Source organism: Anomaloglossus baeobatrachus, chromosome 9, assembly GCF_048569485.1.
Source record: "Anomaloglossus baeobatrachus isolate aAnoBae1 chromosome 9, aAnoBae1.hap1, whole genome shotgun sequence".
Classification (NCBI taxonomy): Eukaryota; Metazoa; Chordata; class Amphibia; order Anura; family Aromobatidae; genus Anomaloglossus; species Anomaloglossus baeobatrachus.
In genome coordinates, this window is record NC_134361.1 from 35,550,475 (window position 1) to 35,619,461 (window position 68,987).

Genomic DNA, 68,987 nt, shown 5'->3' on the forward strand with positions numbered 1-68,987 from the left:
CTGGGGTTGATGTCAGCTGTGAAATGACAGCTCGCATCAAGCCTAGAGATAAGTAATGGAGAGGCGTCTATCAGCCACCCGCATTACTAACCCGGCAAGTGTAAAGTTTTAAAAAAAAAAAAAACACAGGAAAAATTAGTTTATTTGAATAAAGAATCCCACTTTAAATGTATTAAAATCCTGGAAGTTCTGACGTAATCCAATGGTGTAATGTCCCACGACTTCCAGCAAATCCTATGGAGCCTCGTTCTGAGACTGTTCTAAGAACGAGACTCCATAGGAATCAACTCTTCTTTTTAACTCTTCACTTGCCCGGTTAATAATGGGGAGGGTCTGATAGACGCCTTCCATTACTGCAATAAGATGAGATAAGTCTGCAGATTAAAAAAATACACATGTATTTTTTATTAATTTATCATTATTATTATTGCATTTCTGCAGTAAAAACCACGTGTAATAAAGCAGTTTTATGGGACGTGGCCAAAGGAGACAAAAACTAGCAGAAAAAAAAATATATATTTTTTTTGTTTTACATGCAAAGTAACCTCATTTGGCAGGAAATCTGCATAATGAAAAATGCGCAGAATCATAGGGCCTCCATATGAAACCACAGGACGGCTGCAACATGCCCCGCGTTGTCTGCAGGAACCATTAATTTGGAAAATTTGCTTTAATCATTCGTCTATGGTTTATATTAGTAATGTCTGATACAAAATGCACGTGATGCAATGTTCGGTCATAGAACCATGTGCGGGTGTAGCGGCACAAATTGGATTGAAGAAAACCCCTGTACTTAGGCACTAATAGGATGACACTGAGCGAGCGCCTTCCTTTATTGTCACAATGGAGAGCTGCTTAGTATCGGCATTTTACTCTTCTGGCCAACTCCAGCCAACCTCGTCTTGCCGGTTTCACACATCCGGCATTTCGCCACTTTGCCAGATCCGTCACACTCCAGTACAGTGCAATACAATACAATGGCATCACGGCAAGCTCCGGTCACATGACAGCGTGTAACCGGAGCTTGCTGCGATGCCACTGTACTGTATTGCACTGTACTGGAGTGTGACGGATCCGGCAAAGTGGCGAAATGCTGGATGCGTGAAACCGGCCTTATAGCAGCAGCAGCCAATCATCTGAGCGGCCTCCTGCAACAATCATTATACGGGAGACGAGTGGTCGTTACGGCTTTAGCTTCCAAAAATCAACTTAAAGGGGATATCTGTGATGATACCGTTGTAGTATAGCCCAGCCGGCCTAGGGTTGGGACAGCACATAGTCATCTTCTGGTATGATCATTTCAATCTATAGGATTACAATATGGAGACGTCTACTATTCCAAATGGTCCCTTAGGCTTAAAAAAAAAAAAAAAAATCCCAAGAACCTATGAGGTGTCCCCCATCCCACTCACCATGTAGTCTAACCTCCGGTTCTTCTGTTCTGGGATCATCCCAAGAAGATGCAGCCAAACAGCGTTCAGAGAATGGCTGAACTGGGGACGTTCCAGAAATGGAGACCTAGGAGATTATGTATTCTACTTTAGCCAAAACTTTATGGCTGATTGTCACTTCCCCTGACGAAGCTCAGTATGACGGCGATACGCGTGGGGTCCACTGCCTGACTCTCTGCTATGGTAGGCAGGGTTTATTATATTTGACTTGTGGTTCTTACATTATGCATGCCTGGCCTGGTTTTATCATACAACTTTGTGCCCCCTGTTGGATAGGCACAATTTCACCGGCCTTGCAATGCAGTTACAAGGGATTCTTCTAGAATTTCTCCAAATCTCCTCTGCACGCTTAGGCTAAGTTCACACTTCCGTTGTTTTGCTTCCGTCAGATTCCTCGTTTTTGAGATGTCAATTGACGCAACGGCTGTATTATTTCACAGGAATCCTGTGAAAAAACTGATCCGTCGCGTCCGTTACATCCGCTGTGCATCCGTTTTTTTGACGGATCTATTGTGAATTGATTGTGCTTGGGAGAGTCCAATGGGTGTGCCAAACATACTGGGCATGCTCAGTAAAGCATGACGGAATCCAGCACCATATACATCCATTACAGCTCGACGGATTTGCGACAAACACCTACAGAGTGCGGTTTTTTTTGGGAGGATTTTGCTGCTCCAAAAAAACGTTACATTCAGCATTGCTCCCGCCTATCGGTCAGTCACTAAACGATTGATTCGTCACGCAGCTGATGCAATACAGGGCCATCAGTCGCAATCCGTCGCTAATAGAAGCCCATGGGGAAAAAACAGAGTCCTGCAAAATATTTTGCAGGATACCGTAATTCCTGAAGGCGACGGGTTGTGACTGATGCAAACAGAAGTGTGAACTTAGCCTTAGGCTAAGTTCACACTTCAGTTGTTTTGCATCAGTCACAATCCGTAGCCTTGAGGAATTACGGTATCCTGCAAAATATTTTGCAGGACTCTGTTTTTTCCCCATGGGCTTCTATTGGTGACGGATTGTGACTGATGATGCTGTGTTGCATCCGCTGCGTCGTGGTCAGTTGTTTTTTAACTGACCGCCGGGCGGGAGCAACGCGGCATGTAACGTTTTTTGAGCAGCGCGATCCGTTGGATTTTGCTGCGCATGCGCTCTTTGGCTCCCCGCCCCCGTAACCAGGATAAACATCGGGTAACCAAGCAATGCGCTTTGGTTAGTTACCCGATATTTACAGTGGTTACGGGTGCAGGGAGCCCACGCTTAGCTGGTATCCAAGATAAATATCGGGTAACAAAGCAAAAAGTACTTTGCTTTTAGTTACCCGATATTTACCCTGGATACAGTGTGCAAGGAGGCCGACACTTCACCACTCGGCTCCGCCCCCTCCCGCACTCCGCATGTAGACACACACACACCTGTCCCCAGCCATGCAGACCGTGGCACTGACGTCCTCAGCTCCGCCCCCTGAACTCCGCCCCCAAACTCCGCCCCAGCACACAACGGAGTCCGACAAAGAAATTCTTTTCTTTGTCACCGTTGTCATCCGTTGTACAACGCATCAGTCACATGCGTCAAGCAACGCATGTGACTGATGCAAAACAACTGAAGTGTGAACTTAGCCTTACATGTGTACATGAACAGTTTATTATTGTTGCTTACCTGCATTGTTGTGCATAGGATGGGATGTTCTGTGTTTATTACTGCATTATTATGCACCATCTCCACTCTCTTTGGGTGCCTATTACATTGATATATTCAGGGTTTTATTACTATAGGGCAATATTATATGACAGTATTTTCTGTGATTATACCCTGCCACTATTATACCTGCCATCAGGTTGGTTTAGGATTTAACTTTGTTCATGCGTGTTCCAATAAAGTTCTAAATTTTTTTTTTATTTAAGCTGGTGTGCGCATTCTTCTATATGCATGGACTTTTCTTCTTTACTATGCACTATGTAGCACCCGGGCTCAATATTCTTAGCTACATTGTTTACATTGCTGCACCCCCCTCTCATCCATTTTTCCTCTTATCATGAATAGGGGGAAGTGTGTGTGTGTGTGTGTGTGTGTGACCACGGGCGCAGCTGTGAAGAAGGGAATTTTGTTACTTACCGTAAATTCCTTTTCTTCTAGCTCCTATTGGGAGACCCAGACGATTGGTGTATAGCACTGCCCTCCGGAGGCCACACAAAGCAATTACACTAAAAAGTGTAAGGCCCCTCCCCTTCTGGCTATACACCCCCAGTGGGATCACTGGCTCACCAGTTTTAGTGCAAAAGCAAGAAGGAGGAAAGCCAATAACTGGTTTAAACAAATTCACTCCGAAGATACGTCGGAGAACTGAAAACCATTCAACATGAACAACATGTGTACCCGAAAAACAACCAAAAATCCCGAAGGACAACAGGGCGGGTGCTGGGTCTCCCAATAGGAGCTAGAAGAAAAGGAATTTACGGTAAGTAACAAAATTCCCTTCTTCTTCGGCGCTCCATTGGGAGACCCAGACGATTGGGACGTCCAAAAGCTGTCCCTGGGTGGGTAAAGAAATACCTCATGTTAGAGCTGCAAAGACAGCCCTCCCCTACGGGGAGGCAACTGCCGCCTGCAGGACTCTTCTACCTAGGCTGGCGTCCGCCGAAGCATAGGTATGCACCTGATAATGTTTGGTGAAAGTGTGCAGACTCGACCAGGTGGCTGCCTGGCACACCTGTTGAGCCGTAGCCTGGTGTCGTAATGCCCAGGACGCACCCACGGCTCTGGTAGAATGGGCCTTCAGCCCTGATGGAACCGGAAGCCCAGCAGAACGGTAGGCTTCAAGAATTGGTTCTTTGATCCATCGAGCCAGGGTGGCTTTGGAAGCCTGCGACCCTTTGCGCTTACCAGCGACAAGGACAAAGAGTGCATCAGAGCGGCGCAGGGGCGCCGTGCGGGAAATGTAGATTCTGAGTGCTCTCACCGGATCTAACAAATGTAAATCCTTTTCATACCGGTGAACCGGATGAGGACAAAAGGAAGGTAAGGAGATATCCTGATTAATATGAAACAAGGATACTACCTTAGGGAGAAACTCCTGAATGGGGCGCAGCACTACCTTGTCCTGGTGGACCACCAGGAAGGGAGCCTTGGATGACAGCGCTGCTAGCTCAGACACTCTCCGAAGTGACGTGATCGCTACCAGAAAGGCCACTTTCCCTGATAGTCGAGAGAGTGAAACATCCGTCAGAGACTCGAAAAGGCGGCTTCTGGAGAGCAACTAGTACCCTGTTCAGATCCCATGGATCTAACGGCCGCTCGTACGGGGGGACGATATGACAAACCCCCTGCAGGAACGTGCGTACCTGCGGACGTCGTGCTAGACGCTTCTGAAAAAACACCAATAGCGCCGAGACTTGCCCTTTAAGGGAGCCGAGCGACAAGCCCTTTTCCAACCCAGATTGCAGGAAGGAAAGAAAAGTAGGCAATGCCAATGGCCAGGGGGACACTCCTTGTACAGAGCACCAGTAAAAGAAAATCTTCCACTTCCGTGGTAGATCTTAGCAGACGTGGACGTCATAGCCTGTCTCATGGTGGCAACGACCCCTTGGGATAATCCTGAGGACACTAGGATCTAGGACGCAATGGCCCCACAGTAGGTTCAGGGCCGTAGAATTCAGATGGAAAAACGGCCCTTGGGACAGTAAGTCTGGCCGGTCTGGTAGTGCCCACGGTTGACCGACCGTGAGATGCCTGTCGCCAGAGCTCTTTGATCGTCATGAAAACCGGGACCTTGCTGTTGTGCCGATTCGTGAAAACCGTCCGGGTGCAGAGACCATTCTCCTGCGTCCACGCCCTGGTGACTGAGGAAGTCTGCTTCCCAGTTTTCTACGCCCGGGATGTGAACTGCGGATATGGTGTATGCTCTGTCTTCCACCCCTAGCAGAATCCGGCGGACTTCCTGGGAGGCTCGCCGACTGCATAGTCCGCCTTGGTGGTTGATGTATGCCACCGCTGTGGATTGTCCGACTGAATTCGGATCTGTTTGCCTTCCAGCCACTGCAGGAAGACTTGCAGGGCAATATACACTGCCCAGAGCTCCAGACAATTGATCTGAAGAGTGGACTCCTCTGAAGAGAGTCCTTGAACGTCTGAGAAAGGGGGACGTTCCTGTGTAGGGACATCGACTTCCCCTCCCATTAGCGAAGAATGTTCTATTGAAGTGGACGCAGATGAAACTGCGTGAAAGGGACTGCCTCTGGATGAGGTGTCTCCTTGAAGGAGAGACTGCACCCCCGTCTGTAGTGACCGCTGTTTGTCCAGTGGAAGCTTCACCATCGCTGAGAGAGTGTGAAACCCCAAGCTAAGATATGCCAGCGATTGGGTTTAACTTTGAAAAGTTGAGGACCCACCCGAAACTCTGGGAAGTCTCCAGCGCCATGTTCAGGCTGTGTTGGCATGCCTCTTAAAAGAGTGCCTTGACAGGTAGATGGTCTAAGTAAGGGATCACAGGGTGACCCTGAGAGTGCGGGAGTGGTCCCACTGCTGCCATGAACTTGGTGAAAACCCGTGGGGCTGTCGCCAGACCGAAGGGTAGGGCTACGAACCGAAGATACTCGTCTTCAATAACGAATCGTAGTAAACGCCGGTGCTCTGGAGCAATCGGCACGTGGAGATAAGCATCCTGATGTCTATTGATGCTAGAAAATCTCCTTGAGACATTGAGGCAATGACGGAGCGGAGGGATTCCATCCGGAACCGCCTGGTTTTCACGTGCTTGTTGAGCAGTTTAAGGTCCAGAACGGAACGGAAGGAGTCGTCCTATTTTGTCACCCCGACCAGATCGGAGTAAAAAGTGTCTCTTGTTCCTGAGGAGGAACCGGGATTACGACTCCTACTGCCTGCAGAAGAGCCTCGGCTCGGCCGGTGAGGAAGTTTTTGCGACAAACTGTCTCTCACCCACCGGCCATTGACCTGTGGCAGTTAAATGTCGCTAAAGCGGGGGAGTCTGCCACCGACCGCGGACGCGGAGAGAGAGGGCTGAAAGTCATGAGGAAACCGCCTTGGTAGCGGTTCCTCCGGCTGCCTTCTCCGGGCGCGATTGAGCCCGCCAGGAACCTGCGCCCCTCTGAGCCTTTTGAGTCCTGTTGGACGAGGGCAATTGGGACGTGCCCGAGCCTGGGAAGGACCGAAACCTCGACTGTCCCTTCTCCTGATGGGTCTTGTTTGATAGCTGGGGTAAGGAAGAATTCGTACCCTTGGACAGTTGAATGATTTAATCCAACCGCTCACGAAACAGTCTGTCACCAGATAAAGGCAATCTGGTTAAGCACTTTTGTGGAAGCAGCATCTGCTCCAATCCCTTAACACTAGGAGCGTAACAACACGGAGTTGGCGGACGCCACTGACGTACGGCTCGTAGAGTCCAGGACAGCATAAACAGCTTGAGTCGCAATGTCGACATTGCGAGGTGAAGGACGCTACTGCGGCCAAGATGTACATGTGACCGCGTCCCTCTGCGTAATACTAGCTGAAATAGCTTGGAGTGCCTCTATGGCTGCGAATGCCGGGGCAACCGACCCGCCGATAGCTTCATAGACAGATTGCAACCAGAGGGCTATCTGTCTGTCAATGGCATCTTTAAGTGAAGTCCCATCTTCCACTGCAACTATAGATCTAGCCTCAAGCCTGGAGATTGGGGGATCCACCCTTGGAGCGCTTGAGCACGTCAGGGGGGAAGAGACAACGCGTATCCTCAATACGGTTGGAGAAAACGCTTATCGGGATAAGCGTGGTGTTCCTGGACTGCTTCTCTGGAGTCAGAGTGACCAGAAAAGTACTCAATATACGCTTGAGATACCGAAATAGGGATTTCTTCTGCTGTGAAGCTGACCCCTCCACTGGAGGAGTTGAGGGAGAAATACCCAACCTTCCATTGATGGACGCTATAAGATTATTCACCATAGCGTCACCATCCGGTGTATCCGGATTGAGAGCGGTCTCAGGATCAGAGTCCTGAACAGCTACGTCTGCATCATCATACAGAGAGTACTGTGATGAAGTCGAGGGCCGTTCTTAGGGAGCTCGCTTAGGCCGTCTGGGACTGTCGTCCGTGTCAGAGCCTGCACCCTGGGATGCATGTGACCCTCCTGGAGCCATGATTTGTTTCGAAATCAGGGTGGCCAGGGGCATTGAATCAACATTGCCCAAGGTCTGTCTGGACTGCAAAGTCTGTAAGATGTTAGTCATAGTCACAGACAATATATCAGCGGAAACTGCAACTCCGTCCCTGTCCCTGGACAGGGATCACAGGTGGTTCTTTTGGCCACCTGTAGCAGAGACCCCGTTGAGTAATTGCACACACTGGGGGTCCTGGAACAGTATCGCATGCAGTACAAGCAGCATAGAAAGCCTGTGCCTTGGCACCCATGCTGTTTTTTTTTTTTTTTTGCTGTTGCTGTCTAGCCATCTAGGAGCATTAGCCAAGAATAGCGACCGTACAGTGCAATGTATGGCATACAAGCATGAAGTACAATAAACACTTCAGCACATGCAGTACAAGGAGCATAGAAAGCCTGTGCCTTGGTGTCACAAACCACCGGGGGGGTCACTCAGAAATCCCCCGCGCTGGCTACCAGTACGTCACAATCGGGGGGTAACAAGTGGGGGTCACCCCTCCTTTATACCTCCCGACCGACCGACAGAGCACGTGACGCGCTCTCTAGCGCCCCTCTTATAGTCAGGCCAATTATGGAATTGCCCGACCATAAGCCAGGAGGCCGCTATACTACTTATGCCGATTATTGAAGGGCCCCCGGCGAGAGAAGGGTATATATTCCCCCGACCTCCGCGGGCGGAATATATAAACTCTCCCCGAATCTCGCTGGCCTCCCCACAATAATCCTTGGCACAACTCGCTGCCACCAACCGATTTACGGTAACTATTAGCCGAACACACGGACGTGGGATTCAAGATCGAGATAACAGAACAGCCCAAGATTATATAATTTAATCGCCTAAAGCACACTAGAAACTACAATATATACAATAGGGAATCTACAGAATATACATATGTCAGAGTACAGTTACAGATAAAGCATGGTTTACAACAGGTATGCAATTCAATCAGTTACCTTGTGCGTCTGGCCACAGGGGGGCGCTGTAGACCAGGTTTCCAGGAACTCCCACAGATGTTTCCTACACGTGCCCCCAGCGAGAAGAACACTGGAAAATGGCCGAAGTAGGGTTATCAACCTGGCCAAGTCCAGGTCCCCTCCTACCTTAGTGACCTCACAGGGAAGCACTGCCACTCCCCCTGCATGGATCAGAATTATCCAGCAAAGGGGATATTGGCCATAACTTTGCCTGGGAGCGTCGTAGGCGGACGCCAATGCTCTCATTGTGACAGTCATGAATTTAGCTACAGAACGAGGGGACTCATGACCTGTCTACGAGTTCCCATATGGCTGATATCACGCCTGGGGTATTTCCCAAGCTCCCCCTTCCATAAAAAAGGTGTGCCAGCATCGTCCGCCTGCGCAAACACCATTTTTATGGTTGCCATATTTATCGGAGATATGGCTTGCGAGATATGAACCATTTTTTACTGGAGTCGTTCTGTCTGGCTACTTCCAAGCCTTGCTAATGAGATACAACTCTTGTTACAGGGTGACGGCAGGGAGTCATCCTGGGTCCATTGTCCTCACATCATCTCATCTCCATATCAGAGGAGATGGCTGTTGGAGGTGTAAGTGGGATGTGACACCTTCACAGATGCTGGACATTTGAGCACAAGAAGGGAGGGGGGCACTGCCAGGGAGTGATGAGAGCAATTATGACTTCTAGTCATAATTCCTCTTCATATCCCAGGATTTACCTCACACCTCCCCCCTTTTGAGGGCGCTAGGGGGCAGCACACTCCGGTGTTCCCCCGTGCGCCCGTCCGCGACCTCTCCTTGTCGGGACAGCCCGTCTGCGTTACCGTGGTCACGGCCCCTTTTGTGGCGAATGGTGAAGTCGTATTGCTGGAGCGCAAGGCTCCATCGCAACAATCGCCCATTCGTCCCAGAGCCGGTGTGCAACCAACTGAGGGGATTGTGGTCCGTCTCCACGATGAAGTGGCGCCCGTATAGATAGGGTTGCAGACGCTGCAGGGCCCACACTATGGCCAGGCACTCCTTCTCCATTGTAGAATAGGCCACTTCCCTTGGTAACAGCTTCCTGCTCAGGTACAAGACTGGGTGCTCTTGGCTCGCAGAGTCCACCTGGCTGAGCACCGCACCGAGGCCGAAGTCACTGGCGTCGGTCTGTACTACAAACGGCTGCGTGAAGTCGGCTGCCTGTAGCACGGGCGGGCTGGACAGGGCGTCCTTTAGGGCCCGGAAGGCTGTCTCGCAGTCCACTGTCCAATCGACTGCAGAGGGCAGCTTCTTCTTGGTGAGGTCCGTCAAGGGCTTTGCCAGGCTACTATAGCATGGAACAAACCTCCTATAGTACCCAGCGGTCCCCAAGAAGGACATCACCTGCTTCTTGGTCCTGGGGGTGGGCCAGGATGCGATGGCCTCCACTTTCTCAGGCTCGGGCTTCAGCGTTCCCCCACCTACCCGGTGACCGAGGTACTGGACCTCGCTCATGGCCAGCTGACACTTTCCCGGCTTGATGGTCAAACCTGCCCGGTGGATCCGCCTGAGCACCTGTGCTAGATGCTCTAGGTGGTCCTCCCAGGTGGGACTGAAGACGGCAATGTCATCTAGGTACGCGGCCGCGTACCCTTCAAGTCCCTTGAGCAGGGTGTTGACCATCCGCTGGAAAGTGGCAGGGGCATTCCTCATCCCGAATGGCATCACCGTGGACTCGTACAGTCCAAATGGGGTAATAAAGGCAGAGCGTTCCCTGGCCTTGCGAGTCAGGGGGATCTGCCAATATCCCCGGCTCAGATCCATGATGGTCAGGTACTGAGCCCCGGCCAACTGATCGAGCAGGTCATCGATGAGTGGCATTGGGTACGCATCGGCGACCGTGACCGCATTGAGCCCCCTGTAGTCCACGCAGAACCGAGTGGTTCGGTCCTTCTTAGGGACGAGGACTACAGGCGAGGCCCAAGCGCTGTTGGATGCCTGGATCACCCCCAGCTCCAGCATCTCGTCAATCTCCTGGCGCATGTGTTGCTGCACCTCCAGGGAGACCCGATATGCTGAACGCCGGATCGGGGGATGATCCCCAGTGTCCACGTGATGGACAGCCAAGTCAGTCCTTCCGGGCTGGTTGGTAAACAACCCCCGGAAGGGGAGGAGGGTGGCCCACAGCTGGGACCGTTGGTCCTCCAAGAGCTGGTGGCCAACCTCCACATCCTCAATGGATCCGCCTGCCCTAACCTGGGCTAGCATATCCAAGAGGGTTTCCGCTTCTCCCTCCTCGGGCAGGTTGCACACAGGGAGTGCACATGCCTCCCGCTCATGATGTGCCTTCATCATGTTCACATGGAAGGGCTTCCGCCTTCCACGGGCAGGGTCCAGGGTGACCAGGTACGTCACAGGGTTGAGCTGCTGGTACACGAGGTATGGGCCTTCCCAGGCTGCCTGAAGCTTGTCCTGTGGTACGGGGACCAGTACCCACACCTCTTGACCCACTTGGTAGGTCCTCTCACAAGCGTTCTGGTCGTACCAACGCTTCTGATCGGCCTGGGCTTGAGCCATATTGTCGTGTACCAGTTGCGTCAAGGCCTGCATTTTGTCCCGGAAGCGCATGACATACTCGATAACCGACACTCCAGGGGTGGCCAAATCCCCTTCCCAAGCCTCTTTCACCAGAGCCAGGGGGCCCCGCACACGTCGCCCGTACAGGAGCTCAAACGGTGAGAATCCTGTTGAGGCCTGTGGAACCTCCCGGTAAGCAAATAACAGGTGTGGGAGATACCGCTCCCAGTCACGCCCATGGGAGTCGACCAACATCTTAAGCATCTGCTTTAAGGTGCCATTGAACCGCTCGCACAGGCCATTAGTCTGTGGATGGTACGGGCTGGCCACCAGATGTCGCACCTGGACTTGCTTACAGAGGGTCTCCATCAGCTGGGACATGAATTGGGTCCCCCGGTCAGTGAGCATTTCCTGGGGAAAACCCACTCGGGAGAAAATCTCCAGCAATGCGGTGGCCACCTTGTCAGCCCGAATGGACGACAAGGCCACTGCTTCTGGGTACCGGGTGGCATAGTCCACTACCGTCAGTATGAAGCGTTTCCCGGAGCTGCTGGGGATGGCCAGCGGGCCGACCAGATCCACAGCCACCCTCCTGAAAGGCTCATCGATGATTGGCAGAGATACCAGTGGGGCTTTGGGGCGTGGCCCCGCCTTCCCCACTCTCTGACAGGTTTCACACGAACGGCAGTAGGCAGCCACATCGGCCCCCATTTTTGGCCAGTAGAAATGCTGGTTTAACCTGGCCTTGGTCTTAGCGATCCCTAGGTGTCCGGCCATCGGAATCTCATGTGCGATCCGCAACAACTCCGTCCGGAACGGATAGGGTACCACCAACTGTCGGTCCCTGGGCCACGCCTCCGGTGAACCCTGCTGGACCGTGGCCCGGTACAGCCGTCCTTGGTCCCAGACCACTCGCTCCGGGTCCGAGTCCGAGGGAGGCTGTGCCGCCTGCTCCTTAAGAGCTTTCAGGCTGTCGTCAGCTTCTAACGCTGCCTGAAACCCCTGACTAGATGTGGCCAGAATCGACGAGACTGTCACATCTTCGGTCAGTACCCCGGGACCTGTGTCCTGGCCTCCACCTGACTCGGCTGCCACTTGGTCAGAAGGGGAAGAGCTATCGGACCTCCGGGAGGCCCCTTGGCTTCCAGCACTCCCACTGCGGGTGACAGCGGCCACAGCCGCTGCGACCGTGGGTCGTGCCTGCTCCTCCTCCGTTCCTGACCAAGTCGCCGGTTCAGGCAGACCTACCTGGCTTCCTGACACCCCGGTTGTGGGGGAACCCTGCACCGAGATCTTACCTGGGAGCACTTCCGCTCCTGGACCGGCCCCAATCTCACCTGCCTGTTCCCCCCCTGCAGCAACAGAACCCCGCTGTGAAATCTCTGGGGACCCCACATTTGCTGTGGTAGCCCCCACCCCACACACTGGTCCTCCCCCTGCAGCACCCTGCTCTCTGCTTATCCCTGCAGAGGGCAGCAGATCCCAGCTCACAGGCTGGTTACTTGTAGAGGCATTGTCACACCTTTCTCTGACCCCCTCCCCTGTCACAGCTGCAGCTGTGTGTGTGTCTATGGTGTCTGTGCAAGCAGAAATATCAGAGTTCACTCCCTCCTCCCTTACATCATTCCTAGATAACACATTAACATTGTCAGGAGTCATGTCAGCACTGGCTGAAGGTTCAGCCTTTGGGGCGGGGCCAAACTGGGAGGTTATTTGCCCCAAATCTGTCCCAAGTAGCACGTTTGCAGGGATCCGATCAGTTACCCCCACCTCCCTCACCCCTCGCCCTGCGCCCCAGTCCACATAAATGTCAGCAACAGGCAGCGCCGGGTCAATGCCTCCAATCCCGGAGACAGCGAGGGTTTTTCCAGGGATCAAGTCTTGGGGGGACACCATCTCAGGCCGCACCAGAGTCACCTCCGAGGCGCTGTCTCGCAGTCCTATGGTCACAGACTGGCCGACGGTGACAGGTTGGAAGCTGTCCAGGGACCTACCACCACCCCCACCCACACAATACACCTTGGGCGGCCCTTGGGACGGGGACGGAGCCGGGGCCTTGGGACGCTGAGGGCACATGGCCTTGAAGTGTCCAGGTAGGTTGCACTGGTGGCACCGTCTTGGTTCTGCCACGGGCCTGGAGAGGGGAGTTGAGGGGGACACCCCCTGCAGTCTAGGGGCAGGTGGGGCAGTCGCAGAGTTCATCTTACCCCCTCTCCAGGTGCTGCTGGTGGCTGCTCTCCTGGCTTCAGGAGCCCGATTGTTGGTGTAGTCATCTGCCAGGGCAGCTGTAGCCGTGGATCCCTTTGGCTTCTGGTCTCGGATGAACTGGCGGAGATCCTCAGGGCAGTTCCACAAGAGTTGCTCCGTGATGAACAAGTCCAGGATCTCCGGTCCGGTGGAAAGCTGCAGGCCTTGGGTCCAGTGGTCGGCAGCTCGGGCAAGTGCCCGCCGGTGGTCAGCCCAGGAGTCCTTTGGTCCCTTCTGCAGCGTCCGGAACTTCTTGCGGTAGGACTCCGGGGTGAGGTTGTACTGTTGGATCAGGGCCCGCTTGATGGTGTCGTAGCCCTGATCCGCCTCAGCAGGCAAGTCCCCAAGGATATCCAGGGCCTTACCCCTTAAACGGGGGGTCAGGTATTTGGCCCACTGGTCCTTGTTCAGATGATGCTGCAAGCAAGTCCGTTCAAAAGCAGTCAAGAAAGAGTCCAAGTCTCCATCCTTCTCCAGCACTGGGAAGTCCTCAACACGGACCTTTGGAAGTTTGGTGTCTGGAAGGTCACGGGTGGCTGATGAGGGCCGGAGCTGCGCTAGCTGCAGCTGGTAGTTACGCTCTGCCTGGCGCTCTTCACGCGCTGCTTGCCGCTCACGCTCGGCCATGAGTTCCTTGTAGCCCTCCCGGTCTCCAGCCTGGCGTAGGGCCATAGCCATTTGAAGAAGGCTATCCGAGCCTCCCAGGCTCGGTGGAATGGCACGTGGTGATCTGCGGCCCGCTGCGGAGCCTGGTGCTTCACTGTCCATTGCAGAGCGGAGGGCTGGCGTCTGGCTCGTTGAGGACCCTTGGGCGAGCTGCTCCTCATCTTGTCCAGCAGTGCCCGGTTGTGCAATGTCCTCTGCAGAGCTGTTTTCTGGCGTCGAGCTCCTGGAGGACTCGTGGACAACCTCCTCATCGTCTCTGGCCTGAGCATCGGCCATTCCTTTGGCTTTGCTCCTGGTGCTCTCAGCCATTCTTGCAGACTTTTGGTCACTGACACAGAACTGACACCTGATGCCTCCACACACCTTACAGTATCTGCACTCTGACACTCTAGTGTTGAGCTAGTCTGAAGACCCCAGCAGCCACAGCTGCTGCAGGCAGTCTTTAGTGTCTGGGAGTATGGGTCTCACACTCACACACACTATTATCTCGATCCCACCGCTTGCCACCAATATGTCACAAACCACCGGGGGGGTCACTCAGAAATCCCCCGCGCTGGCTACCAGTACGTCACAATCGGGGGGTAACAAGTGGGGGTCACCCCTCCTTTATACCTCCCGACCGACCGACAGAGCACGTGACGCGCTCTCTAGCGCCCCTCTTATAGTCAGGCCAATTATGGAATTGCCCGACCATAAGCCAGGAGGCCGCTATACTACTTATGCCGATTATTGAAGGGCCCCCGGCGAGAGAAGGGTATATATTCCCCCGACCTCCGCGGGCGGAATATATAAACTCTCCCCGAATCTCGCTGGCCTCCCCACAATAATCCTTGGCACAACTCGCTGCCACCAACCGATTTACGGTAACTATTAGCCGAACACACGGACGTGGGATTCAAGATCGAGATAACAGAACAGCCCAAGATTAATTATATAATTTAATCGCCTAAAGCACACTAGAAACTACAATATATACAATAGGGAATCTACAGAATATACATATGTCAGAGTACAGTTACAGATAAAGCATGGTTTACAACAGGTATGCAATTCAATCAGTTACCTTGTGCGTCTGGCCACAGGGGGGCGCTGTAGACCAGGTTTCCAGGAACTCCCACAGATGTTTCCTACACGTGCCCCCAGCGAGAAGAACACTGGAAAATGGCCGAAGTAGGGTTATCAACCTGGCCAAGTCCAGGTCCCCTCCTACCTTAGTGACCTCACAGGGAAGCACTGCCACTCCCCCTGCATGGATCAGAATTATCCAGCAAAGGGGATATTGGCCATAACTTTGCCTGGGAGCGTCGTAGGCGGACGCCAATGCTCTCATTGTGACAGTCATGAATTTAGCTACAGAACGAGGGGACTCATGACCTGTCTACGAGTTCCCATATGGCTGATATCACGCCTGGGGTATTTCCCAAGCTCCCCCTTCCATAAAAAAGGTGTGCCAGCATCGTCCGCCTGCGCAAACACCATTTTTATGGTTGCCATATTTATCGGAGATATGGCTTGCGAGATATGAACCATTTTTTACTGGAGTCGTTCTGTCTGGCTACTTCCAAGCCTTGCTAATGAGATACAACTCTTGTTACAGGGTGACGGCAGGGAGTCATCCTGGGTCCATTGTCCTCACATCATCTCATCTCCATATCAGAGGAGATGGCTGTTGGAGGTGTAAGTGGGATGTGACACCTTCACAGATGCTGGACATTTGAGCACAAGAAGGGAGGGGGGCACTGCCAGGGAGTGATGAGAGCAATTATGACTTCTAGTCATAATTCCTCTTCATATCCCAGGATTTACCTCACACTTGGCACCTTTGCTTTTCTGCTGCCGTTGTCTAGTTATTCAGGAGCATTAGCCAGGAAAAGCGACATACAGTGAATGTATAGCATACAAGCATGAAAATAACCACTGCAGCACATGCAATCCAAGCAGCATTGAAAGCTTGTGCCTTAGCACCCTTGCTTTTCTGCTGCTGTTGTCTAGTCATCAAGGAGCATTAGCCAAGAATAGCGACATGCAGTGAATGTACAAGCATGAAAATAAACTCTGCAGTACATGCAATCCAAGCAGCATTGAAAGCTTGTGCCTTAGCACCATTGCTGTTTGCTGCCGCTGTCTAGCCATCTAGGCGGGTAGACAGCCAAGAATAGCCCTTACAGTGCAATGTAAAGCATACAAGCATAAAGGACACATGACACTGCAGCACATGCAAGACAAGCAGCATATAGAGTCTGTGCTTTAGCACCCCTGATCTTTTGCTGCTGTTTCTAGGTCTGCATCCTGAATAGCGACCGTACAAAAGTACAACAGGACACTTCGGCATTAGTGGGTCAGCACTTTAGTTGCCGCTTACCGCCCGCACAAAAGCGGGTGTGTGGCGCCGGAATCCTGTGCTGGCAGCTCAGCGCTTGTCTCCGTTTTCCCGCTCTGCGTGCCGGAATGGCTGCCGGCGTCCAGAGGAGAGGGGCGGGCCGAGGGCGTGCCCGAGACAAGAGCGGGAACCCGGCGCCCACTGTGTCTAGTGAAGGGGGCTGGAGAATGCAAATAAGGCTCCAGCCCTCGGCGCTGCTATAGAACAGCGTCTCTCCCTTTCCCTGAGTGACAGGGTGGGGGCGGGAACGAAGCGGCGCTAGGCCGCAAAAGCCGGGGACTAAAGTTAGAAGCGCCGCCGCCGTAAAAGCGCGGTCGGCGCGTCCCCGGCGCACTACAAGTCGCAGCTGCGCCGCCGCTCCAGGGGCGGTTGGCGCGGCGGTCCCCACACGTAAAGTCCCCCAGTAATCTGCAGGGACTATAAGCCCAGCGCACAGCGCTACAGTCCCCGGCGCACTAGCACACCCAGCAAGCCTGGAGTGTGCGTGGCCTGCCATACGGGGACACAGAGTACCTGAAAGTTGCAGGGCCTTGTCCCTGAACGGCACTCCCGCTCCACATCCAGCAGGTTCAATGGGTCTGTGGATGGAGCCCGGCCTCAGGGCTTGGTGGCCGGAAAGATCCCACTTCCTCAGAGCCCCTCAGGGGGATGGGGAAGGAAAACAGCATGTGGGCTCCAGCCTCCGTACCAGCAATAGTTACCTCAACCTTACAAACCGCAAGTGGGGTGAGAAGGGAGCATGCTGGGGGCCGTATATGGGCCCTCTTTTCTTCCATCCGATATAGTCAGCAGCTACTGCTGACTAAACAGTGGAGCTTATGCATGGATGTGTGCCTCCTTCGCACAAAGCAGAAAACTGGTGAGCCAGTGATCCCACTGGGGGTGTATAGCCAGAAGGGGAGGGGCCTTACACTTTTTAGTGTAATTGCTTTGTGTGGCCTCCGGAGGGCAGTGCTATACACCAATCGTCTGGGTCTCCCAATGGAGCGCCGAAGAAATAAGATGTAGCACTGCCCTAGGCTATAGCCCCCTATTGCTCTAGGCAAGTCTTACAGGACACACACCACTATTGCTTAACACTAAGTTCTGCAATTGACAAAATCAGCGCAGTCCGGTATTACACATCTGTGTAAATTCCCGGCCATAAAGAGGAAACGTTGCATAATCGCCTTGGTTGTGACTTCCATTAAGTCGTCACAAAATGCCATCAGATTTCATATAACAGAAGATGCTGTGGAAAATAAAGCGCAATAGGGTCTTACCCTCGTATGTAGGGGTATAGGATGGGGGAGCAATACTACTCACCAAACGTGGTTGTGAGAGTCACAACCACTGTAATCACATGTAGAAATGGATCAACGGCAGCAGCAACCCAAAGCGGCAGATAAAAGAGAGATAGAAACCGGGTTCTTCAATGCCGTGCCAATGATCACCAGCGAGAGGATCAGATTAATGAAGCTTTATTATAGCATAGGTCTACGCGTTTCAGGAGCCCTGCTCCCTTCCTCAGGACCATCAGATACAAGCATACATCAAATGTTGGCTTATGTCTGATGGTCCTGAGGAAGGGAGCAGAGCTCCTGAAACGCGTAGACCTATGCTATAATAAAGCTTCATTAATCTGATCCTCTGGCTGGTGATCATTGGCGCGGCATTGAAGAACCCGGTTTCTACCTCTCTCTGTTATCATCAGATTTCATAGGAAGAGGAATAATACAGGGATAAAACAATAAAAACATGCGGACCCCCGGTATAAGCCCGGGGAGGTCCAGGCGGCTCCATTTCACCGAGCGATCTTAAGAGACATGCAGGACTGAATGGATTTCCAGAATTTGGATGGAGATTTTCATGTAATGATCACAGTAATCCTCAGAAACAGGGGGGATCCCAGAGGCTGGTCCAACAATCCCAGTGGATGGCTATATGGACGCAAGAGGGCAAATATTCAATGGTAATAAGTAGTCATAATTTCAGAAGAAAATATTGTTTAGACAGAAGGTAACAGGACGCCTGTGTGTCCTCATGGGTTTCCTCACACCTGTATATAGAGAATATAGACTGTGAGCCCAAATGGACATAACTAAGCAAAAATGGTCAGACCTTGAGCTAGAGTAAATGGAAATGTCCCCTATTGTGTATCATTATTCACCCTGTAAAAAAATAAAGGTGTGCACCCCCCGATCACCATTTTTATGAAATATATTTATAAGCTTTTAAACATCTTAAAAGCCCCCCAAAAACATAAAAATACAAGTCACCTATAAAATAGAAGCAGCCTCGTTCTTTATCAGAACAAACTCTGGAAGGTTGAGTGTAAAAGTGCGTGTCCTATTATATACACACCGTGAAGCGATTGATATCCGCTGCCATATTAATCCACCCCATCACAGCTTCTATACTGTATATTCCACAGGATTAGTGGAGGCATTTTTGCATACACTGTTTCCTACTTCAGTTGTACTGATGCTGCAGGTCAGAGCTGCATTCACAATTCTGCTTCAAATTCTGGCTACTGGTGGATGCTGTGACAGGTCAGAAATTTTCTTTAGAACGGAGCCAGGTGCTGAAAGAAAAGGGGGCAGTACTAGTCATCTGTGTACCCCACCCCACCCCACCCCGGCTCAGAGGCCCGCACAGGTGAAGACAAGTCTGTATTACAAGTTGTGAAATTGAAAGTTTACTTTAGGGCCCCCATCACACGTCCGTGTGTCCGGTACATGTAACATCAGTTTTCACATGCACCAGAGACACAGGCACACGTAGACCCATTAAAATCAATGGGTTGGCGCACACATCAGTGTTTTCACAGAGACCATGTTCTCCACTCGCGGCGACATATCCGTTTTTCTCCAGCAGCACAGGTGCCACATCGCCCACACACTGATGTGATCCATGTAACATTAGTGTGACATGTACTGGAGAAAACCATGTTTCTATACTCACCTGTCTCCACCGCTGCTGTCACTTGCTTCCGACCTCCGCTCACTATGCTCATTGCATATTCACTGCACCAAGGACCGGAAGCAACAGCAGCAGTGCCAGACACAGCAGCAGCACCATGTACAGGGAAGTATAGAAGGTCATGCTGTCAGTGTGCTATGTGGATGTCACATGGATAGCACACACTGAATGTGTGTGTGTGTGTGTGTGTGTGTGTGTGTGTGTGTGTGTGTGTGTGTGTGTGTGTGTGTGTGTTGCATGGACGTGTGAAAGAAGCCTTAAAGGGTACCTGTCAAATATGATGGGTGTCGCTGTTCTCTGGTCCGGCACCTCCTCTATCCTTGCGATCGCTGACCTCCTTGCTTGACGTCCTACGTCATCCACACAGTGCCCTCCATTGCTAAGGGCAGAGCAAAGTGTACCATGGAGGGCACTGTGTGGATGACATAGGATGCATCATCCACACCAAGCAAGGACAACGGTGATCGCAAGGATAGAGGAGGGGCCAGACTCAAGAGCAACGACACCCATCGGACCAGACCATATCGGACCGGGCCGGACCAGACCAGACCATATCGGACCGGGCCGGACCGGACCAGACCATATCGGACCAGACCATATCGGACCGGGCCGGACCATATCGGACCGGGCCAGACCAGACCGGACCATATCGGACCGGGCCGGACCAGACCAGACCATATCGGACCGGGCCGGACCAGACCAGACCATATCGGACCGGGCCGGACCAGACCAGACCATATCGGACCGGGCCGGACCAGACCAGACCATATCGGACCAGACCAGACCATATCGGACCGGGCCGGACCAGACCAGACCATATCGGACCGGGCCGGACCAGACCAGACCATATCGGACCGGGCCGGACCAGACCAGACCATATCGGACCGGGCCGGACCAGACCAGACCATATCGGACCGGGCCGGACCAGACCAGACCATATCGGACCGGGCCGGACCAGACCAGACCATATCGGACCGGGCCGGACCAGACCAGACCATATCGGACCGGGCCGGACCAGACCAGACCGGACCAGGCCGGACCAGACCAGACCATATCGGACCGGGCCGGACCAGACCAGACCAGACCATATCGGACCGGGCCGGACCAGACCAGACCATATCGGACCGGGCCGGACCAGACCAGACCATATCGGACCGGGCCGGACCAGACCAGACCAGACCATATCGGACCGGGCCGGACCAGACCAGACCAGACCATATCGGACCGGGCCGGACCGGACCATATCGGACCGGGCCGGACCATATCGGGCCGGACCGGACCAGACCAGACCATATCGGACCGGGCCGGACCAGACCAGACCATATCGGACCGGGCCGGACCAGACCAGACCATATCGGACCGGGCCGGACCAGACCAGACCATATCGGACCGGGCCGGACCAGACCAGACCATATCGGACCGGGCCGGACCAGACCAGACCATATCGGACCGGGCCGGACCAGACCAGACCAGACCAGATCGGACCAGGCCGGACCAGACCAGACCATATCGGACCGGGCCGGACCAGACCAGACCATATCGGACCGGGCCGGACCAGACCAGACCATATCGGACCGGGCCGGACCAGACCAGACCATATCGGACCGGGCCGGACCAGACCAGACCAGACCATATCGGACCGGGCCGGACCAGACCAGACCAGACCATATCGGACCGGGCCGGACCGGACCATATCGGACCGGGCCGGACCATATCGGGCCGGACCGGACCAGACCATATTGGACCGGACCGGGCCAGACCATATTGGACCGGACCGGGCCAGACCATATCGGACCGGGCCGGACCAGAACATATCGGACCAGGCCGGACCAGAACATATCGGATCGGGCCGGACCAGAACACATCGGACCGGGCCGGACCAGACCATAATCGGGCTGGACCATATCGAACTCCCCCGCAAGTGAGTATGTGACAGGTGCCCTTTAAATGTGAGAACTAGTTGTACAGGATCCTGTATGTTTACGTGCACCTTTTGACATGTGATTGCGCCATTATATCTTCCGTGTTTGTTTTTTTTGCCAAAAATATTAATCGGGCTCACCCATCTGCCTCCTGTGTGTAGGATTCATGCGACAGACAAAGACCAGACTTCCACAGATCTGACATCCCATTTGCTTTTATTTAACACGGGCTCAGCTCCTTATTAATGAGATGGTTCACAAGACGACAGACGAGACAACAGGATATGAACAGAAATGGATCTGCCTCCGAGAATGCAGCAAGTCACACATGTACAGCGCTGTGCAGAGAAAGAAGCAACCGTCACACAGCATTCAGGCTGCGCGCCCTGCGGGTACAACGATGCCGCCGCTCCCGAGGGCCGGGCTGGCATCAACTGTATTCACACGTCGGCCATGTACTACTAAAAGAAAGAATGTCTTGTTTCTGGACCCACTTCTCCGTGTGCAGCTTGTCTTAAGATATGAATAGATTATGTATATATAGAATTTTTTTTGCATTATTTTTATATACTTTGTACAGGCCTATAAGGTTTAGTGGTGCAATGACCCTATGAACCCTACAGGAATGGCTAACTAACTAAAATACACAAAACCCCCAACATTTGGTCAAGCTGCAAGGTTAGGAAATTTATACATATATTCTCATGTGTATGGCAAGTTTAACATTACGACTGTTCGGACCAAGTTTTGTATTTAAGCCCCCCCTCCCTTTTTCCAAGTTTTGTATTTAAGCCCCCCGTCCCTCCCCTTTTCCATCCATGCCCCCCCAAAATCCATGCAATGGTACAATGACTGAGCCTGCTACTCCAAAAGCGAGGATTGCACAAATATATACCGCCGAGATGTGACAGCGGGGGAAGGATCCCACCTAAAAAGGTGACCAGGGCGATTACCTTAGTATCTAAAAAAACGTGCACAATGCCCAGCTGCGGTACTGTATAATCAGTGACCACACACAGTGACCGCAGCCTGCAGGCATATATAGAAAGGAGCGCAGCCATGGCGCCCCCCCTATTGCCTAAAAGGCTGCGTCCACTCTGTGCAAGTCACCGGATCCCTAAAGGAGAGTCAACAAACGTGACGGAGGATCTTGTGCTCAGTTTCAATCAATAAAGTAAATGGGCGTAAAGTAGTGTTCCCCCATCACACCCTAAAAATTCCTGATGTGGGCTCCGGCTAATGGGGAAGGAGAGCAAAGCTACGACCATTAACGCAAGTCCTCCTCTTCTCCTTTAATGGTCTTCTTGATGCGCAATAGCATAGTGGTGAGCCACTGGTCCAGGCGGGAGATGGAGTCAAACTCCTTTACCTGTTGAATGAAAAGACTGGTTAAAGATGGTGGCTTATTTATTAGAGGGGGGGGTTGCCATATTAAAGGGGTTTTCTAACAAGGCTGTACTCCTGGGACGCACCAGATCATCACCATAGACCTAGGCATGGAGAATCAGCAGTCACCCAGCACAGATATTTGCCCTCGGCCATGATAGCGCCATTGTCCTTACACAATTGGTGCTGAAATTCACTCAAGGTTTAGGTTTGTTTTTTTTTTAAACCAATTCAGACCTCTGGTTTGCTTCTCAGTTGCAGCTGGTAATCATAAATCTTTTGCTCATTTCAATGTATGCTTCCAAAGAAATCATAAATCACCTCTAGGGGGCAGTCTCCCATTATTATTTTTAATTTACCCTTTAACTGTAGCAGAAAGTCCCCAGTTACAGGGGAAACCATCCCCTATATTGGCATCAGTCACAGACAGAGCTGATCTGAGTATGCCATACAGGGGAGGACCCAGCAGACATTACTGCTGCCTATATTCCCTTGTCTTACACAATATGTACTCTGGAAATGAGAACGCAGAAGCAGTTATGCCCCACTTCTGTCTACTCCCCCTGGCTCTATCTAACACCGGCAGCCAACCTGCTCATGCAGGGCTAAGGGGTACTTTGCACACTACGACATCGCAAGTCGATGCTTGCGATGCCGAGTGCGATAGTCCCCGCCCCCGTCGCCAATACGATATCTTGTGATAGCTGTCGTAGCGAACATTATCGCTATGGCAGCTTCACATGCACTTACAAGCCCTGCGACGTCACTCTGGCCGGCGACCCGCCTCCTTCCTAAGGGGGCGGGTCGTGCGGCGTCACAACAACGTCACACGGCAGGCGGCCAATAGCAGCGGAGGGGCGGAGATGAGCGGGACGTACACATCCTGCCCACCTTCTTCCTTCCGGATAGCCGGCGTGAGCCAGGTAAGGAGATATTCCTCGCTCCTGCGGCTTGACACACAGCGATGTGTGCTGCCGCAGGAACTAGGAACAACATTGTCCCGAAATTATGGAATGGAGCGACGTGTCACCGATCATCCGATTTTGACTTTTTTTGCGATCGGTGATCGTCGCTCCTAGGCTTTACACGCTGCGACGTCGTTACTGGCGCCAGATGTGAGTCACTTCCGGTTTGACCCCGACGATATCGCAGGTGCGATGTCGCAGCGTGCAAAGTACCCCTAAGTTTTAGCCACAATCTCCAATATCGTTTTCAAGCAATGACTTACTGCATCCGTATAGTTGTCCACATTCTGTTCTTCATGAGCTTCAAGAAGTTTCTATAAAGATTTAAGCGAGGATTATGAGACATAAATTAGAAGGGCTGGGACCTATGGAGGGAGGAATAGCACTTTTCCCCACCTCACTGTCGTTATTTTCTTTTGCAAATCCAATGTAGGACTTTTCACTTACCTTAATAAGTTTATACTCTCTGGAATCGGAGAAGGCCGGGAACATCTCCTCGTATTTCTGGACGGCCAGCTGCGACAGACATGCAGGTCAGTAAGCCCAGCGTCCAGCCCCCCGTATACACACCCCCCCCCCGCACCGGCTCTTTATATTACCTTAGCGTTGTACATATCGATGCAGAAATGGCAAAGGGCGGCTTTGAAGAAATATTCTTTGGCACTGTACTTCAGTAGGGGGCTGTCCATTGCATTGGTGCCAACCTAATAAAATCAGAGAATGAATATATGTGATGGTGAAGGCCCACAGGGTGACAACAGAAAATGACAGCTACGCATCTACCTGCTCATAGATCTCCACTGCTTTCGGGTATTGCTCCAGTTGTGCCGCGTACGTGGCGACTTTCAGCAGACATTTGTTGGCAGAACTATAAGAAAAAACAGAAATACAGATGGAGGCATAATACAAGTATGGGCGAGACAGATTGCAATACTATAAAGTCAGTTGTGGCTGCGACAGAGAAATCCTGGTGTAACCATTGGGCTTATGGTCACAAACGGTCACTTTACACATAAAAGTTTTCTAAATCCTCAAAGTGTTTTCCCTCCAAAATAAATCCGCCATACAGTGATCACTGGCCATAAGGACTCACCTGTTAGACTCCTCTCCCTTGTAGTAATCTGCAGCCTGCTCATAGTGAGCGATTGCCTGGAAAGCAAAAGACAGAAGAGACGTGAGAAATGCAGACATCAGAATAAGGTCGTTTTGTATTGCTGTAACCACACAAGAGCGGCTTGTAGATGGACCCATAATTTGATCAAAATCTGCGCAAAGAACCTCAGATTTATGTGTTGTCTATACAGCAGTAACACAATAATAAAACATCATATATAGTCTCTGCGTGCGGTTCTGTAGGTTTTATTTGTAGGTTACTGCATACGGTCAGAGGAACCCGTACATTTGTTTAATTTTGCCAGGGGCAGATTTTTTTTATTTTATTTTGCGATGTCCAATAGGCACACAGCGTGGCAAACCTGGGGGTCTTTTTAGGAAGCCAAGTGCCATGAAAATTCATCATGTTGCAGGGAGAATTGATGGAGTAAGGAAAGAAGGGAATTTTGTTTACTTACCGTAAATTCCTTTTCTTCTAGCTCCAATTGGGAGACCCAGACGATTGGGGTATAGCTACTGCCTCTGGAGGCCGCACAAAGAACTACACTTAAAAGTGTAAGGCCCCTCCCCTTCTGGCTATACACCCTCCCGTAGGAGTACGGATTCCTCAGTTTTAGTACCAAAGCAAGAAGGAGGAAAGCCAATAACAGTTTCAAAAACAAATTCAATCCGATAACAAGATCGGAGAACTTAAGAAACAACATGAACAACATGTGCACCCGAAAAACGAAACCCTAAGAACAAATAGGGCGGGTGCTGGGTCTCCCAATTGGAGCTAGAAGAAAAGGAATTTACGGTAAGTAAACAAAATTCCCTTCTTTTTCGCTCCTAATTGGGAGACCCAGACAGTGGGACGTCCAAAAGCAGTCCCTGGGTGGGTAAAAAGATACCACATGAACGGGCTGTCAGACAGCCTCTTCCTACAGGTGGGCCACCGCCGCCTGAAGGACCTGTCTACCTAGGCTGGCATCTGCCGAAGCGTAGGTATGCACTTGATAGTGTTTGGTAAACGTGTGCAGACTCGACCAGGTAGCCGCCTGGCACACTTGCTGAGCCGTAGCCTGATGCCGCAATGCCCAGGACGCACCCACGGCTCTGGTAGAATGGGCCTTCAGTCCAGATGGAATCGGAAGCCCAGCAGAACGGTATGTGTGAAGAATTGGTTCCTTGATCCACCGCGCCAGGGTGGATTTGGAAGCTTGCGATCCCTTATGCTGACCAGCGACTAGGACAAAGAGCGCATCAGAACGGCGTAGAGACGCCGTGCGAGAAATGTAAATCCTGAGTGCTCTCACCAGGTCCAACAGATGTAAACCCTTTTCAAATTGGTGAACTGGATGCGGACACAAAGATGGCAAAGTGATATCCTGATTGAGATGAAAGGAAGAAACCACCTTGGGAGAAAACTCTGGAATTGGTCGCAGTACTACCTTGTCTTGGTGAAACACCAGAAAGGGAGATTTGCAAGATAACGCCGCTAGCTCGGACACTCTTCGAAGAGACGTGACCGCCACAAGAAAAACTACCTTTTGTGAAAGCCGAGAAAGGGAAACCTCTTTCAAAGGCTCGAAAGGCGGCTTCTGGAGAGCAATGAGAACCTTGTTCAGATCCCAGGGTTCCAATGGCCGTCTGTAAGGAGGAACGATATGACGAACTCCTTGGAGAAACGTGCGTACTTTAGAAAGCCGTGCCAAGCGCTTCTGAAAGAATACGGATAGCGCGGAGACTTGACCCTTAAGAGAGCTAAGCGACAAACCTTTTTCCAACCCAGACTGCAGGAAGGAAAGAAAAACTGGCAATGCAAATGGCCAGGGAGAAAACCCTTGAGCCAAGCACCACGCTAAGAATATCTTCCACGTCCTGTGATAGATCTTAGCTGAGGATGGTTTTCTAGCCTGTCTCATTGTGGCAACAACTTCATGAGATAAACCTGAGGCCGCTAGGATCCAGGACTCAATGGCCACACAGTCAGGTTCAGGGCCGCAGAATTCAGATGGAAAAACGGCCCTTGAGACAGCAAATCTGGACGGTCTGGTAGTGTCCACGGTTGGCCTACCGTGAGATGCCACAGATCCGGGTACCACGACCTTCTTGGCCAATCTGGAGCGACGAGTATGGCTCGATGGCAGTCGGACCTGATTTTCCGGAGAACTCTGGGTAACAATGCTAGAGGTGGAAACACATAGGGGAGTCGGAATTGCGACCAATCCTGAACCAAGGCGTCTGCCGCCAGTGCTCGGTGATCGTGAGACCGTGCCATGAAAACTGGGACCTTGTTGTTGTGCCGTGACGCCATCAGATCGACGTCCGGCGTCCCCCAGCGGCAACAGATCTGCTGAAACACGTCCGGGTGAAGGGACCATTCTCCTGCGTCCATGCCCTGGCGACTGAGAAAGTCTGCTTCCCAGTTTTCCACGCCTGGGATGTGAACTGCGGATATGGTGGACGCTCTGCTTTCCACCCACGTCAAAATCCGCTGGACTTCTTGAAAAGCTTGGCGACTGCGTGTTCCCCCTTGGTGGTTGATGTACGCCACCGCCGTGGAATTGTCCGACTGAATCCGAATCTGCTTGCCTTCCAGCCATTGTTGGAAGGCTCGCAGGGCAAGATAGATTGCTCTGATTTCCAGAACATTGATCTGCAGGGTGGACTCTTCCTGAGTCCACGTCCCCTGAGCCCTGTGGTGGAGAAACACCGCTCCCCACCCTGATAGGCTCGCATCCGTCGTGACCACTGCCCAGGACGGGGGAAGGAACGACTTTCCCTGTGACAATGAGGTGGGGAGAAGCCACCAACGCAGAGAGTCCTTGGCAGTCTGAGAGAGGGAGACAGTCCTGTCGAGGGACGTCGATTTCCCATTCCATTGGCGTAGAATGTCCCATTGTAGAGGGCGCAGATGAAACTGCGCGAACGGGACTGCCTCCATTGCTGCTACCATCTTTCCTAGGAAATGCATGAGGCGCCTCAGTGAGTGCGACTGGCTCTGAAGGAGAGATTGCACTCCAGTCCGTAGCGAGCACTGCTTGTCCAGTGGAAGCTTCACTATCGCTGAGAGAGTATGAAACTCCATGCCAAGATAAGTCAGAGATTGGGTCGGGGTTAGATGAGACTTTGGAAAGTTGATAATCCACCCGAAACTCTGGAGAGTGTCTAGTGCCACCTTCAGACTGTGCTGGCATGCCTCTTGAGAGGGTGCCTTTATAAGCAGGTCGTCTAGATACGGGATGACCGAGTGACCCTGCGAGTGCAGAACAGCTACTACTGCTGCCATGACTTTGGTGAAGACCCGGGGGGCTGTTGCCAGACCGAAAGGTAACGCTACGAACTGCAGGTGTTCGTCGTGTATGACGAAGCGTAGGAAACGCTGATGCTCTGGTGCAATCGGCACGTGGAGATACGCATCTTTGATATCTATTGATGCTAGAAAATCTCCTTGAGACATTGAGGCTATGACGGAGCGTAGGGATTCCATCCGGAACCTCCTGACTTTTACGTGTCTGTTGAGCAACTTTAGATCCAGGACGGGTCGATACGATCCGTCCTTTTTTGGGACCACAAACAGATTGGAGTAAAAACCGTGACCTTGTTCCTGAAGAGGGACGGAGGTCACCACTCCTTCCGCCTTTAGAGCGGCCACCGCCTGCAACAGAGCATCGGCTCGGTCTGGTGGTGGAGAAGTTCTGAAGAAACGAGTTGGCGGACGAGAACTGAACTCTATCCTGTACCCGTGAGACAGAATATCCCTCACCCAACGGTCTTTGACGCGTGACAGCCAAATGTCGCCAAAGTGGGAAAGCCTCCCACCGACCGCGGGTGTGGGAATCGGAGACTGCAAGTCAGGAGGACGCCGTCTTGGCAACGGTTCCTCCGGCTGTCCTTTTTGGGCGTGACTGAGACCTCCAAGAATCTGAGCGTCTCTGGTCTTTTTGAGTCTTTTTTGACGAGGCGAATTGGGACCTGCCCGGTCCTCGAAAGGACCGATAACCAGACTGACCCTTCCTCTGTTGGGGTTTGTTTTGTCTGTGTTGCGGTAAGGATGAGTCCTTACCCTTGGAGTGTTTGATGATTTCATCCAAACGCTCTCCAAACAATCGGTCACGAGAAAAAGGCAAATTGGTTAAGCACTTCTTGGAATGAGAATCTGCTTTCCAATGTCTCAACCACAGGGCCCTACGCAAAACAACGGAGTTGGCTGACGCCACTGCCGTGCGGCTTGTAGCGTCAAGAACAGCATTAATCGCGTACGACGCGAATGCCGCCATTTGCGAGGTCAATGGTGCTACCTGCGGGGCAAATGCACGTGTGGCTGAGTCGACTTGCGCAAGCCCGGCTGAGATAGCTTGGAGTGCCCATACGGCCGCAAAAGATGGCGCTAACGACGCTCCAATCGCTTCATAGATGGATTTCAGCCAGAGCTCCATCTGCCTGTCAGTGGCATCTTTAAGTGCCGCTCCATCTTCAACTGCAACCAAGGATCTAGCTGCAAGCCTGGAAATTGGAGGATCCACTTTTGGACACTGGGTCCAACCCTTGACCACCTCAGGGGGAAAAGGATAGCGTGTATCTTTAAGCCGTTTAGAAAAACGCCTTTCAGGATAAGCGTGGGGTTTCTGGATTGCGTCTCTAAAGTCAGCGTGGTCCAGAAAAGTGCTTAATGTACGCTTAGGGTATCTGAAATGGATTCTCTCGTGCTGCGAAGCTGACTCCTCTACAAGAGGAGCTGGTGGGGAAATATTTAACATCTTATTGATGTTAAATATAAGATCATTAACTATGGCGTCACCATCTGGTGTATCTAGATTGAGAGCGGTTCCAGGATCAGAATCCTGATCAGTTACGTCCGCCTCATCACCCATAGATTCATCTCGCTGGGATCCTGACCATTGAGATGAATGTGAAGGCCCGTCATAGCGAGCCCGCTTAGGCTGCCCGGGGCCATCGTCCGAGTCAGAGTCTTCACCCTGAGGTGTATGTGCCCGTCCCGGAGCTTGGAGGTAATTCAGCTGAGGGGGACCAGGGGGGCAATGATTGCACAGTGTCCATGGCCTGAAGTACAGGCCTAGCTCGCAATGTGTCAAGAATTTGTGACATAGTGAGAGACATTCTGTCAGCAAAAGCTGCAAACTCAGTTCCTGTCACCTGGACAGCATTCACAGGTGGTACACCCTGGGTCACGTCCAGCAGAGGTCCCGACTGTGCAAGCGCCGCAGGGGCCGAGCACTGCACACAATGGGGGTCCGTGGAGCCTGCCGGTAGAAAAGTCCCACATGCGGTGCAGGAAGCATATAATGTCTGTGCCTTGGCACCCTTGCGTTTTACGGACGACATGCTGCTGGCTCTCTGCAATGTGAGAGAGTCTATAGCCAAAGGGCGACCAGCGCTATGCAATACAAAGTATTTGTAGAAACAAAATACTAAGAATACTACTGGCACAAGAGGGGGTGAGCCCTGAGGGCTGCTTACCGCCCGCTGAATAGCGGGTAAGAGGCGCAGAATTCCTTGTCTGGGTCTCCCCGGCTCCCCTCTGCAGCTCAGCGTGTCAGCAGGAATGGCTGCCGGCGTCTGTGGAGAGAGGCGGTCCGTGGGAGTTCCTAAACAAAAGTGCGGGAAACAGTGTCCCCTCTGTGCCTATTGTGAGGGCTGGAGTATGTAAAAACGACTCCAGCCCTCGGCGCTGATGCACTGACCAGCGTCCCGCCCCTCTCCTGACTGGCAGGTCTGGGGGCGGGAACGAACGGAAGCAGGCCGCAAAAGCCGGGGACTCGAGTTATCAGCGCGGCCGCCGTAAAAGCGCGGCCCGCGCTGAAGTCCCCGGCGCACCACAAGTGCCAGCCGCGCCGCAGTCCCAGCGGCCGGCGCGACCGATTCCCAGAAGTGTGCCTGCTTCAGCGAAGCTGAATGAGGCCATGGCACAAGCGCCGCAGCGCTGATGTCCCCGGCGCACTACAACACCCAGCATGCTGCGGTGTGAGCGCCAAATGCACGGGGACACAGAGTACCTTGAGGAAGCAGGGCCATGTCCCTGATGTACTCCGCTCCATCCAGCATCTTCTCCAGGGGCTGTAGATGGAGCCCGGTCTCAGTGCCTGGAGACCAGTAAATCCCACTTCACCCAGAGCCCTGTAAAAAGGGATGGGGAAGGAATCAGCATGTGGGCTCCTGCCGCCGTACCCGCAATGGGTACCTCAACCTTACAAACACCTCCGACATACAGTGGGGTGAGAAGGGAGCATGCTGGGAGCCCTGTATGGGCCCTCTTTTCTTCCATCCGACATAGTCAGCAGCTGCTGCTGACTAAAAACAATGGAGCTATGCGTGCATGTCTGACCTCCTTCGCACAAAGCTAAAACTGAGGAATCCGTACTCCTACGGGAGGGTGTATAGCCAGAAGGGGAGGGGCCTTACACTTTTAAGTGTAGTTCTTTGTGCGGCCTCCAGAGGCAGTAGCTATACACCCACTGTCTGGGTCTCCCAATTAGGAGCGAAAAAGAAAAGTCAGATGGCGGTATAACTCGGATGACGGTTTGCACCTGACCAGAGCACGATAGCTGCATAGAAATGCATGAAGCCGTCATGTTCGGGTCGGCAGAGCTGCTGGCTGGATCAAGAACTAGAACTACATCCGATCTATACAGGTGTGTGACTCTTTCGTAACAGTGTTAACTTGCCCCCTTGTCTCTAACCACTGACATGGCGCAAGCAAATTATCGAGAGGGTTCAACAGTCAGCATTGGAGGCATGTCTCATCTGGGCTGTTGTACAATTGTACAAGAGTAATACATTTTAATATATATATATATATATATATATATATATATATATATATATATATATATATATATATATATATATATATATATATATATATATATATATATATATATATCTATATCTGTGTGTGTGTGTCCAGGATTGGCATCCGCACCATCGCAGCTACAGCCACAAAATTTTGCACACTCACACTTCTGGACCCCGAGAGTGTCATAGGCTATGTTTTGAGGGGAAATTTTAACCCCGCTCTTTACAGTTATTCGCCAAAAAACTTGCCTCCATTAAAGCAAATGGAGCTCGGAGCCACAGCGCAGCCAGAACTTCAGAAGAATGCGCAGCCACGCCCTTATATGGAATGTTGGCGTGTCACAATGCAGCCAGGGAAAGAGGCAGACACAGACAGGGAAAGTGACAGACAGGGAAAGTGACAGACAGGGAAAGTGACAGACAGGGAAAGTGACAGACAGGGAAAGTGACAGACAGGGAAAGTGACAGACAGGGAAAGTGACAGACAGGGAAAGTGACAGACAGGGAAAGTGACAGACAGGGAAAGTGACAGACAGGGAAAGTGACAGACAGGGAAAGTGACAGAGATAGATAGACAGGGAAAGAGATTGAGACAGACAGGGAAAGAGACAGACAGACAAAGAGATAGAGAGAGAGACACAGAGATATATACAGAGGCGGAGACAGACAGAGAATGGGAGAGAAACAGAGAGAGAGTTACTATCCCGGGCAGTGCCAGGTGCTATGTTTTGAGGCGAAATTTTAACCCCGCACATTCCAATTTACCAATCAATTTTGCCCCTATCTACATAATGGGGAAAAAGTGAAATGAAAAGTGTTGAGGGCAAGTTGACAGCTCCAGATGTGAACAAGGGGGACTTAAAGAATGACAGCGATGGCGCCAAAGAGTATATACCAAACCGTTGCTAAGGTGGGGCCCCGACATGGGATACTCACCACACTCGGGGATATGAACACACACACAATGCACCACACACTACCACGTACTTGAACACATATACCACCCTCAGCACACATCTCACCACACATACACCAACCTCACCACATAATCACCCAAAACACACACAAGTCTGGTATTATCCTTCAAAAATAAAATTCTGATTAATAAGCAGCCAAACTACAAGAACAACAAAATGTACCACATAGGAAATACGGCAGCTGTCAGTCACATGACCTGTCTATATGTGTATGTGTGAGCTAGTATATACTGTCAGGGGGAGGGCTTTCTGTTGCCTGGAGATTTATCAGGCTGCCAATAGCAACCAATCACAGCTTAGCTTCTATTTTGCTACAGTTAATTAATCTGAGCTCTGATTGGTTAATATAGGCAACAATTTAATAATTACATTTATATCTATTTGTTTTGTGGTTTTTGTGTGCAGAATACATTTTTGTTAATACATTCTATTTTGTTAACAGCAGTTAGTAACCCGGGCGAAGCCGGGTAGTACAGCTAATATAATATATATATATATATATATATATATATATATATATATATATATATATATATATATACACACACACACACACACACAAGTTCATGTATATTTCTATATATATTTTTTTACAGATATATATTATAAAAAATATTTTTTTTTTATTTACATATGTAAAAAAAATGTAGAAAATACTTTTTTTTCTTTTTTTACACACACATCAAAATATGTATAAAAGTGTAGTCACTGAATAGTCTCCTCCGTACCTACATGATTCTTGGCACTAGCTGCATAATACCAGTGCTGCACATGTACGGTTGTGCCAAGGAAGGTACTTGCTAGCCAATTTTCTGACATGACCATACATGATAATGTGTCTTTTCCATGAAATATCAATTCTGCGTTTTCCTATGACTCTGCATTTGTACCGTTCCTCCTCCAGGAAATGTAATATATGGACAGCTGGGTGTTTGCATCTGCCTTGTCAGATTGTATATATGCAGATATCTGCTTGCTATTTGGGCAACATCCTCCTCTGTGGTCTCCCTGCTAACACGCTCGCCCCTCTCCAGTCCATCCTTAATTCTGCTGCCCGAATGATCCACCCCTCTCCTCAATACCACCCCGCTTCTCCTCTCTGCAAGTCCCTCCATTGGCTCCCAATCTTCTATCGTATCCAATTCAAACTACTAACCCTGACCTACAAAGCCATCCATATCTGTCTCCTCCATATATCTCTGAACTAATCTCTCGCTACACTCAAAAACGTAACCTCCGGTCCTCCCAAGATCTCCTTCTCTCCTCCTCTCTCATTCGCTCCTCATGCAACCGACTCCAAGACTTCTCCCGAACATCCCCAGTCTTCTGGAACTCACTGCCTCAACACGTCAGATTATCTACTACACTTGCAAACTTCAAACGGACCCTGAAAACTCATCTGTTCAGAAATGCCTATAATCTACAATGACCCCACCACCGTGCTGAGCTGCCGCCCCACCACCGTGCTGAGCTGCCGTTCCACCACCGTGCTGAGCTGCCGCCCCACCACCGTGCGGAGCTGCCGCCCCACCACCGTGCGGAGCTGCCGCCCCACCACCGTGCGGAGCTGCCGCCCCTCCACCGTGCGGAGCTGCCGCCCCTCCACCGTGCGGAGCTGCCGCCCAACCTACACCCCACCTACTGTCTCCTCCCCAAAATCCTTTAGGATGTAAGCCCGCAAGGGCAGGGCCCTCTTCCCTCTGTGATAGTCTGTCTATTGTAACGTGTATATGTATTCTGTATGTAACCCCCTCATGTACAGCACCATGGAATCAATGGTGCTCTATAAATAAATAATAATAATAATAATAATAATAGTACAACAGACCGGTCCCCTAATAGGTCACTCATAAATGGAGCATAGTATGGGGAATAGATCGGCTTTAATCTCACATTATTAACTTCATGGCACAAATATAATTGGGTTATTGGGAAATATAATATATATATATATATATATATATATATATATATATATATATATATATATATATATATATATATATATATATATATATATAATTATAATATAAACAAACCTTCTCTATGTCCACCAGCTCGGACTCGTAGATCTCGGCTATGGATATGTGGTGCTTGGCTGCGATGGTGAATCTTCCCTATGAGGCAGAAGAACAAAGTCACAATAAGGAAGAGGGTCTTCACCCCATACACTGTGCTGACAACCTGTAAGTATCCATCACATCTGATCATCACAGACCAATTACTGAATATTTTTCTCTATCGGTCTGCATTGTGAAAAAGGGCATTTAAACGAGTGCAGAGCGACGGGTTGTACCATCAGTCGATGAGCGTCAGCTTCAAGCCCATCATACACAAGTCTGGAACCGAAACGCATCAGATTATGAGACAGGAAAGCAAAGAACCGCTTGCTTCATGGAGGTTCCCCTTCGGCCGAGCCCGAGAGTATACAGATAATCTACCATAGGAAGCGCCGTCACTCACCATGTCAGTGTAGATCTCTATTGCCCGCAGGAGACAGTTGATGGCCTCTGTAAAAGACAGATATGAGATTATCAGATCAGGGGTGATGGCAGCGTCAGATAAGATCACGTGCAGCAGTAGAATCGGTCACAGATCTGCACGGATCCGTCCGCTCCCTGCATGCAGATATGTGGCTGCAGTCTTAAAGGGAACCTGTCACCAGATTTGGGGCCTATAAACTGCGACCACCACCAGTGGGCTCTTATATACAGCATTCTAACATGCTGTATATAAGAGCGCAGGCCGCTGTGTACAACATAAAAATCACTTTATAATACTCACCTAACAGTGGCTGCGGTGGATGTGGGTCATATGGGTGTCTCCGTTCTCCGGTGCCACCTCTTTTGGCCATCTTTGTTGCCCTTCTCTTGAAGCCTGTGTGCATGACGCGTCCTACGTCATCCACACTCGCCGACATTGCGGTCCTGCGCAGGCACACTTTGATCTGCCCTGAGCAGGGCAGAACAAAGTATTGTAGTGCGCCTGCGCGGGACCGGAGAGTGTGTATGACGTAGGACGCGTCATGCACACAGGCTTCAAGAGAAGGGCAACAAAGATGGCCAAAAGAGGTGGCACCGGAGAACGGAGACACCCATATGACCCACATCCACCGCAGCCACTGTTTAGGCGAGTATTATAAAGGGATTTTTATGTTCTACAAAGCGGCCTGCGCTCTTATATACAGCATGTTAGAATTCTGTATACAAGAGCCCAATAGATACGCCCCAGATCTGGTGACAGGTTCCCTTTAAGATTGGAGTAACATTGGGTGAATATGTGACATGGTTAGTAATGGAGATGACAGCACCCCTCGTATTGTCTCAAATAACTGTCTGCACTGATGGACGCCCCATCCCCCCCCCACCAGACATTTCACTTCTGAAATATCATGACGCTTGAATCCGGCCTTTCACTGATAGACGATCTATTACATCCAGGCTTTACCCAAAGCCTTTTAGTCCATGGCCGCTGGCCGATCTGTGGCTGTTGCGCTCATTTTAACCACTGGGACCTTAATGTCACAGAGATGCCAATGGCACTTTGATGGCAGAGTGACCACGGCAAATGTCGGATCAGTTGGGGTCCAGCAGTTATATCCCCCCACTGATGTACCCCTGGTAGCCACACAGCACCAAGGAGGGCAAGCAACAGCTTTCAATAACAAGCGGTCAGTACACGGAAGCAATGGAGGCCACCGATCACCGTACAGCGCTCGTCCTCAGCACCACAGCAGAAAATAACCAATAGGTTCTTGTTTTCACCCTTTATCACCAAAAGAGAATTCTCCTTTATACACATATATTATTTTTTATATAAACCACCGTGTTTTCTAATAGATTTAATATTGTATTTCTCTTAATCGTCCGTCCTGCGACGACTGAGCCACACTGACATTTCATGCATTGCGACATAACCCCCAGCGGCAGCCATCAGACACGTGGTCACACACACGTTACTCTCAGCCCTGACCATAGTCCCTTCATCGAGTCATTAACCACAACACATCGGGACTAGTGGTGCAGTAGTCTATCTGGACAGTAAGGATTAAGCCAAATTGGAGGAAGACGAGCAGCGGCGGAGCAGAAAAAATCCAGGGGGTTAAGGAAGGTCGTTTCCAAAAATAAATATTTTTGTAATAACTGTTGTTAACAAAATAGAATGTATTAACAAAAATGTATTCTGTACAAAAACCACAAAACAAATAGAAATGTAATTATTAAAAGGCAAAAACTAAGCTAATAGAAGCATTTCACAACATATATTTCAACACCACAGATATTCCACACAGATTTAACTAAATTGGCAAAGTAATGTGCTCCGACTGTCTCTCTTTCCCTGTCTCTGTCCATTTCTCTCTGTCTCCCCACCAACATCTTATTACCTCACATATAATCTTCTTATACTATGAATGTCTTTTGTTCCTATAGCAACCAATCACAGCTCCCACAAATAACCTGTAGTTCCAGGCTCCATTTACTTTAATGGAGGTATGTTTTTTGGAGAGTAACTGTAAAGCACGGGGTTAACTTTTCCTGTCAAAACATAGTCTACAATGTTCCCTGGGTCACATGTCTGTGCAAAATTTCATGACTGTAAAAGCGACAGGGCGGATACACTTCTCGTTTCACTTTTTCCCCCATTATGTAGATAGGGCCAAAATTGATTGGTAAATTGGAACGCGCAGGGTTAAAATTTCGCCTCACAACATAACCTATGACGCTCTCGGGGTCCAGACGTACGAGTGTCCAAAATGTTGTGGCTGTAGCTGCGACGGTGCAGATGCCAATCCCGGACATACACACACACTCAGCTTTATATATTAGATGGATAGAGGGATAGATAGATAGAGGGATAGATAGATAGAGGGATAGATAGATAGAGGGATAGATAGATAGAGGGATAGATAGATAGAGGGATAGATAGATAGAGGGATAGATAGATAGAGGGATAGATAGAGGGATAGATAGATAGAGGGATAGATAGATAGAGGGATAGATAGATAGAGGGATAGATAGATAGATAGATAGATAGATAGATGGGATAAAGAGAATTTTGTTTACTTACCGTAAATTCTTTTTCTTATAGTTCCGACATGGGAGACCCAAACCATGGGTGTATAGCTACTGCCTCCGGAGGACACACAAAGTACTACACTCAAACGTGTAGCTCCTCCCTCCGGCTATATACACCCCCTGGATGACAATCTACCCAGTTCAGTGCAAAAGCTGAAGGAGGACATCCACCCATAAGTAGAGAAAGAGTAAAACTCGGAATAACCGGAACTCTGACTACTAACAACAGCCGGTGAAACACACGGAACAAAAAACTGCCAACAGGCAACAGGGAGGGTGCTGGGTCTCCCATGTCGGAACTATAAGAAAAAGAATTTACGGTAAGTAAACAAAATTCTCTTTTTCTTTATCGTTCCTTATGGGAGACCCAAACCATGGGACGTTCCAAAGCAGTCCATGGGCGGGAAATAAACAGAACTGAGAAGTAGGCAAAACCTAACTTCACAAATGGGCGACAGCCGCCTGAAGAATGCGTCTGCCCAAGCTCGCATCTGCCGAAGCATGAGCATGCACCTGGTAGTGCTTCGAAAAAGTGTGCAGACTGGACCATGTGGCAGCCTGACAGACCTGCTGAGCCGTAGCCTCGTGTCTGAAAGCCCAGGAGGCACCGACAGCTCTGGTCGAGTGCGCCTTAATCCCCGGCGGGGGAGGCACCTGAGAACACTGGTAGGCATCGGAGATAGCCGACCTGATCCAACGAGCTAGAGTCGGTTTAGAAGCAGCGAGACCCTTGCGCTGACTAGTGGTTAGCACAAAAAGAGATGTGCACCGCCTAAAAACAGCGGTGCGTGACACATAGATTCGGAGCGCCCGCACCAAATCTAAGGAGTGCAACGCCTTCTCAAAGCGATGCACCGGGGCCGGACAAAGAAAAGGCAATGAAATGTCCTGATTAAGGTGGAAAGGAGACACCACCTTAGGGAGAAAGTCCGGAGTCGGACGAAGAACCACCTTGTCTTGGTGAAACACCAAAAAGGGGGATACTGAAGAGAGCGCAGCCAAATCCGAAACTCTCCTGAGAGAAGTTATGGCTAATAGAAAAACAACTTTCTGTGAAAGTCTAGACAAGGGAACTTCCCTGAGAGGCTCAAAGGGGGGTTTCTGTAAGGCCGTGAGGACCAGATTAAGGTCCCAGGGATCCAAGGGCCGCCGGTAAGGTGGAATGATGTGAGATGCGCCCTGCATGAAGGTGCGCACCTGAGCCAGTCGGGCGATACGCCGCTGGAACAATACCGACAGAGCCGACACCTGTCCCTTAAGGGAATTGAGGGACAGTCCTAGCTGTAGACCGGACTGTAGAAAAGACAGGATGGTCGGCAACGAGAACGGCCAAGGGGCATGGCCGGACGAACGACACCAGGACAGGAAAATTTTCCAAGTCCTGTGGTAAATCTTGGCCGAGGAAGACTTCCGAGCCTGAGTCATGGTGGAGATGACCTCAGAGGGAATGCCTGAAGCCGTGAGGATCCAGGACTCAAGAGCCACGCCGTCAATCTGAGAGCCGCAGAATTCTGGCGGAAGAACGGACCTTGAGAGAGAAGGTCTGGGCGGTCCGGGAGACGCCACGGCACCTCTACGGACAGACGGAGCAGGTCTGGGTACCACGCTCGCCTGGGCCAGTCCGGAGCAATGAGCATGACTCGACGGCCCTCCATTCTGATCTTGCGCAGAACCCTGGGCAAGAGCGCTGGAGGGGGAAACACATAGGCCAGACGGAACTGAGACCAATCTTGAACCAGTGCGTCTGCTGCGAAGGCTTGAGGATCGTGGGAGCGAGCCACGTAAACCGGAACCTTGTTGTTGTGCCGGGATGCCATTAGATCTACCTCTGGAGTGCCCCACTTGCGGCAGAGTGATTTGAACACTGACGGATGCAGGGCCCACTCGCCGCCGTCTACGGTTTGACGGCTGAGATAATCGGCCTCCCAGTTTTCTACGCCTGGGATGTGGACTGCAGATATGGTGGACTTCAAGTCCTCCGTCCACTGGAGGATTCGTTGAACCTCCAGCATCGCCAGACGGCTGTGAGTCCCGCCCTGGTGATTGATGTAGGCAACCGCTGTCGCGTTGTCTGACTGGACTCGGATGTGCTTGCCCACCAACAGGTGGTGAAAGGCTAGGAGAGCTAGAAACACAGCTCTGATCTCCAGCACATTGATTGAGAGGGCTGATTCGGACGGAGTCCAAGTGCCCTGTGCTCGGTGATGGAGAAATACTGCTCCCCAACCGGAGAGACTGGCATCCGTGGTGAGGATCACCCAGGACGGGGCCAGGAAGGAGCGTCCCTGAGACAGAGAGAGGGGCCGAAGCCACCACTGAAGAGAGCTCCTGGTTTGTGGCGACAGAGCCACCAGCCTGTGCAAGGAAAAGATCCGCTTGTCCCAACAGCGGAGGATGTCCAGCTGCAGGGGACGCAGATGGAACTGGGCAAAGGGAACCGCTTCCATTGACGCCACCATCTGACCCAGCACCCGCATGAGGTGTCTGATGGAATGACGGCGGTGCCTCAGCAGAGAGCGTACCGCCAGACGAAGAGACTGCTGTTTGACTAAGGGCAGCTTCACAAGTGCAGGCAGAGTCTCGAATTGCATCCCTAGGTACTCGAGTTTCTGGGTTGGAATCAGAGTGGACTTGGGCAAATTGACAAGCCACCCGAACTGGACTAGAGTGGCGAGAGTGAGCGAGACACTCCGCTGGCAGTCTGCACTGGATGAGGCCTTGACTAGAAGGTCGTCCAGGTAAGGAATCACTGCCAACCCCTGGAGATGCAGGACCGCAACCACTGCTGCCATGACCTTGGTGAATACTCGAGGGGCCGTGGCTAGGCCGAAGGGGAGAGCCACGAATTGGAAATGTTCCTCTCCGATTGCAAAGCGTAGCCAACGCTGGTGCGAAACCGCAATAGGAACATGCAGATAGGCATCTCTGATGTCGATGGATGCCAGAAACTCTCCTTGGGTCATTGAAGCAATGACCGATCTCAGAGATTCCATGCGAAAGTGCCGCACCTGAACGTGCTTGTTGAGAAGCTTGAGATCCAGGATGGGCCGGAAGGAACCGTCCTTTTTGGGGACTAGAAAGAGGTTTGAGTAGAAACCGCTGAACCGTTCCCGGGCGGGAACCGGAACAATTACACCGTTGGCCTGCAGAGATGCCACGGCCTGAGAGAAGGCAGCGGCTTTGGAGCAGGGGGGGGTGGACAGAAAAAAATCTGTTTGGCGGGCTGGAAGAAAATTCTATCCTGTAGCCGTGGGAGATGATATCCCGCACCCACTGATCGGAGACGTGTTGAAACCACACGTCGCCAAAGTGGGAGAGCCTGCCACCGACTAAGGACGTTGCTGGCGGAGCCAGATAGTCAAGAGGAGGCTGCCTTAGTGGCAGCGGCTCCTCCGGCCTTTTGAGGACGCGGCTTTGCGCGCCAGTTGGGTTTACGATCCTTGGCTGCGGTAGTGGACGAGGTCGAGGGCTTAGAGGCTGACCAGTTAGAGGAACGAAAGGAACGAAAATTCGATTGGTTCCTGCTCTGGACCGGTTTCTTGGCCTTAGTTTGCGGCAAGGAAGTACTCTTTCCGCCAGTAGCTTCCTTAATTATGTCATCCAGCTGTTCTCCAAACAGCCGGGATCCAGCAAAAGGGAGACTCGCAAGGTACTTCTTAGAGGAAGCGTCTGCTTTCCACTCTCGAAGCCACAAGATCCTGCGGATCGCAAGGGAGTTAGCGGAGGCCACCGCCGTGCGGTGAGAAGCCTCCAGGATGGCAGACATGGCGTAGGATGCAAAAGCCGAAGCTTGAGAAGTTAAGGCATCCATCTCAGGAATAGAGTCCCTGGTGAGTGAATGCATCTCCGCCAGAGAGGCAGAGACTGCCTTAAGAGCCCATACTGCCGCAAAAGACGGGGAGAACGAGGCTCCTGCCGCCTCATATACAGACTTGGCCAGAAGGTCAACCTGGCGGTCAGTGGGATTTTTAAGAGAAGTGCCATCAGCCACAGCTACGACTGTGCGGGCTGAGATTCTGGACACCGGAGGGTCTACCTTTGGGGACTGGGCCCATTCCTTAACCACCTCTGGTGGAAAAGGAAAACGGTCATCTGAACTACGCTTTGGAAAGCGTTTGTCAGGACAGGCCCTGGGCTTGTTAACAGTGGTCTGAAAGCTGGAGTGGTTAAAAAAACATACTTTTAGCTTTCTTAGGAGAGGTAAACTGGTGTATCTCTACCAGAGAGGTTTGTTCCTCTGACTCTGGTGGGTTGAGGTTCAGAACGGAGTTAATGGACGCAATCAAGTCACTAACATCCGCATCACCCTCAGACAAATCAATGGGGTACATAGAAGTAGCGTCTGAGCCCACAGTAAACGAATCCCCCTCGCCCTGCACGTCGACACGTGGATCAGAGCCGTGGGACGAGGGAGGAGAAGGGTCCCTGCGTCTCCGTTTAGGAGGACGGGGTCCTAGAACATGCTCTGAGGGCTCCGCAGAGCTCTGAGCAGCAGAGACACTCTGAGGGGGGGGGCTGATGCATAGACAGCAGTGTCCGGGACAGCTGCCCCATGGAGTCGGCAAAAGACTGGGAAATAGCTTGTGAAAAAGATGCTACCCAAGCCGGGGGTTCAGCCACCGGGGCCGGAGCAGCCGAGGAGACCCCTGAGGAGGCTCCAGGCTGAGAGACAACCATATTAGCACAGGCATCACAATGTGGGAATGTGCTCGGCTCTGGCAGAATGCGCTTACATGCAGTGCAAAAAGCATACATGTTTGCAGCCCTGCTCCGGGTGACAGACATGCTGCTGATGGGGGGGCTCTGCAGCAATAAAACACTCCTGTAGAATGTCTGAAAGTGTATATAAAAAGCCCACAACCAGAGGTTGTGGCTTACCACACCACTCTCTGTGTGCCCTCCGGATTCCACAGCTCCTGAAGCGACAGCTTTCCCAAAACAGCAACAGCTGCAGCTCCCAGCGCCGTCCAGTGTAAGAACGCTGAGAAAATGGCGCTGGGAGGAGGAAGGGGGGCGTGTATAAGCCCAGGAGCGGGAAAAACGGAGGGCAGAGAGATACAGGACGAGGTACAGGGGAGGGCACATCTCTCCAGAGAGGAGCGTCCTCCCCTCTGCTGGCCGGGCGGTGGGCGGCGCCGTATGCAAAACATGCAGGGAGCCGAAAACGAAACTAGGCCCAAACTGAAGCCGGGGCCTAGATTTCAAAACGCGGCCGAGCAGCAGGCACCTTCGGCGCGGTTCTCAGAGGAAACTCCCAGAACCGGCCGAAATTTACAGTAAAGTTACAACACATACTGTCCCCCACATAAAAGTACCCGGGACCCCTGAAAAACGTCTCAATACTTAGCTCTTGAGACGCAGGGCCATGTCCCTGAGTGGGGGTAAACGCTCCTTCCAGCAGGGACCAGACAGGGCTGTGGATGGAGCCGGCCTCCTGCAAGCAGAGAGGACCGTGATGGCTCCCACTTCAAACAGAGCCTCGACAGAGGATGCGAAGGAGCTCGGCATGTGAAGGATGCAGCCTTATTAAAATCAACCTTAACAGCACCCCGCAGAGTGGGGCGTGAAGGGACATGCCGGGAGTCCAGACTGGACCCGCTTTTCTTCCAAATCTTTAAAAATAAAAATGAAAAAAAAAAAAAATATCAGAGAATGCAAGTGTGTGTATCCTCCTGAAACACAAAGCATTGAACTGGGTAGATTGTCATCCAGGGGGTGTATATAGCCGGAGGGAGGAGCTACACGTTTGAGTGTAGTACTTTGTGTGTCCTCCGGAGGCAGTAGCTATACACCCATGGTTTGGGTCTCCCATAAGGAACGATAAAGAAAGAAGGGATAGAGGGATAGATAGAGGGATAGATAGAGGGATAGATAGAGGGATAGATAGATAGAGGGATAGATAGATAGAGGGATAGATAGATAGAGGGATAGATAGATAGAGGGATAGATAGATAGAGGGATAGATAGATAGAGGGATAGATAGATAGAGGGATAGATAGATAGAGGGATAGATAGATAGAGGGATAGATAGATAGAGGGATAGATAGATAGAGGGATAGATAGATAGAGGGATAGATAGATAGAGGGATAGATAGATAGAGGGATAGATAGATAGAGGGATAGATAGATAGAGGGATAGATAGATAGAGGGATAGATAGATAGAGGGATAGATAGATAGAGGGATAGATAGATAGAGGGATAGATAGATAGAGGGATAGATAGATAGAGGGATAGATAGATAGAGGGATAGATAGATAGAGGGATAGATAGATAGAGGGATAGATAGATAGAGGGATAGATAGATAGAGGGATAGATAGATAGAGGGATAGATAGATAGAGGGATAGATAGATAGAGGGATAGATAGATAGAGGGATAGATAGATAGAGGGATAGATAGATAGAGGGATAGATAGAGGGATAGATAGAGGGATAGATAGAGGGATAGATAGAGGGATAGATAGAGGGATAGATAGAGGGATAGATAGAGGGATAGATAGAGGGATAGAGGGATAGATAGAGGGATAGATAGAGGGATAGAGGGATAGATAGAGGGATAGAGGGATAGATAGAGGGATAGATAGATAGAGGGATAGATAGATAGAGGGATAGATAGATAGAGGGATAGATAGATAGAGGGATAGATAGATAGAGGATAGATAGAGGGATAGATAGAGGGATAGATAGAGGGATAGATAGAGGGATAGATAGAGGGATAGATATTATATTTTGTTAGTTTTTTTTTTTTATTTTACACACATAGACATATATATATCACTGGCCTCATCGGTCACGTCCTGTACATGTCAGCGCCACAGCCAAGGCCACTGATCGGTTGAGGCCACTGATCGGTTGAGGCCACTGATCGGTTGAGGCCACTGATCGGCTGCAGCAGTCACACAAATGATGAATTATTTGTCCTATTTTTTTCTTTAATGTAGTCCTTGACATCCCCTGCAGCAGACATGTCCGCACCCATGTAGAGAAGATATCAGCATCTGGCTCTAAAATATGCTGACAAGATAACGAGGACCTAACTGTCGGGCAGCAGGCCACTGTCTGTGGTTAATTTATCATTTCTTAAGTTAATATTTCATTTATTAAGCTCCCACTCAAGACACTGAATATTGTGCCTCCCTTTATCCCTGTATTACTCCGCAGGCCGTCCACCATCATGGTTCTGTGTGTTCCAAGACAACGACTAATTACATTTTACAGCTAAATCTATGTGAACTGCGGAGAATCCTTGCCAAATCTCCTTACAAAGCTCCCATTGATATCATTGGGTTATCTATGTACCACAGAACCGGAACGGGTCCTCTGGGGCAACAGGGTCTGAGGGATCAGAACAGAAGTCCACTGCCCCCCCCCCCATCAATAAGCTCAGCCTTTTCTAAAGTGTATCCACCACCTTCAATGCTTTCCTACCTTGAGGGTCGGCCTTCTTAAAAGCATTTCCAGCATCCACAAAGTTGGTGGCGGCGTCGTGCTTGCTCTGGACCTGCAGATGCAGCTGGGCAGCCTGGCAGAACGCATTGCCAGCAGCTGGAAGAGAAGAAAGAGTCACACACCTGACGGCAAGAGCCCAAGTCTTCATTTGCAGAATTGTTTTTATGGTATATGTTGCAATTTTTTGTTCCAAATTTTTTTACATTGTGAACGGTTGGGGGAAGGGAATCAATTGTGCACAAAATAAAAATATATTATATATATATATATATATATATATATATATTATTTTTTATTTTTTTTATGTTGTGCAAAATTGATTCCCTTCCCCCAACCGTTCACAATGTAGAAAAATTTGGAACAAATATTATTAATTAATAATAATAATAATAATAATAATAATAATAAATATATATATATTATATATTTTTATACACATATATACATACATATATATACACACATTATATATACACACATATACATTTCATTTTGTCTTTTGCCTCTTTTTAGAAAAAGTCTCATGGTTCGCAAAAATATTGGAGAAACAAACGTACACAAGCATCAGTCTGGGAGGGGGGGACCAGAGGTCGTGGTCAAAAACATAGCAGATTTTTTTAGCGACGACACACAAAAGGACCCTTAATTCTAAATTTAACAATTAAAACAAGTTCCCTTTATAATTACTTATATTAAAAGGTTTCTCCAGACTTTAAAGGGAATTTGTCACTAGGTTTTTGCTCCCCTACCTGAGAGCAGCATTATGTAGAGACAGAGACCCTGATTCCAGTGATGTGTCACTTACTGGGATGTTTGCTGTCATTTTGATAAAATCACTCTTCTCTGCTGCAGATCTAGCAGTTATACAGATCTCATGAATATGCTGGACTTCCTGCAGCAGTCAAGTAGTCCTGTAATTATAATCCCCTGCTGATTAAAACAGTGATTTTATCAAAACTACACTAAGCAGCTCAGTAAGTGACACATCGCTGGAATCAGGGTCTCGGTCTCTACATTATGCTGCTCTCAGATTAGGAGGCAAAAACCTGGTGACATATTCCCTTTAAGGCCGTTGGTCGCCTTTGTACGGTAAGTACCATTTTACGTCTCCCTGAGTCCACACTCCCTAACCATTCAATCCCCCAAACAGCCCAGTCGCTCCCATCCTTTGATGGAGGGGTGTATGAAGCAATCCCGCAGCACCTCCCACAGAAATGCATTGTACAACTGACAGTTTCTTGTTCTTCCAGAAACTTTATTAAAGAAGTGAACTGTTAGTGTTCTTCCTCCATCAGTCGCCATCTGCAGGACGGAAACAGGGGGCTGAACATTTTGAGGACTCCTGCACTGATTATATAGAAGGCGGCCATCGCCTTTATACAAGAGGTTACTCCAGGCGCTGGTTCTGATTGCTACACTTTGAATTGGGACCGGTGCCGTCTCCTCGCCTTCACTTTCTCTGGATCATCACTTACCGCTCCAATTCTTCACCATCTTGAACATGTTGGCTGCTCGGGCGTAGAGTTCACACGCTTCTTCCACCTTGGAGGAGCTCCTGAATAATAAGACACAGGGTGAGAATACTATTACCGGGGGCTGGAGTAACTACAAAGCCTCGGCCACCTCTGTATAACACTATATATAAAGATTAGTCCTAATATAAGTGGCGACGCTGTTATTAATCTTGTACTGCACAGAATATTCCTCCCTGCAGTATATAGGTCATCCAGGAGGCGCTCAGCTACTGCTTTACGAGATGACCAGCAGAATTGTGAATGCAGCTCTGGAGGAAAATACAGACTGTAAAGAAGGATCAGTATACAAGATAATAATGTGATAAAATAATAAAATCCATCTTCTTGACTCTCTTTACGTAAAGTGTGACTTTCCTTTCAAATTTTTATTTCATAAATCAATAGTACAGAAGATAATAAGCAGCTTTGTAATAATCGTATCACAGAAATTTACTTCTTTCTCCTCCAGAAATGATCAGACATTATCAAAGTCTCAATTCTGAGATAAAATCTGTATTCAGTGAAGACTTAACCATTACTGAGATAGGAGATGGCGGTTGGTGCTGATGAGATTCTATGTAAATAGAAGAGGGGGGAGCTAGAGGCCGAGGGGGGGAGCTAGAGTCCGAGGGGGGGGGAAGCTAGAGGCCGAGGGGGGGGGGGGGGGGAAGCTAGAGGCCGAGGGGGGGGGGGGGGAAGCTAGAGGCCGAGGGGGGGGGGAAGCTAGAGGCCGAGGGGGGGGGAAGCTAGAGGCCGAGGGGGTAGGGGGGAGCCAGAGGCCGAGGGGGGAGCTAGAGGCAGACCTCTGCCCCTCCTTTATCTTCTATCTACACAGAAGATGGCAGTTGGTGCTGAGATTCTATGTAAATAGAAGAGGGGGGAGCTAGAGGCCGAGGGGGGGAAGCTAGAGGCCGAGGGGGGGAAGCTAGAGGCCGAGGGGGGGAAGCTAGAGGCCGAGGGGGGGAAGCTAGAGGCCGAGGGGGTAGGGAGGAGCCAGAGGCCGAGGGGGGAGCTAGAGGCAGACCTCTGCCCCTCCTTTATCTTCTATCTACATAGAAGATGGCAGTTGGTGCTGAGATTCTATGTACATAGAAGAGGGAGGATGGAGAAGAACTCTGCCTCCAGCTCCCCCCTCTGCCTCCAGCTCCCCCCCCCTCTGCCACACCAGATCCCCCCCCCCTGCCACACCAGATCCCCCCCCCTCTGCCACACCAGATCCCCCCCCCCCTCTGCCACACCAGATCCCCCCCCCCTCTGCCACACCAGATCCCCCCCCCCTCTGCCACACCAGATCCCCCCCCCCTCTGCCACACCAGATCCCCCCCCCTCTGCCACACCAGATCCCCCCCCCCTCTGCCACCAGCTTCCCCCCCTCCTCTGCCACCAGCTTTCCCCCCCCTCCTCTGCCACCAGCTTTCCCCCCCTCCTCTGCCTCCAGCTCCCCCCTCTGCCTCCAGCTCCCCCCCCCTCTGCCACACCAGATCCCCCCCCCTGCCACACCAGATCCCCCCCCCCTCTGCCACACCAGATCCCCCCCCCCCTCTGCCACACCAGATCCCCCCCCCCTCTGCCACACCAGATCCCCCCCCCCCTCTGCCACACCAGATCCCCCCCCCCCTCTGCCACACCAGATCCCCCCCCCTCTGCCACACCAGATCCCCCCCCCCTCTGCCACACCAGATCCCCCCCCCTCTGCCACACCAGATCCCCCCCCCCTCTGCCACCAGCTTCCCCCCCTCCTCTGCCACCAGCTTTCCCCCCCTCCTCTGCCACCAGCTTTCCCCCCCTCCTCTGCCACCAGCTTTCCCCCCCTCCTCTGCCACCAGCTTTCCCCCCCTCCTCTGCCACCAGCTTCCCCCCCCCCTCCTCTGCCACCAGCTTTCCCCCCCCCCTCCTCTGCCACCAGCTTTCCCCCCCCCTCCTCTGCCACCAGCTTCCCCCCCCCCTCCTCTGCCACCAGCTCCCCCCCCTCCTCTGCCACCAGCTCCCCCCCCCTCCTCTGCCACCAGCTTCCCCCCCTCCTCTGCCACCAGCTTCCCCCCCTCCTCTGCCACCAGCTTCCCCCCCCCTCTGCCACCAGCTTCCCCCCCCCCCTCTGCCACCAGTTTCCCACCAGCTTCCCCCTCTTCTATCTACATAGAATCTCATCAGCACCGGCCACCATCTCCTATCTCAGTAATAGGAAAGTCTTCACTGAATACAGATTTTACCTCAGAATTGAGAATTTTGATAATGCCTGATCAATTCTGGAGGAGAAAGAAGCAGATTTCTCTGATAAGATTATTACAAAGCTGCTTATGTCCATGTGGACTATTCATTTATTAAATAAAAATTAAAACAATGGTTAGGCTTTAAGTGATTTCTGGACAATTTTGTGTATTAGAGATATTATCCCACTGAAAGAGGTCATAGCCATTGGGGAACACCGCAGCCATGAAGGGGGTGCAGTGTCAGTGGGGGGTACGTGTCCCATGCACATGATGCCAGGAGTCGCTCACATCTTAAATTTGTTGTCCATATTTTCTGCTTCCAACTCCTCAACTTCAAGAGCCGACTGTCAGCATTATCTCTCCCATCCTCACAGGAGCCTTGTCCATGCTACGCTCTTCATCTGTTAGGCCACGTGCACATGGGGAGGATTTGAGGAGGTTTTTACCTCAGTATTTGTAACCTAAATCCAGGAGTGGGTGATAAATACAGAAGTGGGGCCATGTTTCTATTGTACTTTTCCTCTGATTGTTCCACTCATGGTTTTGGCTACAAATCCTGAGGTAAAAAACCTCACTAAATTGTCAATGTGTGCACAGGACCCAACTGTGTATGTTCTGTGCTCAGTCCCATAGTCAATGAATTGAGGTGTGATTGCTCCTACATGACCATTGCTCAGTATAAGCAGAGGATCACAAATCCCCATTCTTGGGATCGCTGTAGGCCTGAGAGGTCAGACACTTCTAACCCACCAGGACGAGGGCCCCATATCCCCTGGATTATCCGGCCTGGCCATGTGATGAGGCACCAGGCCAGCTAACCAAAAACTGAGCCAGCAGGTCAAGAGGCCGTCATGGCTTCCGTCTGACAGCAACAAATTACAGATGAGGCCGCCAAACCCAGTCCTGACAATCCATTTACACCGACATATACATACATATATATATATCCCTCAATCACGTATCATCATGCTTTCCGCAGCCGCTCCTGCACTTCACACAGGCTCGCTCTTAGAATGGATAATATTCCTCTAGAGACAGTTTCCATGACAATGCACGAAGCAAAAGAGAGTAAAAAAATCAAATATCTGCATTAAAAAAAAAGCGATTAACGGAAAGATTTTACCAGGTAATTCTGGCTTATTCCCCAGATGATGAAATGTTCTGCAGGTTTCTGATTCATGTATTTTAATTCCTCCAAATTTCCAAATTTATTCACTTATATAGTGCCATTAATTCCACAGCGCTTTACATACATCAGCAACGCTGTCCCCATTGGGGCTCACAACCTAAAATCCGGATCAGTATGTCTTTGGAGTGTGGGAGGAAACCGGAGAACCCGGAGGAAACCCCTGGAGCACTTCAGACAGTCAGAGGTCCCGACTGGCTACAGAATTCACATGTTCCAAGCAGGAAAAAAACAAAGTGTACTGAACAACTCCATAAAGAACGTGCGCGCAGCCCCCCCCGGTCAACAACGTGCGCGCAGTTCCCCCCCCCGTTCAACAATAAGCACGCAGCCCCCCCCGTTCAACAACGTGCGCGCAGCCCCCCCCCCCCCGGTCAACAATGTGCGCGCAGCCCCCCCCGTTCAACAATGTGCACGCAGCCCCCCCCCCCGTTCAACAATGTGCACGCAGCCCCCCCCCCCGTTCAACAACGTGCGCACAGCCCCTCCCCCCCCTTCAACAGAGTAAATAGAACTCTGGACTTCTTACACGATAGGATATCGCCATGATGCATACTGCCCCGGTGTGGGATCGGTGGGGGGCACATGATGCATACTGCCCCGGTGTGGGATCGGTGGGGGGCACATGATGCATACTGCCCCGGTGTGGGATCGGTGGGGGGCACATGATGCATACTGCCCCGGTGTGGGATCGGTGGGGGGCACATGATGCATACTGCCCCGGTGTGGGATCGGTGGGGGGCACATGATGCATACTGCCCCGGTGTGGGATCGGTGGGGGGAACATGATGCATACTGCCCCGGTGTGGGATCGGTGGGGGGCACATGATGCATACTGCCCCGGTGTGGGATCGGTGGGGGGGCACATGATGCATACTGCCCCGGTGTGGGATCGGTGGGGGGCACATGATGCATACTGCCCCGGTGTGGGATCGGTGGGGGGCACATGATGCATACTGGCCCGGTGTGGGATCGGTGGGGGGCACATGATGCATACTGGCCCGGTGTGGGATCGGTGGGGGGCACATGATGCATACTGCCCCGGTGTGGGATCGGTGGGGGGCACATGATGCATACTGCCCCGGTGTGGGATCGGTGGGGGGCACATGATGCATACTGCCCCGGTGTGGGATCGGTGGGGGGCACATGATGCATACTGCCCCGGTGTGGGATCGGTGGGGGGCACATGATGCATACTGCCCCGGTGTGGGATCGGTGGGGGGCACATGATGCATACTGCCCCGGTGTGGGATCGGTGGAGGGCACATGATGCATACTGCCCCGGTGTGGGATCGGTGGAGGGCACTTGATGCATACTGCCCCGGTGTGGGATCGGTGGGGGGCACATGATGCATACTGCCCCGGTGTGGGATCGGTGGGGGGCACATGATGCATACTGCCCCGGTGTGGGATCGGTGGGGGGCACATGATGCATACTGCCCCGGTGTGGGATCGGTGGGGGGCACATGATGCATACTGCCCCGGTGTGGGATCGGTGGGGGGCACTTGATGCATACTGCCCCGGTGTGGGATCGGTGGGGGGCACATGATGCATACTGCCCCGGTGTGGGATCGGTGGGGGGCACATGATGCATACTGCCCCAGTGTGGGATCGGTGGGGGGCACATGATGCATACGATGTGGGAACGTGCACAGAGGCCCTCCGATTAAAGATGGAAGTACACAATGACATCCCATAATTGTTCCCCTCTTTTCTCCCTCCTTCACCAAATCTTTTCCTCCTTCTAGACCTGCTCTACAAATATCTATCTTATATATAACATAGTAGCAGATTTTATTTACATAAAGCTGGAAAGCCCCTTTAAGACCAGGGCTCCATAGACTACAGCAGTCATGTGGGCGGCCTGTGTGACATATAAATCACATGACACAGACCGGCCTCCAGCTAGGAAAGTCACATGACCACTTCCTCTTCCTATAGTTTCCAGGAAACATGAGACGTTAATACGATCTAGTCATCCACTCACTACAATAATATCCGTGGTGGTGACCAATCAGCTTTCATTTTACTACAGCAGGGTGGAAGTAGTAAGCAGTGATTTGATTGGTTGCTTAGGTTAACCAATAGGATTAGAGAGTTCAGTCTCCTGATACAGTGCAGCCAATCAGATTCCAGCTTTTTACTTTACTACAAAAGGGTGGAGTAAACAAGATGTAATCCGATTGGCTGATATCAACAAACTGAAACATTTTTGTTGGCAACCAATCAGATTCCAGCTTTAATTCTAATATTGTTGGGGAAGGAAGAGAGCAGTGATCTGATTGGTTGATAGGGGTAACCGCTTAGATCAGATTTGCAGCAGACGGAATCGCTCGTATAAGACGATCAGATCTGTCATATGTCGCTACATGGAGGAGATCCCACCCCAGCAGCGCCCGACTCACCCGAACAGCCCGGAGAAGAAGGACTGAGAAGACTTGATTTTCTTATCGGCCTCGGCCAGCAGCTGCATGGCCTCCTTCTCCTTCCCGGAGTTGTCCATAGCGGCGGGGGATCACCGGGATGGCGGTAGCTGAGCAGGCCGGGGATCACGGGGCACCAGCAGGTGACAGTCACCAGAGAAAATCCCAGAGATGAGCTCCGAGGAGGGAGCAGACAGCTCAGTGACGGGGATGCTGACACAGCGCCACTTCCGCCCACACTGATCACCTGACCCGAGGCGACGTCACTTCCGCTCGCAGAGGTCAGCTGATGCCGAGGGCACGTGACAGGTTTAAATCCCCCGCAGCGCGCGGGGAGAGCGGACACATTCACAAGGCGGCAGGTGACGAGCGGCCGGAGAGGGATACAGCACAGCAGGTGAGGCTGGGCATGGAGCTGCAGTGTAAAGCATGGAGGAGAGGAAACCAGCTCCTTACAGGGGTCGTGTGTTCCCCCCAAAACCAAACAAATATAGGAAGAGATATGGTAAAGGTAATGAGCATCCTGGCCTCCTGTCACCCCTGTACATCCAGTACGCCTGGAAGAAATCATGTCCAATCCATTGGTGTCTTGTGATTGGCTGCATCGCAGTGTCATCAGAGGCCCAAATGACCTCCACTGCAGCAGGGGCCCATGTGATCGGCTACAGCGCCATCAGAGGCCCATCTGACTTCTACTGCAGCCGGTGGTCCAGGTGATTGGCTGCAGCGCAGCATCAACAGAGACACATCTGACCGCCACTGCAGCTGGAGCCCATGTGATCGGCTACAGCGCCATCAGAGGCCCATCTGACTTCTACTGCAGCCGGTGGTCCAGGTGATTGGCTGCAGCGCAGCATCAACAGAGACACATCTGACCGCCACTGCAGCAGGGGCCCATGTGATTGGCTGGAGCGCCATCAGAGGCCCATCTGACTTCTACTGCAGCCGGTGGACCAGGTGATTGGCTGCAGCGCAGCATCAACAGAGACACATCTGACCGCCACTGCAGCTGGAGCCCATGTGATCGGCTACAGCGCCATCAGAGGCCCATCTGACTTCTACTGCAGCCGGTGGACCAGGTGATTGGCTGCAGCGCAGCATCAACAGAGACACATCTGACCTCCACTGCAGCAGGGGCCCATGTGATCGGCTGGAGCGCCATCAGAGGCCCATCTGACTTCTACTGCAGCCGGTGGACCAGGTGATTGGCTGCAGCGGAGCATCAACAGAGACACATCTGACCTCCACTGCAGCAGGGGCCCATGTGATTGGCTGGAGCGCCATCAGAGACACATCTGACCTCTTCTGCAGCTGGGGCCCATGTGATTGGTTGCAGTGTCATTGTAGGCCCATCTGATGTCCACTTCAGCTGATTGCCTGCAATGCCATCAGAGGCACATCTGACCTCCACTGCAGTTGGTTATTCAGGTGATTGGCTGCAGCGCAGCATCAACGGAGGCCCATCTGACCTCCACTGCAGCCAAGGGCCCATGTGACTAACTGCAGCAGCACCTCTGACCTCCACTGAAGCTGGGGGTTCATGTGATTGTCTGCAATGTCAACAGAGGCCCATCAGACCTCCACTGCAGCCAAAGGTCCATGTGATTGGCTGCAGTGTCATACTATTCTCCTTCATTAGACATATCATTGATGCAGCCTCTGTGGCTGCACAGGGGCCTGAGAGGTCAGGGAGCGCATTTCTCCTGCCTGGACAGCAGGTGGCGTTGTGCATTATTATAGGACTGTAAAGAGCCTGTATATTGTTCTTGTACAGAGGCCTCTTCTGTTTATATCCGCCAGTAACTCTGAAAATAAATCTGCCAGAGTAGTAGGTGGAAATGGAACAACCCCTTTAAGTTGCCTACGTAATCAAGTGGATCAGCCTTGTGATCGGTGATTTCCCCCATTTATACAATCCGTTATATGTTAATAGTGAATGAACCTCACATATTGATCTGACTGAGTGACCCCAATACTGTTCAGGATCATTGGTCCCATCAGTCCTTGTTCACTGTGAGGTTGAATATAGAGGAATATACTGATCGTCATTTTCCATTTACAGATCTCCAAATCGCTGCACAGAGGTGAGGGATTGCACCAGGAGCACAGCTCTGGATCGGTGAGTGCTCCGTAGATTGGGATCAGCTGGTAAACTGATTCACTCATCAGCCTTGGGGGTCTGCAGAGGAGCAGTGAGGGTGGAATCCCCCTGCGTGCTCTGATACAGAGTGGGGAGATGTATAAAACTAGGCAGGAAAAAAACTGCATCAAACTTCAGTGTTGCACAAAATGCAAAAGATGAGATGCTACAGGTTGGACAAAGACCCGTCTGAAGTCGTCACTTTGTTCTGATGGGGTCGTGCCCCCCCCCTCTCTGCATTGTAGGGCCACCCATCCAGGACTGACTTAGTCTGCAAAGTCTCGGCTTAGCAGAGAGCTGGAGTGTTTTGCTTCAATATTTTAATTTTTTTTTTTTTATCTTTTTTGTTGGACTCAAAGATCTAAGATTTTTTATTTTTTTTTTTTATTTATTTATTTTTTTTTTCCCCCTCAAAGATTCACAAATTTGGTTAAATCTGTGTTCGTGATCGCTTCCACTCTGTGGAGATAATCCACCTCACAGGTGCGGCATATCAAGAAGCGATCAGACAGCATGATTATTGCACAGGTGTGCCTTAGGCTGGCCACAATCACTTTACAATGTGCACTTTTGTCACACAACACAATGCCTCAGAAGTTTTGAGGGAGCGTGCAGTTGGCTGGTGACTGCAGGAATGGCCACCAGAGCTGTTGCCCATGAATTGAATGTTCATTTCTCTACCATAATCCGTCTCCAAAGGCCTTCCAGAGAATTTTGGCATAATATCCAACCGGCCTCACCACCACAGACCACGTGTGATCACACCAGTCCATGTCCTCCACATCCAGCATCTTCACCTCCCAAGGTCATCTGAGACCGGCGCCCCGGACAGTGGCTACAACAATCTGTGCATAACTAAAAAATCTCTGCACAAACTGTTAGACACCATTCAGGGAAGCTCCTCTGCTGCTCGTCGTCCTCATCAGGGGTCTTCACCTCACTGTTGCTCATTTTTGTAACCGACTTGAGTTGGCGAATGCTCACTGGTGGCATCTGGCACTTGGAGATGTTTCTCTTCCCAGATGAATCCTGGTTTTCATTGTAGAAGATGGATGACACTGGCAAATGGTGGTCACACCAGATACGGACTGGTTTTCTGACCCTTTCAATACTGTAAAACTGCAAATTTTAAAGTGGCCTCTTATTGTTGCCAGCTTAAGGCACACCTGTGCAATAATCATGCTATCCAGCCTAAGGCGCACCTGTGTAATACTCATGCTGTCTAATCAGCATCTTAATATCCCAGACCTGTGAGATGGATGGATTATCTTCGCAAAGGAGAAGCACTCGCTAACAGATGTACACAAATTTGTGAACAATATTTGAGAAAAAGGCCTTTTGTTAATAAAGCCTTAGATCTTAAGGGTGCTTTACACGCTGCGACATCGGTAGCAATCTCGTTATCTGCGATCTGGCGTATCACATCGCTAAGATTTGCCGAGATCGCACACAGGTCACTTTTGTAGCGCCAGTCACATGTGCGATCTCGGCAAATCGTATGTGCGATCTGGCGTGTCACATCGCTAACGAGATTGCTACCGATGTCGCAGCGTGTAAAGCAGTCTTAAGATCTAAGGCTTTATTAACAAAAGGCCTTTTTCTCAAATATTATTCACAAATTTCTGTACATCTGTGAGTGAGTTCAGCTCATGAAAAATAAGAGCAAAAACGTGTGTTGTGTGTGTGTGTGTGTATGTTTCGTTTTTTTTTATTTTATTTTTTTGCTGAGTATATAAACCAGCAACTTTGTAATGTCTCTTATTAAAAATCCCTCTCCATTCTCAGGAATTAAAACTTTAATTCTATTGTGCACTGCTTGTTGTCTTGGTTACCGACCACCTGACAATTATCATTAGTGGCCAACTTCTTGGGCTTGTAAGCGCTGCTCTGAAACGGTCGGTTTCACTGTCCCTGCACTTTTCTGATGCTGCAGATGTAAAGTTGCTTCTGGTTTCAACATTACCGGAGAACACACTAACTATCAATCATCAGGAGCGCCTCACTCCCAACCCCCCAGAGAGCAGTAAGACAGAGGAGCAGCAGCTCCTGAATCCATATGTTAAAAATGGCTCTTTAAAGGGTTCTACCAATCCACTCGCTTGCGGATCAAGAGCTGAGGAGCATCAGTGACGCCTTGTTGACCTGTACGTGCCAGAACATGGCCGACTAGTATCATGTTCTTGTACACACCTGTCAACGTGACATCATATGGACGTCCGTGGGACTGGCGTATACCCTGTAAAGCTCCCTGACTTCAGTAGGTCTCCATGTCCATGTAGAGCCATCTTCTGTACTATTTTCATCAGTATATGAGTAAGGTTTCACATTGTGACTGACTAATCTCTCTTGTTTTTCCAGATAAAACCATCCGTTAGAAGTCGCACCTGTAAGATGGCGTCCGGTTTAAATACCACAATACGTCGTAAGAGGGAAAAGGTTTCCAGCCTTGAGATGACTTCTTCCAGCTTGTCCGTGGACCACTGTAAATCTAAGCTGTGGAGCTACTACACCAAGCTGGGCGATGCCTACGTGGAGTGTAAGGTCTGCAAGAAACAGCTGTCATTCCATAATAGCACCACCACCATGAGGGAGCACCTGGTGAGGAGCCACAGCCTCCGGAGTGTTGGCAACCCCCAAACCAAGGAACAGCCTGAACTTGACTACCACGAACAAGAAGGGTCTGGAAAGAGGTTACGACAAGCGGCACCAATGAATAGTATCTGCCTTTCCGTTTCAGATTCGCGGCCACAGATGATCGCTGACCTGATATTGGAGATGATCTACCGCGACCTTCATCCTCTTTCGGTGGTAGAAGATAAAGGTTTGGGACTTCTTCTTGGCTATTTGGAACCAAATTTTGACCTTCCAACATCAACACAACTAGCTGACATGTTGTGGCACAAATATACGGACGTCAAACGGCAACTCAAGTGTTGTCTTCAGTCTGCCCACTCCGTCGTCCTCTCCATCGAAACTTGGGACGATCATCCAAAGAAGTCCTGCATTGCGATCACCGCCAATGTGATTGACAGTGACTGGAGGTTATGTAGGTACTTGTTGGAAACGCAACACGTTCTCAAAAACAAGACTGACCACAACTTGCCGGAACAGTTGTGTGCGGTTCTGACGGACTTCGGATTATCCGCTAATCTTGTTACCTGCGTTGTACACGATCGATCGTCCTCATTGACTGCTCATGCCCAGTCTTTCAGAGACTCGTATGGGTGGTCCAGTTTCTGCTGCACTGCTCATGTCCTACAGCTTTGTGTGCAAGCAGGACTGGATGTCCAAGAAGTGAAGGAAGCGTTGGCTGCGGCTAGAGGGCTGGTCAGCTACTTCCAGGAAGACTACAAGGCCAGCTGCTATCTCAGTGCCAAGCTGGAAGCTATGAACAAGCCCAGACTGGTCATGGATACGGAGAGATACTGGATCAGCACATTAGAGATGTGCCAGAGTTTGCTGGACCTAAAGTGGGCAATCCTTTCGATTTTGGAAGAACAAGGTGCTAAGAACTTGTCGGAGCAGCACTGGAAGTTGCTCCAAGACTTGGTGGCCATGTTGAAGACAATATGGATTGCAACGGCATTCCTACAGGAAGAACCGAACACCTCCATTTCATCCGTGTTACCCTGTGTGCATGGCATCTTCACAGCAGTTGGCCAAACCTCTGAAGGCAGTGTTCTTAAAGCGGCTGCCTATCAAATCTGCTCTGAGATCTGTCGACATTGGGATATGCTGGATGAAGGGAAACTGATAACCAACCCTTTGGCAATTGCCTCCTTTTTGGACCCTCGTTTCAAAGAGTTGAGGTTCCTTAAACCATGTGCCAGAGGAGAGCTTCACAACATGGTGAGAAATAAGCTATCGCAGATGTGTGAGCCGGGTGCCATGCGGCACGCTTGGATGTCAAGCAGCTGTGCCATTGAAGGTGGCACGGAGATGCTTCAATTGGCTGTTCGGAAAGACAAAGAACCAGGAGTTGGAACAGAAAATTTCTATGACCTTCTACTGGGAAGAGATCCAACAGAGAGCATGCCCGAAGCTCACCAGCAGCTGGAGAACTACATGGTGGAGCCTGTCTGCAAACGTACCACGGACCCTCTAGTATGGTGGAACAGTAACCATCACCGCTTCCCAACATTGGCTCGATTAGCGCGGCAATATCTTACCATGCCGGCCACTGCCATAAAGCCGGAGCGAGCCTTCAGAACAGTCCCAGACCCAATGGAGAAACGCTTTGACAGTCTGGAATCCAAGTACTTGGATCAGATCCTTTTCTTACACCAGAATAAAGAATTAGTAGATTGGAGCATGAAACCGAGTGTCTGAAGGTCAAGTGCTCCTTTTTGGTTCAAGAAGTCAGACCTTGGAAAAGAAATGGGCGTCCTACAGCACAAAATACTGGACTATGGCACCAAAACTACAGCCAGACACCAGAGAGAAATGCCACTACACCTGTTCATATCAATGTCACAATATAGGGGATCCATGGAGGTCCCACTGATCACAAGAATAGGGATCTCAGGTCCGTTCCCATGCTCCACTGCCCCTTCCCCCATATAAACGGATGGACTTGGGGTTCTGAGCAACCTTTTATCTATTTAAGTTGAACAATCTCTTTAAAAAAGCAAGTTTAATGAGATTTATCAAAACTGGTACTGAGCAGAGTGGAGCAATCTGATACCATCTGATTTTGTTGCCCCCAATTTTAATATCTGCACCACAATGCCAATACTTTATGGGCACAGGTTATCATGAGTCAGTTGTAGAGATCCATACAGATCATGCACATGCACTTTTCAATGCTGGTTTGTTTGTTGTTTGGTTTTTTTTTTGTAGTGAAATTTTAAAGCCAAAATAAAAATTGCACCCCCCCCCCTCCCTAAAATAATTTTATGGATCTGTTTTGCACGTAATTTAATGGTTTTGTAATAAAATAATTTTGCAGTTGCAGACGATGGTCCCTGTTTTTTTAACTATGTGAACGTTTTCTAGGTGTGTAAGAATGAGAGCATTTCTCTGAAATAGGCTCAATGGAAAATACAAATTCCCCCCCCCCCCCACACTAATAAATTCCAGATTTAGCAATGGCCGACGATATTTTTTGCCATTATTGCCACCATTGGGCTCCGTTTCACAGGGTGATTTAATCACAAAGCTGCAGCTTATCAAGTTGCAAAATTGTGTACAGATTTGCAAAAAAGAAAAATTTCCAGTGCCGATGTTTGAGGTTTTCGATGTTGCAGATTTTCTGCATCTATTACACTGTACAAAATATAAACTCACTCTTGGTGGTGGTTTGGTTTTTTTGGGTTTTTTTTCCCCTCCCATTTCTCATGAGCTGAGCTCTAAGATCTGAGACTTTTTCTATGTAGAAAAGGCCGTTTTCTCTCAAATATTCACAAATTTCCCTAACTGTTAGGCCCTGTGCACATGCTGCGGATTTTGTTGCGGATTTGCTGCAGAAAATATGTCTAACATTGCTGCAGTCAATTCCCCAGCAAATGTTATGGGTTTAAAAAAAAATGCTCTGCGCGCCAAGGCTGTGGAGTCGGTAAGCCAAACCTTCGACTTCGACTCCTCAATATCCCTTGCACCGACTCCACGACTCCGACTCCTACATATATTGCTTATAGTTAAGTGAAAAATTTATTGTAATACATGAACATGTGTATGTGAACATCAGAGATTTAATAATTTTTATGATACAATAATCAAGATATTTGGATACAACATAAAATATATTTATTAAAATACAACTTTTAGAACACAAAACTGTAATAAATTGTAAATATGTAATACACTATGTAATATACTAGATCACATATATATCTTGTGTGTGTAAAAATACATATGTATGTATTACATATTTACAATTTATTAGTTTTTTGTGTTCTAAAGTTGTATTCCAATAAATAGAACATACAATAATCAAGATATTTAGATATATTTTATCATAAAAATGATTAAATGTCTGATGTTCACATTGTGCTACAATAAATTTTTCACTGAAATATAAGCATTATACTAAATAAAAAAAAGTCGGATGACCAACAGAACAACGCGTTTCGACGTTATGTCTTACTCATGTTTGAGAACATGAGTAAGACATAACGTCGAAACGCGTTGTTCTGTTGGTCATCCGACTTATGCCTCTTCTTGCTGGATTTTTTTTATGATTAATTTACTCCTAATAAAATGGACTTTTAATTTTCCTTTCTGGCGCTGGATATTAATCTTTTTTCTTTCATATTGATTGTCAAACCATTTCCTTGCGCAGGAGTTGGATTATCTCAGGCAAGGCAGCACGGTGAGCTGGACTCTTTCTATTTGACATTATACTAAATGTTATTTAGTATGTTTTTGATAAACTTTTTTGCCACTTAAATAGTTTTATTATATGTGTATGTGTATAATAAATATATATATATATACACTATGTAAGCGGCAAAAAACAGTTTTCAACAAAAACGTACTAAATAACATTTGTGCAGTCCATGAATTTGTTGTATTGTAAGAAATAGAATTACCTCCATCAGATCCTCCTTCGCAGATGACCTCAAATCTGACCTAATAATTTTAAGGCTGGAGAACGAGCTCTCTACGGTAACTTGGGTTGGAGGCAAAGCCGTAACCACATGGGAACATCTCTAACAATTTCCGGGTATAGAGGAATTGCCTCGTGCACAGTCAGTTTTGATTAAAGGTTGAATTTTTCTATTTCTTTGAGAGAAAGTGAAAAATGTTACTGAAATCTGGTCAATCTGCTACTATAGGAGACGGAGTGAAATCTTTTTCCTTGCGGCAACGCTTCGCCTGTTCCATGTCATCCAAATACTTGTCAACGTTAAACTCCTCATCTGATGAGGATGAAGATATGGCAGCAGTAGCACTGTCAGGCCCCAAGTCCTCTTTCGCCTGGCAGTCCTGTAGCCGCTCATCCTAACTGCTACCTCACTCAGAACTTCCTTTCCTATAGTAAGCTGTTGATCATCAAGCAGTATACGATGACTTGGGTCCACATAAACAGCTGCCAGAAGAATGTTATTTCTTTGTCGCTCCATTGGGAGACCCAGACAATTGGGTGTATAGCTTCTGCCTCCGGAGGCCACACAAAGTATTACACTTTAAAAAGTGTAACCCCTCCCCTCTGCCTATACACCCCCCCGTGCATCACGGGCTCCTCAGTTTTATGCTTTGTGTTGAAGGAGGCACACATGCACTCATGCTCCCATTTTTAGTCAGCAGCAGCTGCTGATTATATCGGATGGAAGAAAAGAGGGCCCTAACAGGGCTCCCGGCATGCTCCCTTCTCACCCCACTAAGTCGGCGGTGTTGTTAAGGTTGAGGTACCCATTGCGGGTACACAGGCCGGAGCCACATGCCGTTTTCCTTCCCCATCCCTTAGGGGCTCTGGGAGAAGTGGGATCCTATCCGGTCATCCAGGCACTGGGACCGGGCTCCCTCCGCAGCCCCTGTGGGATTCTGTCGGACAGGAGACTGAGTATCATCAGGGACAGGCCCTGCATCTACAGGTACTCTGTGTCCCCTTGGGGACGGTGCATGGAACACCTTGACCTCAGACGCTGCAGCGACTGCGCTGTTGGTATGAGACCGGGACTACCGCGCCGACCGCGCCTGCTTGCCGGCCGCGGTTTTTAACTTTAGTCCCCGGCTTTTGCGGCCTAGTGCCTTAAACTCCCGCCCCCGGGCCTGCCAGTCAGGGGGAAGGGCGGGACGGTCGGTCTGACGCCGACAGTGAGGGCTGGAGCACACTTGGCTGTCCTCCGCCCCCCTCACTATTCACTCTGGGGCACCAGATTCCCGCACTTTTGTGGTTACGCCCACGGCTCCCTCCTCCCCTGTGAACGCTGACGGCCATGTTTTAAGCACATTCTGCCGGTGGAGGACTTCTGGGAGACCCGAGGCAGGGAATCTGGTGGCCACACACTGCTTGAGCGGTCGGTAAGCCAGGTGGCTTCTTCCCACCGGTGCTGGGCCCCCTAGAGTGCTGAACTGTATGTGTGTGTATGTATATATATATATATATATATATATATATATATATATATATATATATATATATATATATATATATATATATATATATATATATATATATATATATATATATATATATATATATATATAATATTGTATACATTTTCTCGGTTCGGCTGTACTGTTAGCTTGTGGCTATATATCCCTCAGTGATCACTCTCCTGGGAGACTACAGCATGTCGTTCACAAGGAGCAAGGGTGCCAAGACACAGGGTTATTTTGCAACCTGTACCTCTTGTGCGGCTATGCTACCTGCAGGTTCCACCTACCCTCACTGTGAGCAATGCTCGGGCCATGTGGCACTCGCTCAGCCGGAGCCTGGGGCACTGGTGGGACCCTCGGCCCAGGTAGAACCGCCGGCTTCCCCTGTCCAGGCGGCAGGGACAGAGTTTGCAGCTTTTGCTGAGAAACTCTCTGAGTCACTTTCACAATCCATGGCTCAGTCTATGGACAAATGGTCTGCTAAGATACTAGAAGCTTTGCAGCCCAGACCGGCCCTTACACAGGCCCCGGGCACTGCGGGATCGCCCCCAGGCCCCTCTTGGTCTGCGACGAAGCGTGCTCCTGGGGTGGCCTCTAGTTATTACGTGGAAGACTCCGGCACGGACCGCAGTCCCAGACCGGCTAAGCGGGCTCGCTTAGAATCTTCCCCGACTTCATCACTCTGTTCGGGGTCTCAGCTTGAGGACTCTCTAGAGGATGAGGCGGAGGTCGCAGCCCAGGACTCTGACCCTGACGTTGCTCTCAATCTTGATACACCTGAAGGGGACGCCATAGTAAATGACCTTTTAGCGTCCATCAACCAGGTGCTAGATCTTTCTCCCCCAGCTCTACCTATAGAGGAGTCGGCCGCACAGCAGGAGAAACACCAATTTAGGTTTCCCAAACGTACTCGGAGTTTTTTCTTCGATCACTCGAACTTCAAAGATGCTGTCCAGAAGCACAGGGCTTTCCCGGACAAGCGCTTTACTAAACGCCTTAATGACACACGTTACCCCTTCCCCTCTGACGTAGTTAAGGGTTGGGCTCAATGTCCCAAGGTGGATCCTCCAGTCTCTAGACTGGCGGCTAGATCCGTAGTAGCAGTGGCTGACGGTTCAACGCTCAAGGATGCCACGGACAGGCAGATAGAGCTCCTAATGAAATCCATCTATGAAGCCATAGGCGCGTCCTTTGCCCCAGCCTTTGCAGCAGTGTGGGCACTCCAGGCTATCTCAGCTTGTCTGTCTGAGATTAATGCGGTCACCCGTACCTCTGCTCCGCAAGTAGCGTCTTTAACGTCTCAGACGTCGGTATTTTCATCCTACGCCATGAATGCTGTCCTGGACTCGGCTAGCCGTACAGCGGTAGCATCCGCCAATTCGGTGGCAGTCCGCAGGGCCATGTGGCTACGCGAATGGAAGGCAGACTCTGCTTCCAAGAAGTTCTTGACCGGTTTGCCCTTTTCTGGCGACCGATTGTTTGGCGAACAATTGGATGAAATTATTAAGCAATCCAAGGGAAAGGACTCGTCCTTACCCCAGCCCAAACCAAAGAGACCTCAGCAACGAAAAATTCAAGCGAGGTTTCGGTCCTTTCGGCCCTCAGCCAGGTCCCAATCCTCATCGTCCAACAGGCCACAGAAGAGCCAGAGAAACTCTTCTGCATGGCGGTCTAAGTCACGTCCTCCAAAGACCACCGGAGGCACCGTCTCCAAGGCGGCCTCCTCATGACTTTCGGCCTCCCCAAACCGCATCCTCGGTCGGTGGCAGGCTCTCCCGCTTTTGCGACGCCTGGTGGCCACATGTCCAAGACCGATGCGTGAGGGACATTCTGTCTCACGGTTACAGGATAGAGTTCAGCTCTCGTCCTCCGACTCGTTTTTTCAGAACATCTCCGCCCCCCGAGCGAACCGTTGCACTTTTTCAGGCGGTGGACACTCTGAAGACAGAAGGAGTTGTGATCCCCGTTCCCCTTCAGGAACGTGGTCGCGGCTTTTACTCAAACCTGTTCGTGGTACCAAAAAAGGACGGTTCATTCCGTCCCCTTTTTGGACCTCAAATTGCTCAACAGACATGTGAGAACCAGGCGGTTTCGCATGGAATCCCTCCGCTCTGTCATCGCTTCGATGTCCCAAGGAGACTTCCTGGCATCAATCGACATCAGGGATGCCTATCTCCACGTGCCGATCGCTCCAGAGCATCAACGCTTCCTGCGTTTCGCCATTGGGGACGAACACCTTCAGTTTGTGGCACTGCCTTTCGGCCTGGCGACAGCCCCACGGGTCTTCACCAAGGTCATGGCATCCGTGGTGGCGGTCCTACATTCTCAGGGCCACTCAGTGATCCCTTACTTAGACGATCTCCTAGTCAAGGCACCCTCCCGGGTGGCATGTCAACACAGTCTGACCGTGGCTCTGGAGACGCTCCAGAGGTTCGGGTGGATCATCAATTTCCCAAAGTCAAAATTGACTCCGACCCAATCACTGACTTACCTCGGGATGGAGTTTCATACTCTCTCAGCGATAGTCAAGCTACCGCTGGACAAACAGCGTTCGCTGCAAACAGGGGTGCAATCTCTCCTTCGGGCCCAGTCACACCCCTTGAGGCGCCTCATGCACTTCCTGGGGAAGAGGGTGGCAGCAATGGAGGCAGTTCCCTTTGCGCAGTTTCATCTGCGTCCACTCCAATGGGACATTCTCAGCAAATGGGACAAGAGGTCGACATCCTTAGACAGGAACGTCTCTCTTTCTCTGGCAGCCAAGACCTCTCTTCAGTGGTGGCTTCTTCCCACTTCCCTGTCGAAGGGAAAATCTTTCCTGCCCCCATCCTGGGCTGTGGTCACGACGGACGCGAGTCTGTCAGGGTGGGGAGCGGTTTTTCTCCACCACAACGCTCAGGGAACCTGGTCTCCGACAGAGTCCTCCCTTCAGATCAATGTTCTGGAGATAAGGGCAGTGTATCTAGCCCTAAAAGCGTTCCATCGGTGGCTGGAGGGCAGGCAGATCCGCATACAGTCGGACAACGCCACGGCGGTCGCGTACATCAACCACCAGGGCGGCACTCGCAGTCGTCAAGCCTTCCAAGAAGTTTGGCGGATTCTGCTGTGGGCGGAGGCCACAGCCTCCACCATCTCCGCGGTTCACATCCCAGGCGTAGAAAACTGGGAAGCAGACTTTCTCAGTCGCCAGGGCATGGACGCAGGGGAATGGTCTCTTCACCCGGACGTGTTTCAAGAGATCTGTTGCCGCTGGGGAACGCCGGACGTCGATCTAATGGCGTCTCGGCACAACAACAAAGTCCCGGCATTCATGGCACGGTCTCAGGATCACAGAGCTCTGGCGGCGGACGCCTTAGTTCAGGATTGGTCGCAGTTTCGACTGCCTTATGTATTCCCTCCTCTGGCAATGCTGCCCAGAGTGTTGCGCAAGATCAGGTCCGACTGCCGCCGCGCCATCCTCGTCGCTCCAGACTGGCCGAGGAGGTCGTGGTACCAGGACTTGTGGCACCTCACGGTGGGTCAACCGTGGGCGCTCCCAGACCGACCAGACTTGTTGTCTCAAGGGCCATTTTTCCATCTGAATTCTGCGGCCCTCAACCTGACAGTGTGGCCATTGAGTCCTGGCTCCTAGCGTCCTCAGGGTTATCTCAAGAGGTCGTTGCCACTATGAGACAGGCCAGGAAACCAACGTCAGCCAAGATCTATCACAGGGCTTGGAGGATCTTCTTAGCCTGGTGCTCTGATAAGGGGTTTACCCCCTGGCCGTTTGCCTTACCCACGTTTCTTTCCTTCCTTCAATCTGGAATGGACAAGGGTTTGTCTCTCGGCTCTCTCAAGGGACAAGTCTCGGCGCTTTCCGTGTTTTTTCAAAAGCGTCTAGCCAGGCTTCCGCAGGTCCGCACGTTCCTGCAGGGAGCTTGCCACATAGTTCCACCTTACAAGCGTCCACTGGAACCCTGGGATCTCAACAGGGTTCTACGGGCTCTTCAGAAACCACCTTTCGAGCCGCTGCGGGATGTCTCTCTATCACGTCTTTCGCAGAAGGTGGCATTCCTAGTGGCAGTCACATCACTCCGAAGAGTGTCAGAGCTTGCAGCGCTGTCATGCAAAGCCCCCTTCCTGGTATTTCACCAGGATAAGGTGGTTCTGCGTCCGGTCCCGGACTTTCTCCCCAAAGTGGTGTCCCCTTTTCATCTCAATCAGGATATTTCCTTACCTTCATTTTGCCCTCATCCAATTCACCAATGTGAAAAGGATTTGCATTTGTTAGATCCAGTGAGAGCACTCCGGATCTACGTGTCTCGCACGACGCCACTGCGCCGTTCTGATGCGCTCTTTGTCCTTGTCGCTGGCCAGCGTAAGGGGTCGCAGGCTTCCAAGTCAACCTTGGCTCGGTGGATCAAGGAACCGATTTTTGAAGCCTACCGTTCTTCTGGGCTTCCGATTCCTTCAGGGCTGAAAGCCCATTCTACCAGAGCCGTGGGTGCGTCCTGGACATTGCGGCACCGGGCGACGGCTCAGCAGGTGTGTCAGGCGGCTACCTGGTCTAGTCTGCACACTTTCACGAAACACTATCAGGTGCATACCTATGCTTCGGCGGATGCCAGTCTAGGTAGGCGAGTCCTTCAGGCGGCGGTTGCCCACCTGTAAGAGGAGGGCCGTTGTTGGCTCTTTTTCTCAGGGTATTCTTTTACCCACCCAGGGACTGCTTTTGGACGTCCCAATTGTCTGGGTCTCCCAATGGAGCGACAAAGAAGGGAATTTTGTTTACTTACCGTAAATTCCTTTTCTTCTAGCTCCTATTGGGAGACCCAGCACCCGCCCCTGTTCCCTTCGGGCTGTTGTTCTTTTGTGTACACATGTTGTTCATGTTGATTTGTTCTTATGGTTCATGGTTTTCAGTTCTCCGAACATCCTTCGGATTGAATTTACCTTAGACCAATTTATAAGTATCCTCCTTCCTGCTTTTGCACCAAAACTGAGGAGCCCGTGATGCACGGGGGGGTGTATAGGCAGAGGAGAGGGGTTATACTTTTTAAAGTGTAATACTTTGTGTGGCCTCCGGAGGCAGAAGCTATACACCCAATTGTCTGGGTCTCCCAATAGGAGCTAGAAGAAAAGGAATTTACGGTAAGTAAACAAAATTCCCTTCTTTCCAATAGCTGTGTCTCTCTCCGTTTCATTGAAGCAGAAATGCCATCTGCGATTAAACCTCCTCTTTGGGACAGGCAAAATAGCAAGTTCTTCCACTCCCTTAGGAAAATGCTAGGAGTTAAATCCTCAGCTTGTAATTTTTTAGTCAGTAAATGGGTGATTAAGCAATTCCATCAATTCAGCCACCCGTGTCCATTGATCTTCATTTTTATGTTACTTGAGGGTTCACCCTATCTATAAGAAACAATTTTAGTTCAAGCAAACGCTCAGTCATTAAATAAGTGCTGCCTCACCGAGTGGCTTGATCAACAATTGCCCCTTTCCCAGCACGTCTCTTCAAGATGGAATCAATTTTAGGGGTTCTGGCGGCAATAACCAACTTCCTCACTTTTCCAATTAGATTTCCAGCATGTCCGCCCAGTTTCACACATCCGGCTTCTCGCCGGTTTGGTGGATGCGGCACACGCCAGTACAGTACGATACAGTACAGTGGCAGCGCCGCAACTTCCGGGTCACATGCTCCGGTCACATGACAGCATGTGACCGGCGTTTGTCATGCTGGCACTGTACTGAATACACTGTACTGGAGTGCGCCGCATCCGCCAAACCGGCGAAAAGCCGGATGTGTGAAACCGGGGTCTCTCTTGCAGACTCTCTCTTATTGGCAGCTGCAGCGTGTGCACTACACAGCGCGTGTGATGAATATGAAAGTGTTTTGAAGCAGCTTCAACATGATCATCTAATCCTAAAGTATCATTTTGCTGTTCTTCTGTTGTAACATGTTTGTTCCTCAGTTACATGAACAGCGCTGTGGCTCCATCTCTAACATACTGAATCCTAAATTTTCTTCTAACTGTTGTTCATTATTCTCATTCATCAGTGTAATTGTACTTCTCAACAGGGCTGTATTTTGCCTTCGTGCTGCCCTAGGCACTTTAAGTGGTCGCGCCCCTTAGTGACAATGTAAAACTGAGTTTTCGCACACGACATCTGTTTAAGGCAGATCTACTCTGTAAAACACTTTAAAAAGTATAAATGAGAAATGAAGGGCACTAACCCCCCCCCCCTCCCCCAATGGGGATCACCACGGGCACATCAAAACATAGCATGAGTATAAAATATTCCCACCACACCGTCCCCACTTGTATACTGTGACTGTCACACTGCCCCTAATAAACTACACACTGCCCTCCCTTATAAATTATACCCACCACACCTTCCTCAATTATGAAATATGATCTGCACATTGTCCTCACATC

The 68,987-nt window shown here is 50.5% G+C and overlaps 2 protein-coding genes across 2 annotated transcripts; one reads left to right on the forward strand and one right to left on the reverse strand.

Moving 5' to 3' along the window:
• Window positions 1-22,105: 22,105 nt before the first annotated feature.
• NAPA (NSF attachment protein alpha) lies at window positions 22,106-52,644 on the reverse strand. The gene is made up of 11 exons (XM_075323536.1): window positions 52,377-52,644; window positions 46,536-46,615; window positions 45,040-45,156; window positions 35,001-35,047; window positions 34,577-34,654; window positions 24,743-24,798; window positions 24,433-24,517; window positions 24,249-24,353; window positions 24,097-24,165; window positions 23,913-23,963; window positions 22,106-22,667 (listed from the first exon to the last, which is right to left on the reverse strand). The coding sequence occupies exons 1-11, from the start codon at window positions 52,472-52,474 to the stop codon at window positions 22,566-22,568; spliced, it is 888 nt and encodes a 295-aa protein (XP_075179651.1). The 5' UTR covers window positions 52,475-52,644; the 3' UTR covers window positions 22,106-22,565.
• Window positions 52,382-59,487, forward strand: LOC142251036 (E3 SUMO-protein ligase ZBED1-like). The gene is made up of 3 exons (XM_075323535.1): window positions 52,382-52,791; window positions 54,457-54,513; window positions 56,893-59,487. The coding sequence occupies exons 1-3, from the start codon at window positions 52,684-52,686 to the stop codon at window positions 58,861-58,863; spliced, it is 2,136 nt and encodes a 711-aa protein (XP_075179650.1). The 5' UTR covers window positions 52,382-52,683; the 3' UTR covers window positions 58,864-59,487.
• Window positions 59,488-68,987: the final 9,500 nt, after the last annotated feature.

What these genes read in the sequence shown, in the direction of transcription:
- LOC142251036 (XM_075323535.1), top strand. Translation starts at nt 52,684, where the DNA reads ATGCCGAGGGCACGTGACAGGTTTAAATCCCCCGCAGCGCGCGGGGAG. An exon ending in AGAGGGATACAGCACAGCAG is followed by an intron (nt 52,792 to 54,456) that starts GTGAGGCTGGGC and finishes TTCCATTTACAG; the next exon opens with ATCTCCAAATCGCTGCACAG. An exon ending in AGGAGCACAGCTCTGGATCG is followed by an intron (nt 54,514 to 56,892) that starts GTGAGTGCTCCG and finishes TTGTTTTTCCAG; the next exon opens with ATAAAACCATCCGTTAGAAG.
- NAPA (XM_075323536.1), bottom strand. Translation starts at nt 52,474, where the DNA reads ATGGACAACTCCGGGAAGGAGAAGGAGGCCATGCAGCTGCTGGCCGAG. An exon ending in AAGGGAGAGGAGTCTAACAG is followed by an intron (nt 24,518 to 24,742) that starts GTGAGTCCTTAT and finishes TTTTTCTTATAG; the next exon opens with TTCTGCCAACAAATGTCTGC. An exon ending in TGGACAACTATACGGATGCA is followed by an intron (nt 22,668 to 23,912) that starts GTAAGTCATTGC and finishes TTCATTCAACAG; the next exon opens with GTAAAGGAGTTTGACTCCAT.